Source organism: Lytechinus variegatus, chromosome 1 (genome assembly GCF_018143015.1).
Source record: "Lytechinus variegatus isolate NC3 chromosome 1, Lvar_3.0, whole genome shotgun sequence".
NCBI classification, from domain to species: Eukaryota; Metazoa; Echinodermata; class Echinoidea; order Temnopleuroida; family Toxopneustidae; genus Lytechinus; species Lytechinus variegatus.
The window spans coordinates 8,641,242-8,713,330 of record NC_054740.1 but is presented as its reverse complement, the minus strand read 5'-3'; the positions used below and the strand labels follow the sequence as shown (position 1 = coordinate 8,713,330).

General features: G+C 35.0%; 1 protein-coding gene across 1 annotated transcript; it reads right to left on the bottom strand.

Moving 5' to 3' along the window:
* Positions 1-32,473: 32,473 nt before the first annotated feature.
* On the bottom strand, positions 32,474-64,553 carry LOC121419343 (regulator of G-protein signaling 3-like). The gene is made up of 3 exons (XM_041613802.1): positions 64,022-64,553; positions 56,297-56,414; positions 32,474-32,971 (listed from the first exon to the last, which is right to left on the bottom strand). Exons 1-3 carry the CDS (start codon positions 64,507-64,509, stop codon positions 32,828-32,830), a joined length of 750 nt encoding a protein of 249 aa, XP_041469736.1. The 5' UTR covers positions 64,510-64,553; the 3' UTR covers positions 32,474-32,827.
* Between the last annotated feature and the right edge of the window lie 7,536 nt (positions 64,554-72,089).

Here is a 72,089-nt window from a genome sequence, read left to right as displayed (position 1 = left end):
ACAGTAAAGCTTTACCAATGTTATGTTTTCTTATCTTATCAATATTATGTTGTTTAAACTGATCAGAGGAACTTTGAATGGTTGGTTGTTCAAGTAACCTACACACCATGGGGAATCTACCTATATGCATATAATACCCCTTTCATATTGCCCTCTTCATTTTTCACCGGCGAAGTTCGCCGGTGAACTTCTCCGCCTCGCATTCCTCACTTCACCGGTGAAGAAAAAAATGTACCCTTTCGCACTGACATTTTTTCCCTGGCGAAAGTCAACGGGCGATTGTAGGACAAACGAAAGAAAATTGTAAACATTAGGCCTACTTCTTACCTATTTAATACAAAAGGTATAAAAAGAATTAATTACAATATATTTTGGAAGTATTACGAGAAAAGCAAACAATATCACCTTGTTTTTATATTTTAGCGCATTTTATACACATAAAAATTGCTTTTTAATAAATATTGTTTGTAAAAAAAAAAATTATGTTCGAGGGCATCTTGGCTATAGCATTCAGCTGAGCTTGCAACTATCGCGCGCGGAATCTCGGTACAGGGGACTTCGGGAGAGAAAAAAAAATGACCTCTGACGTCATTAAAGAGGAGAAGTTCTCCGGTTTGCTTTCATACTGGCCTTTTCACCGGCGAAGTTCTCCACCTCTAGAGGTGGAGAAGTTCGCCGGTGAACTTCACCGGTGAAGTTCTCCTGTGTACCTTTCATACTGGACACCTCTGCTAGCGAACTTCGCCGGTGAAAACCGCAATATGAAAGAGGTATAAATCTCATATTGTTGAGAGAGTGAATAGTAATGATTGAAGGTCATAAGGTACACAGTGGTGCTCAAAAGTTAGTGAACCCCACAAGAAAATTAAAGTGTTAAAATTCTGCCATATTTTAGATATTTAATTGTGAAATTGGGTGATGCACATTACATTCAATAAACTTTGTTTCTCTGAGCTTGCTGAACATTATAGTGTTGTCTTCATGCAACACTCGGCATGAAGGAGTGTATTTTATGGTGAGATTTCTGAGCACAACTGTATATAGTGAGAATACAATCTTAACATGGAGGGAATATGATATTAATAACCCTGACTCTACTATTATAAATAGGTCTATCCCTTATTCATTAGGCATACCCATTAAGATCAAGATTTGGCTAGCCAATATGTAGGCCTGCCCATACCTTGCCCTAGGAGAGGGGTAATGAATGGATATGACTTATGAGGGTTTATTCCACCAACTTCTAAAGTGTTAACACTGGAGAACATTTGATGTTCTGAAGAAGAAAATCGCAATAAAAAATCTAAGAGCATCTTTGCTCTTGCTTGTGATTTCAGATATGAAGCCAAAAAGGACCAGTTTTCATTTCAATATCTTTTCTTTTAACTAATGCTTTTCTATAAATTGAAATGCATGCAAAGGAAATTCCTCTGCTTTTTATAAAGCTGACGTGACATCTTTTCCCAATATCCTTTACAGAATAGGGGCACTTACATTAACGTGAGGTACTTTATCAGAGCACATGAATATAAACAATACTTCTGAAAATGTAGATGCATATTAAAGGGGAAGTTCACCCTGACAAAAAGTTTATTGTAAAAATAGCAGAAAAAATAATAAAAAATATTGCCGAAGGTTGAGAAAAATTTATTAAATAATTAAAAAGTTATTAGAATTTCAATTATTTGATTTGTGACGTCATATGCGAGCAGCATTCCTACATAGCGAATGGTAAAATATCAACGAAATGTCATTTTCTCAGAAAATTGAAAATGGTTTTCATTGTACCTTTTGTATATCAATAGACAAATCATTTCACACCCGATCATGAAAAGAAAACAAAATTAAGTCATCAGGAACCATACAAAATTTGAAATTCATACATTTTATATTACATAACACATGGGGCAGCTGCTCGTTTATGACGTCACAAATCCAAAATTTTGAACTCTAATAACTTTCTTACTCTTTAACGGATTTTCCTCAAACCTTCACCAATATTTTTTACTATTTTTTCTGCTATTTTTACAACAAAGTTTTCTTCAGGGTGAACTTCCCCTTTAAGTGGCTTCAGTTTACTGCCAACTTCAAATGTCAAGTACAAGCACCTTTCTTTTACTAGTTGCCTGTAGGCCTATATACGGTATATCAGGATCCACACTATTCCAGGGATGCAGGACATTTATGTGCCTCCACCAGGATAGAGCATAAATCATGGACAGGTTTGCAAAATTGGTAGTCTGACTGATTTACGAGCAGGGAAGTATTTTTCAATTGCTTTGTACTTTGTAGGTTGGAAGGGAGAGGAATATTATTATCCTCAGGGGGTAAGTCAGGAATGGTGCATATTTGAAAATAAAATCATCATAATTTATGGTTAGGCCAATGTTCTTTATAGAAAAAATCAAAAGTTAACCCATTTTTTTTCTAGTTTGTGAGGGCCTACATGATCAACTCTAGCAGGATGGATGAGAATTGACAACATTCATTGAATGTTTATTTGAGACTAACCTAAAGATAAATGTAGATTTAACAAAATTTTCCAACACTTCTTGACCCTACTTTGGAATTCCATGGGTGAAATCATATATTTACTACATCCATATTAGGAATTATGGTATTTGCGAGATATGGACGGACCAGGAATATTGTCACGAGCAACATTTCCTCCTGTTTATAGATCAAGTCAAGTGCAACAGAGCAAGGAATAGACAACACTTCCTGCAACTTCCAGAAAAACAAGTTTTCAGTTGATTTCAATACATGTAAGAAGACTTTTATAAATTGTCTTACATAAAAACGTTTGTAGATGGGCACTCAAACTTATTATATTCCACAAAGCTTTTTCTTTGACTTTCTTCCACTACTTCCCATAGCATCCCCACTTTTTCCTTAGTACATCTATCTCTCCTCTCATTCATTCCATATACAGTAGAAAAAGAAAGAATATCAATCTGCCAAGTGTATATACCATGCTTGGTACTTTCTATAAACAATGTTCGGCATAGCAACCGCTGAAGTATATCATCTTACTACAATCACCATGGCCTGAAATCATAAATATGACGGTTCATGTTTTCAACACAAGGTACCAATGTCTATAGGGTCACAGAGTCAAGGCGGGGTCAAATGGCCTTGGGGCCAGAGCTTTATTACACGCCCTACCTGAAACCTTGCATGAGTTGTAAATGTATAAACTCTCACAATTCTAATGAATGTAAAGGTCAAAAGCTTGATGCCACTGGTCATTTGTCAATGAAGCAATCTTGCCTTTGTCTGTTTCTCATAGATTTTTTTTTTTGGGGGGGGGGCTGGATTTTGAGGGCTGCATGTAAATCTCTTTCTTATATAATTTATAAAGAAATCCAGTGCATGGTAAAAAAAATAGAAGTATTATGAGGTCACATTTTTATGATATAACCAGAAGCCACAATCATAATTTCAATTAACAAACAAGACTACTGTTAAATGGGTTCGATTTAAATCATAGCTAAGGATTAGGGTTAGGTTGAGCAATGGATATGTGGTCAATAATGTTCAAAATGTTGACATGAAATTTGAAACAAATAAATGAATAGGGGGAGGGTGTGGGGGCCAAGTCCCCTTGACCTGTACCCGCCCCCCCCCCCCCCCCCCGATCTGCCCCTGATCATGACCAACCTGCAAGTAAGAAATGAAAACCAAGTTGAAAAGAAGTCAAGAAATACTTTGAAAAGGATTTAAATAATTCCTTCATTGGTGGTATTTTTGAAAGGGTTAGTACAAAGCTTGTATTTTCAATTCGTTTGACTTTGTCTTTGAGAATTAAAAAAGCTTACGAATTGATCAATTTTCACATCAAGATATAGTAAAAGAAAACAAAACCAGGTAATTAAACCGTGGATACAACTGTATTACAGATGCATGACTGCATTTATTCTAAAACCACGACTATTACAATTTAAATGATGAAAAACAAATTTGATTTTTTTTTCACTTTACTGACTGACCTAGAAGTCGTCTGCTCCTGTTTCTGTTCACGAAGCGATCCCAGGTGTTGGTCTTTAGCCGGACCTTCGGGTCGCGGAGGCTGAGCGATCGCGAAAGAATCTTCGACATGGTAATATTAAATTTCCAGGTCCAAAAATATTCAAAAAATCCTCTGAATTCTCGGAAAATCTAGTGGTACTTTATCATGGGTGGTCGTTCATATCCTACTATAGCTCCAAAAGAAAGGGATGATTGCGAAAGGAATCGAAATCTGGAAAACGTTATCTCCAGCGATATACGAGAGCCAACACCATCTTCGTTCACCGCCTCAACTCCAATAGTGCACATTTTCTGGAGCTGGTATAGTAAACTGTTCGCAGTACACACACACACAAGTACCAGGCAGGTCCAATGGGTAAGGTTTGTTGACATCCACAGAGCAGTGCATGTGCGTTCGAAAGATCAGCAGACGAAGGGGCGTGCGGATGTGGGGGGGGGGGGGGGATCAAGTGTTTTCCCAGGGTTTTCGAATTGCAACAGCGAATGAACCTTGGGTAAATATGCCGTTGTAATTATTATGATATTAAAAGATGTGAAAAGCTCTAAGAAAGTCACCCAAAATTAATATGAAATGTACGGTAATCATGAAACACATGACAGGATTTTTACTTGACTTTGGGTATCTAATCTCATTTTCTATGTATTTTTAATTCATTTAGAGGTAGGGCATGGTGCTCTGTCCCGGCTTTCAATTACCCCACCCCCGGGATCATACAGACCGGGGTGGGGGTGTTTGTCAGATTTTGAAAGGGAAAATTCAGCACCGAGTTTTTTTATTTTACTTGTCAGATTTGAAAAGATGAAATAAAAAAAAAAATATACAAAGGGTCCCCGCAGATCCAATTTTTGCATAATTTCAGGACAAATTGAGATTCTGTCACGAAATTATGCATCCATGGCGTCTAATACCCCCTACTTCCACTCCTTCACGATACTCCTACAGTTTGCATAAGGCACAATGCCCTCAACTTTAATTTTTTTTAATTCTTAATATACATGATACCGGTATACCTGCGTAAGACTGTATTTTTATTCAGTTAGATGACTTTTCATGTTGTTCTCTATAAAAACCATTGAAAATTGATGTTTTAATTGTAGTACTAGATTCTAAATTATTCTTTTCGCCGTGTTTTTTTCCATTTTAAAAAAGTAGAATGGAAACATTTTTAACGAATTCCAGAATAACAAAACCTCTTTGTTTCGGTTCATCGTGCGTAACTATTTTGCGTGATGGTGAGAGAGCCAATATTGACAGCCTACAGCAACTCCCAGCATAAAAACGCTTGGAAGTCATGATGAAACCAAGACACTTTACAGTTAAAAGATCAAGTCGACCCAAGAAAAATGTTGATTTGAATAAAATAGAGAAAAATCAAACTATAACATGATGCTGAAAATATCATCAAAATCGGATGTAAAATGAGAAAGTTATGACATTTTAAAGTTACGCTTATTTTTCACAAAACAGTGATTATGCACAATTCAGTGACATGAAAATGAGAGCCGATGATGTCCTTCACTCACCGTTTTTTTTATTGTTTGAATTTAATATTTCATTCTTACAGAGTTGACAATAAGGACCAACTTGACTGAAAGATAGTATTGAGCAATGCTAATTCCACATGTTCAAGGAGGAATTAATTGTTCGGCTTCACCTGACAATGAGGAGAAAATGAGAATATAGTTCATACCAGATTGATACAAAAGAAATAGTGAGTGATGTCATCAGTCTCCTCATTTGCAAACCAACCAGGATGTGCATATCACAGTTTAGGTAATTAAGCAAAACTTCAAAATGTCTTATCTTTCATATCCGATTTTGATTAAAATTTCAGTATTATGCTTGTTGGATTTCTCCCTTTTTATTCAAATTAAGAATGGGATGGACTGGTCTTTCATATAATTTCCCCGCGCAAACGATGTGAGGACCGAGAGCGACCACTGTTAATGTTTGTTTTTATTAGATATTAACTTTGACAAGATGTTGAAAATAACCATGATTTTCTGAAGAATACATCATTATTGTCTTGACATGTTATTCCGTTTGTATCAATCAACTCCGAAATTAATACCAATTCGTAACCAACACCAAGGGTGTAAAATACTACAAAATAACCATATTGAGCCCTCTTTTGAGCATATCGATATGACTTCTTTTTTTTTGGGGGGGGGGGGGGGTTGGTAGCTATTTTACTTATAAATCATAGATCGTTATTCTCCGTGTTTCTGGATCATATCTTTTAAATGCTTATGTTAAATGTTGTTGTTTTTAGATTCAAACGGGCCTGAAAATAAGTCCTACCATATATACAGAGGCCTTTTGTCTTTTCTGAAATGTACTTAAAAAAAAGAGTAAACGTAAGAGGTGGGGCGAAGGAAAAAAAAACATAAAATAATAAAAACAATATTTTTTCGGGGACGATACAAGATTGTTTTCTTTTTCATCACGATTCATTTTATATCGACAGTTTCGTGCCTAAATCTACATGGCAAAAAATGAAATTAGGTTCGAAAGAGGAATGATATATTTCTTATTTTGCAAAGCGATGACAAATTAAATGGAATACTATTAGTGTTTTTCCCCGATGTTTCTGAAACGTCGTCTTGAAAACACAAAAGCGTACCGCCGAAATAATTTGATGCCCCATCTTCTCTTTCTTTCTCTCTGACTCCCTCTCTCTCTCTTTCCTTGTGCGTTTAATCCAATGACCCGAGTCAAAACCGTGTCGACCTACGGGTAATCGATATGAAAATAGGAATTTTTATTGTTTTTTATTCAAGTGCATTGTTTCACTTTTTATTGGTGTTATAGGATCAAACCGAACCGCTTATAGAAAAATGTCATGTAAATCATGCCACACTTCGCGGTGAATTTCATTTTTAAAGGGATTGTTAGAGGGCTCTCTCAATTTTGCAGTTTGTGAATCGAATTCCATAAGGATGAATTGTACAAGAGAATGATTTATGATCATTGACTTAATATTAAAATCGATGCTAGTTTAAGAGACTATAGGAAATTCGGAATCTACATTCCAAAATTGATGCAGACTTATTATTTTGTAAACACTATATTTATTGAAAAGGTACAGTGATGGGTTCAGAATTGATTTTGCTCTGTGCAAACTTTATTCTTAATTGTAAGCCTATAATGTAGAATGCAATCTGGGAATCGGCAACAAAGTTCCATGAATAAAGGGCGTCAAATATATAGCATGAGGAGTTTTCAAGATTTGAAGCCAATAATTGACCCTATGTATATTTATGGAATACTTTTCATTTATGGATGCTGGAATGAGGGGGGGGGGGGGCATGACAAAACTGTCTATTATTCTTGACCCAATTGTGTTAATCTGCGCGTTTTAATGCCATAATTCAATTCTTTCGATTGCTTATGGCTTGATGTTTCCGCCCGACTTTTCAATACCAATACAGCGGCCACAAAAACCACTGGAATCGAGCAAGGGAAAAGAAGCGGGAACGTAGTTTTTATTGTGTTAGGGTGGGAAAATGAACATGTTGCAAATGGGGCTCGAAATAATACAGGGAGTCGATAATGGTCGTAAAACTTAAAAGCGACACCGCGCAAATTAAGCTTCACCATTTCAAGTAGGGCCTACACAGTTAGTATTAAAAAAGGGGCGTGGTGGTGGTGCCTTCTTTTTTTTTTTTTTTTAGCTTTGTATAGTTATTCTATTTTATTCATAATAATATATATATATATAGGCCTATATATTTTTTTTTTTTTGGGGGGGGGGTCGGGAGTGGCTAAGGGAAAAGAGGTGCTCAATAACACGGCGTATATGTGTGGTTCATTCAAGATATCATTATCTACATATTCAGATTTGTAATGGCGTGTTGAAAATAAAATGAATTTTTTTCTGTGATTATTTTGTTCAATGTGCAATGTGTGTGCGTGTTAGGGCTTACACACAATTGAAGAATCTGAATACTAATTATGATTTTAATATTTCCATGTATGATGAGAAAGAAAATAAAATGTCACTAACACAACATATATAACCGGAAGCTAAAAAAAACTAAAAAGAAGCCTTTTCGCCGCCAAAATATTGAGATAAACTAGGCCTATTTAACATGTATTAATCTCTGATAAATTCAAAATAATAATTACATTTTGTATGGCCTCTGTTTGCGGTAATCGGCAATACGATCATTTTGGTTCCAATTCCCTTTCAATAATTCAACAGCAAGACGATTAAAATCCCGAGGCATAACAGATGGGAAAACAATTTTATTCATATCTAAATTAACATGTTGCAAGGTTATAACAATGATTGTCCATTATCTGATTTTATGAATGGGAAAGGAGTATGGATTGATTAGGAAATGACCAAGCTGTTAGAATTATGGAAAATCAAAGAAACCGCATTTTCATACAGTGAAAAATGAGCTAATAACTAAACGTAATACTGGTCCCATTATTACTTACAATTTTGAAAACAAATATTGTAATTTGGAGGATGGTGTGTTTTGTGAAGGGGCTTTGAGGGGGGTGGGGAGGGAGATGTGTGTGTGTGTAGGGGGGGGGGTTGTATACGCTGCAGCCCCCCCCCCCCCCAAAAAAAAAAGAGGAATACTTTTTTTTATTATTCTTCTTTTCCCCGGGAACAACTTTTGTCTAATGTTGGCCCATATATTTATTCTAAAACAAAAATAAGCTCAAGTGGTTATTGGATTGATTGATAAGACCGAAAAGCAGTTGGACTTGATAAGCCAAACTTGGGAACAGGGTCTAAATTGGGGACAAGGAATTCCCAATAGTTCCACAACCAAGAAGAATATAGACTGAAAATGAGAATATAAAGAAAACGGAAAAGAAAAAAAAGTACAGTGTGACTATGTTTTTAATAGAACGTCAAAATCTATCACATGCAAAACACATTTTTATGTAAAAAAATACCGATATTTTGTTTGCTTGCTCGTAACTTGTTAAGAAATTTTGTCTCATGTGCCATGATATGCCCGCAGCCTGAACAAAATTATTGGCTTATGGTTATTACCCCAGTGAGTAGAGTGTTCATTTGGGAATTAGACAAATTGGATTGGTGGATATAAGAACCTGACGACATACGGGGATGTTGTAGTGTTTGTTTTCATATAAATAACAAAAATCCACAAACAGAACTTGAGGAAAACAAAACTGTTATACAATGATTAAGCCTAAGCCATATTACATCTCCAATTGTTTCTGCTTGCATGTGGGCCCATGTCAGAGCGATACATTCTGGTGCATACACTCCAGTATTTATACTTGTAAAATGTTTTATTCTTTATTTTGAAAAATGATATGAGTTTATTGTATTTCGTTGGTATTATCCCCTTACAACTGCAGACTATTTTTTTGTTCATCGGTGATTTGCATTTCTGATGTGTACGTTGAAAATTGATAAAGAAATGAAATAAACCCATAAATTCGATTTCAAACACATAAGAATTAAGGAAGACTTGACAACAACATATAGAATCTTGCTTCAAAAAGCAAAGGATGAAATGAACAACAGTTATGTGACCGCTGCTTGGTCCATGGGTGGCAAGATTACTGTTTTGGTGAAAGCAACGAATGGAAGACCTGTGAAGAATAAACTCTGTTGATGATCTGAAGAAAAAAGGATAACGTCATCATTTAGAACTGGACAGGCTGATGCGATATTTTCCATGTATCTTTATGCTCAAATTATTATGAAGGCAATATGAATCTTTAATAGCTACTTTATATAATGAAGACTTTCTTCCTGATAACAAAATATACACTCCTGACGAATTTCAAGAATGTACAAAGCATTTTGATAATTGTTCTACTGTTACTTTATTTCATTTTAACTGCCGCAGTATAAAAAGCAATTTCGATAATTTTGTTAATCGTATTCAAGCGTTATATAGACTTATGTCGTCAATTATGGGGGTCAAAATGAAACTTGGCTCAAGAGTGACGATGAAGATACAATTTTTCTCTTCCATGCACATTATTCTTTCTTCAGTAATTCTAGACATGGAAAAAGAGGTGATGATGTAGGAATATATATTCAGAATAAAATAAAAATTTAAAAGAAGACAAGACTTGGAAGTATTATATTATATATTATATACTATATATTATTATATATAGTAAAAAATAGTATAGTTCTTGTTATGTATAGACCACCTCACCATAGTGTGCAATCTTTTCTAAATGATATTTAAGTACCTCTAAATATTATAATGGGTGTGAGGAAGGAAACTATCATTATGGGTGAATTCAATGTTGATCTGTTGAAACTGGATGTTATATCATATGTTAATGATTTAATTGATAAATTTATATCATTTTGTTATATACCACAAATATTTAATCCCACACCTATTACTTCACATTCTGCAACTACCTTACATAATTTTTTTTGGTAATAATCCAGAAAAGGTAGAAATTAGTGGTATTATCACAACAGATGCTATAGTGACCATCTCACTCCTTTTATTATGATCTCATCTCAACCAGATACAAATTATCATTATATGTATTATTCAACACGAGATTTAAGTGATGTCAACATAAATAATTTTTGTTTTAAATTGATGTCTGTTTAGTGGAATTTCTTAGATCATATTGATGATGTAAATCAAAAGTATGAAAGTTTTATTGAAATATACATTGAATTATATGATTGCTTCAGAGAGAAAAGAGTGAAAATAAAGAAACATACAAATATTAAACCATGGAATACAATAGATATTAAAAAATGAGTAGACATAAACATATATTATATAAAGAATACCTTAAAAATCCCACAATCTATCGCATGACAACCTACGTTAAAATGTAGGCCTATGTACTTTTGTATCATTATAATTTTCAAGAACAACTGTCAGTTTTAAAGGCCCACAATCTTGGAATCTCTTGCCAGTTGACCTAAAGAAAGTCAAACTACTCGTAATTTTAGGAGAAAATATAAATTGTATTTACTTAAGTCTGAATAATTTAATTTTCAATTTATTGCCTTTTATGCTGTTTTTATGTTTTTAGCTTTGTGTTTGTAATGTGCTATTTTGTATTATATTTTTAAAGTGGGGTAGATTCGGGGATTTACCTTGGCAGGCCAATGGCCTTTTGTTTATCCCCCACATCCTCCTCGCTTCATCCTTACCATTTCTTTTATAATGTTATGTATAATGTATGTTGTATTGATTTGTAAACTTGATCTTTTGATATTTTAAAGAGATGTGAATACATTTGAGTTCAATTGAATTGAAAAAATTTAACTAATGAGGAAGAGGCATAATAATCGGATGGGGCCTTGTTGCTAGGGAAGGCCAAGGAGGATGAGTTATTGCAGAGAAGACAGCATGCTGGTGGAGGGATGCATGGCATCGTTGCCATAGTTGGGATGAAAGATCTGTGGAATGATAATGCCTCAAGGCTGAAGATGAATCCTCTTGAAGGTTGACTATGAACCTGATTGGACAAGGCGATTTGTTCGAAGACTAGTCTACAAAGACAGACCTTTCGCTGACAAAGCATTCATACCTGGTATGTCATTGGCTTTCTGAATGGCCATGTAGACTATGTACTTCAAAGACAATCCACTGTCACAGCTTTGATTAAACTGACCAAGTAGACCAGGTTCAAAGATTCCATGTTAACATTTCTAATTATCAATTTTCTGTCTGCAAATCTAGACTAGATAGTTTGTTATTCCTTTATACAAGTTAGTTGCATAACATCTCAAATCACTCTCATCAATCCTACTTGTTTATACAATGCACTAATTATGAAGGTGTGATGCATGGGGAATGGTAATGGGGTCTAATTACAAATGGAGAGATGGATGAAGCCTGTATTTACATGTGATCTACAAGCACATCCAATAAAAAGTGTGCCTTGAGACATAGGCCTAGATGTAATGGTTGAGGAACCTTAATTATACAAGTCATCTAGACTTCTTGATTTTTTTGTTTTGCAGTCAGATTGACTGTTTGAACACACTACGTTTCAATGTAATAAAATACTATCTTGATTTTCTATATCATATGTTTCATATTGATCAGTTTCTATCATATACAATCTATGATCATCATACTGAAGGAGAAGGTATAGAAGGCAATGAAAAAACGCTGCTCCCATTTAACTCCTATACCCTTAGTTGAAAATTCAGACATTTCCCAAGTCAAGGGGTATATAACCCTGAACATAAGATGGTTTTTAGAAAGATTGTTTTCTCCTTCAAACATTTCTAGATTACAAAGTGCTTTTGAAACAAGGGTTGGGTTGATAATTTCAGGGTTTTTTTCTTAATCTATTTGAGTTTAAGATCACCTTTGCCACACTTGTTCCAAAACAACTGAAAACAATGCTAATCCCACACATATCGAATAAAACCCTTTATAAATTAGCGGATCTCCCTCCAATAAAGTACCAATTTAGTTTCAGTTTATAAGGTTTCTGTATTTGTTTCATGCAAATAACACAACCAGAAACTACCAGTATGCTTATTTAAACAAGGTTGGTATAAATACCTAAGTCAGATAAACAGTAGACCTATCTCAATTTATATTGGTGAGGGAGATACATCAGTAGGTCCATGGTAAAACTACTCAACCATTACAACACATGCCTAATGCAATGCTTTCAAGATTTATTACATACAAGGATGATACTGTTAAATGATAAAGAGGCAGCATCGAGCTGTTTTATCTAATCCTGGTTATAATTATTTTGATTGATAATGTATTCAACTTGATACTGTAGTTGACAACAATAAAACCAATTGATTAAGGATTATAACGATCTTTAAAAGTACCAAGCAGGGGCCGCGGAATGGTCTTCAAATGGGGGGGGGGCTGACCATGCTAAAAATCACAAGCGTATGGTAATTTTTGCGTTTTTTTTGTGGGGGGCTGAACTGCCCCCCCCCTGCCAAGTGGTGGATCCTGTAGGAAGAGGGGGGGGGGGGCTGTGGGGCCCATCCCTCCTAGATGGATGGTCTACAAATGTAATGATGACTATGCAGGCTAGGAATAAATGAAAGCCCCCTACCCATCCCATTTGTGGTAGCTTTGTTTTATTACCATCCCATTTTTTTTTGGGGGGTGTCATTTTTTCACTCAATGATAATTTTTTTCATAATCCTAACTTTTTGAGTTCAAGACAGATATTCTTTCCAACAAAATAGACAAATTTTCTTGGCCAGCCTGTGATGAAATCCCAGATATACCACTGCATCTAGCAACCGTTTGTTTAAAAATGCATGTAAAACAAATGGACAATCAACAGTTGATAAGTCCACAATAATCAATCTAATACATTGGTTAAAACATTCCTGAGACTCTTTAATGCTGAGTTATTTTTTTAAACATTTTATTGCTATTACTCCAATTCAACATACAATTTAATCAATGCATAGCCCTTTTTTGTTGAATGTATAAAATACATCAAACACACATAGACATTACAGAGAAAGAAATCGGTACTCTCAGTCAATGGGATCTGTAGTATAGATTATGTGTGTCAATTTGATGTGAACTTGAACAGGGAAAACAAATGTAGCAGGTGCACAATATCCCTTCTGTATAAAGTGTTTTGAGCCAGTAATTGATTCTAACACATGTTCAGTGATGATTAGCAATAGGCTATACTCTATTGACTATGGGGCTGTATAGACACATGTTTGAAGAGCTGCGAATATCAGCTGTATAGGAGCACAGGTGTGAATGTGTTGAAAATACCAGATAAATACATGCCCTGACCGTTTGCTAGGTCAATGAAATAGATGCGGCATGTATAGAAACACGGCTATTTAAGAAATTTCAGAATGCAAAGTACAAATCTTATTTTTAAAATAGATTTTAGGATGTAAAGCTTACATCTTTTTCTTTTTATTATACTAAATACCAGATGAAAAATGGAAATTATTGAAGAGTTTTTGTGAGCGTTATGGAAGAGTGACTGAAGAAGATGATTGAAATCTCACTTGAGAATATTTTCAATTGTTTTGATATATTTAAATTTGTTTATTCTAAATTCCCAAATCAGATTTAAAACTGTGAATAAAATCCTCAATTTATCTTTAAAAAGCAAGATCAATACAATGGCAATAATGACATTTATTTCAAAAGCTTCAATGTCCTAGACACATTTCATGAAACAAATAATCAGTGATTTTCACTAACAACTGTTATAAGCTACTGATATCCTTGCAGCTGATTGGCTAAGAACAATTTATTCAGTGAAATTCACTGACAATACGTTTCATGAAACATTCACCTCGTTCTGTAAATTATCCATCCGACCATACTTATACACACATATTACAGACATCAATGGTTTATACAATTATTTTATGATGCTTAGTTATGAAAAATTCTGTGTTTTACCAAAACTTGAATTTAAGTAGAATCACACAATCCATGTCATTATTTTGAATGTGATTTCTTGAAATCTCAAAACTTTCTTTTTAGATATAATGCAACTGTGATCTAAAAAAAAATAATTCAAGGAAAGAAAAAAAATTCATGCACACCTGGTACACTTTTTGTAAGAAAATATGAATTACTTTTAGTCATTAACACAAACACACACAAGAAAAAAAAACACTGCCAATGTATGCTGGTCTAAGAAGCCCATTTTCAGCAAATACCCCCATTTCTCCTTTTTTTAGCTTGCTCAAAAAAATCTCAAAACTTAGAATGAGCATTTATTATGACTATACAATTCAAGACCTTTTCTGGAAAATTTCACTCACCACTTCTACTTCTTGTGTTTGGCTTCAGTCAACAAAGGGGGGGGGGGGGTCATGAAGCATCTTGTCAGTGACTTATACTGACAATTTTGCTCTGAGCCAATGAGATCGAAGCATTTCAGTAGCTTATAACATTTGGTAAATGAAAATCCCTTACTACTTGTTTCATGAAATGCTCTCCCCTAATGGATGATGGGAGTAATGAGCACTGACAACCTACTAAATCAAATCACAGTTAATGTAACCAATTGAAGTGGTTTAGTAATCATGTTTAACCCAATAAGCTACATGACTGTCTGGAGCAGGAGAACATGTACAGAATACTAGTACATGTACTGGCTCCTTGCGTTAAAGGCACATACCTACAAGTGATCGAACATTGTTTTTAATGTGTTTTTTTTAATACAGAGTGTGATTAATATGGTTGATATATGAAATATTCCATGCACTGATTATGAAAGAAAACCATATTTCACAAGATATACCCTGGGAAAAGTACACTCAATTCAGTCTATGTTGCACATATTTTCACATATCTCCCATTTTTTGTCTCTGTGTACATTACCATGGTTACGGTACCTCCTAAACATGTTGAGCTTAGATAGGCCTAAAATCTATACTAGTACTAGAAAATTTGTATAACACAAACTGATGAATTCCATTTAAATGGTATCATTCCAAACAAAAAAAAATCTTTGAAACACCATGAAGAAAAATTATTGTAATTTTTTTTCACACAACTGCATATTGCACTCGTAAAACATTTTTTTCCTTCCTACTTATGGGTGTTGGGGGTAGTGATATGAATGTTGTTTCTAAAACTTTATGTTTTATCAAGTAAAATAGGAGTCCTTTAAGAGTTTATAAAACGTCTTTGGTTCTGACTATGCACAAAATAACAAGTGTGAGGCATCTGAACTAAGTGGCAGGGGGATGTTTTAGCAATCACATTAAATTGAATCAAGTCACCCAGTTTGGCTTGTAATAGGTAGCAGGTAAAACTCTTTTGATCTACACTCTGGATCCAGTCGAAAGGAAAGGAGACAATCTTCTTGACCTTATTTACTCTAGACTTTGGGACCTGGAGAAATAAGGCAAATTATGCAGTTATGAATGGCCTTTTTACCATTCCACAACAACGCCACATTCTGATGAAAACTACCTTCATCCTGTCAATCACACATCTAACATGCCCAATATTGCTGCTCCCTCCAAATTCACCCCCCCCCCCGAACCCCAACCCCTCAAGACAATTTTTCTAAATATACACATAAATGTAACCTTGACTTTTTCGAAAGCTATTTCAGAATTTTTAATATTTCAAAAGAGTGTATATAAACACCTATAAACACAGATTTAGTTTGCAATACACATTATTTCATTCATGACTATTATGATGGTGGAAAAGCCTGTGTGAATATTTTTTGACACCTTTTTTAGTACAGAAAGTCAATTCAGGACAACAGTCAGTTTTCAAAACACACATTGATAAGCACATAGGTAACACTAGCAAATAATGTACATACTAGTCAAGTAATATCTTAAAGAAATAAAAAGTCAGAAATTATTTTTCATAAAATTATTGTAATACAAAATACAAAAGTTCATGAACCTGTAAATGGGATTATTTAACATCTACCTAAGATCTGACAGAAAATATGAAGTCAGTAAAATTTATCATTCTTTAAACAAATTTGATATTCTTTAAAATATACAAACATTACCATAAAGACTTCATGAACCCATACAAATCCCAGATCACACAACACACATGGGGACTACATTAACATCTACCTGAGATTGGCCTAAAATATCAAATCAATGAAATTTCTTCTTCCTGACAAAATGAAGGTACAGTATATCATTTGTGATCTAAAACGGTTCAAGAACCCATACATATCTCTATTTGCACAGCCAGATTAGGACTATGTTAAAATCTACCAAAGATTATTGGTAGAATATGTTTTTCATCAGCAAATCGTTCTTGATCAAAATAGCAAAATTCTTGAACATGGAAGAAAAAGTTCGCGAACCCATAAATATATCGATATACAGCAAGCACAAATGGGGACTATGTTAACATATACCCAAGATCAAGTAGAAAATACGAAACCATGTTTACCATTTTGGTAAAAAATAGTCTGGAACATAAAATAAAAATTTCATGAACAGATACACATCCATATACACCTATTACAGATTAGGTAGAACTATGTTAATATCTTTTCTAGATCAAACAGAGCGAGGTAATCATGGAAATATTCTTAATAAATGTATATAATACAAAGAAGTTCATGAACCCATACATATCCATATACACCTGGCACAGATGGGACTGTGTTAACATCTACTAAAGATCAAACACAAAATACAAAATCAGCAAACAATTATCGAATGTGAAGAGTTCATATACCCATACATATCCCAATACATTAAGCAAATGAGGTATATAGCTGCTCAAGATTAAAAGAAAATAACAAGAAATTATACTTTACAAATGATACTATTCTCATAAAACTAAGGTAATTAATCCTCACCCATCGCTGACAAGGAATAGGTGAAATAAGTGAGTACTTTATTCCTGATCATTTTTATTGGACATAAACACCCTCCTTCAGGCATCCCACTAAAGTTCTCTAAATGCTGTAATATTAACATGCACAATGATCAACCTGTATTAAATCAGTAATCAAGTAATCATTTATTCTTATCAAATCACGTAGATTGATTAAATATGAAGGAGAAACATACATTTGTGTGTTTTTGCATTTTCTGGATGGGGGTAAAAAGCAGGAATGGAAAATCAATAAGAATTCCATTTCATACTTCAAAACAAATTGCATCTAACTAAAAAAAAAAAAAAAAAAAGCATTTATACATCTGTAAGAAGCTTTAGCATTGGGGGAGGCAAATTACCCCCCCCCCCTCTGAAAAGAGAATGGTAGAAGAATACAAATGCATATAACTGATTTATAGCATTACAACAACAATCATATCAAGTGTCTACATACTCAAACACAACTTCAACGTCATGCTTTAAACCAAGCATGTCTTCATGTAACATCATCTCTCCTATCACAAGCTAAATGCATTTGCAAATCCAAACAATAATCTTTCACGGGATGAAAGGTTTCTTGTTCTGTCAATCAACACCTGTTCATTTGGCTCTCCCTCCATCTCCTTGCTGCTATGACATCAGAGAATGATTACATATTCACCAGTAATGCTGGACTGAGGTCTTCCATGATGATCAATTATCATATTTATTAGGTATACTATGTTGGTTTTTCATTCTCCATGACGATATTATATGTCAAGTCCACCACTATACCATTTTTTTCAATTCAATTCAATTCGGTTTGACACATACAAAGTTAACAGAAAAAAGGAAAAATACATTCAATTATATACCTACGAATTAAAAAAATATAAGAACAAGTTGTTTTAAAAAAGTAGAGAAATTCAAACAACACTGAAATTTTCATCAAATTAAACTGTAAAATAGAAAGCTTAATAAGCTACGACATTCTGAACTTTCATTTACTTAAAAAGACAATGTCCTTGCTTATAACATGTTTTGCTGTATACTTATCATGTAGTATCGAGGTTGCCAATTTACATAGCCTTAGTGATAAAGAAGTCCATCAACAATTTACTTCAAATTGAAAAATGATGGCTTTTAAATAAAACTTGTTCCATGATAAATCAACCCAGTTGCATTATTCCATCAGGAAAAAATGGAAATGGATTATATTTTTTTCAATGATAAGATACGTAAGAATAGCATGTGGTTGACATCATCAGCTCCTTCATTAACAATAATATGAATATCACTTTGTTTTCTCTAACTAAACAAAAATCAAGTGTCATAACTTCCCATTTATATCTAATAGTAACTTTGAATGTGCTGTATTTCAGCTTTCTTTTTTTAACATTATCCTTCTCTCTATCTTTCTCTTCCCTGTTTCATATTGGTCTTTCTCTTTCATAAAAATAATAATAGACATTTATATAGCGCCATCTATCTAGAAATATTCTATTCTGAGGCGCGTTGCTATTATTATCATTATTACCCCGGCTTTAGCTCAAGCTGCATTTAAGGAATTAATCCTGCCGGTTACCCATTCACCTAACCTGGGTTGAGTGCAGCACAATGTGGATAAATTTCTTGCTGAAGGGGAAATTACGCCATGGCTGGGATTCAAACCCATGACCATCTATTTCAAAGTCAGAAGACTATAATCCACTAGGCCAAAATGCTCAACTTTTATCTATCATCTCTCTTCATGTTCTTCCTTTTCATCTCCCCTCTCCTACAACCACAATCCCCATTCATCCCACTTGCATGATAAACCCATCACATATGGCTCCAAAACTGCAAAGTCAATCAGCGTGGTGTTAGTGTTTGGTCTCAATTCCATATCATGTTTTCACAAGTAAGACACCATCCCCTTTAGTCCCACACTGATATTGAGATGTGGGGAACATTCTCCCGTCTGTCATCGGAGCATTATCATCTTCTCGCCAGAGTGTTTCGGGATTTGCACCAGAAAAAACATCATCTTCATTCCTCCTGCTAGATCACTTGCCTAAAAAATGTGTCCTCTACAGACATCATGTTCCATAAAAACATTCTTTAACATTCTGGGAGGCTTTAGAGAGCAAGAAACACCCTTGCCACATTGAGCGAACCAGATTGTTTCCTTTGAGTTTGTTTGATCTTACTCTAAAACCACATTTTTTTTCATATTTCTTTCATTTATCTCGAAATTGTCAACCTCCTTTCAAATTCCGTGCATAACATAACCTGATTTCTGTATAACATAACCTGATTTCTGTAGTTATTAATATTTGTCTTTTTAGTGCCATTACTTTGGTGGAAAGAACAGTCACCATGCAGTTAAATAGTATGACAACATTGTGTTTCAAAGTGAAATATGATATAATTTCTTGAATATTTTGTATGCCAAAATCTGCATTACAAAATTATATTTTCATTCTAAAAAGGTCAAACTTCCCCTCACTAGCTTTGCTTGCTTGAAACTTAAAAAAAAAAATCAATACCATGCGGCGTTTTGTGCTCCTTCAAAATTTAGTACTCAATAGCCACTGACACTGTGTAGGTCTACATACAAGCCCAGCTATAATAAAACAACCCCTGATATTTGACACTGCATTTGTCTAATTCAGATTCTGTATAACTTTAATAACATAAAAACAAGTCAACTAATTTTGCCTGAACTTAGTCCACTAATGGTATAATCGAAGTGTATGAATTAGTAATTGCTTAAATTGATAATAAATTGCTGATAAGTTGGTGGGAAAGTAACTTCAACTCCAAAGACCAATGTACTTTCAATTTGCTATAGATATCAGCGAGATTATCAGTGGTGTCCATTGATAGACTGTTTTCTTGTCCTGCCTGAATTCTACACAGATAATAGGTGGATAACCCTAAAATATATCACATCAAAAATCAAGATGGAGACTAAGAATAACTTTTGATCTATTTGCAGTAATTTAAAAAGCTGAAATGTAAAAATCACCATTTAAAAGGGCAGAATAGTGACTCGGGTCCCTTTTAATAGAAAACTAATAACAAATATTTTATCATGAGTTTACAAGTAGCTGATAGCTGTTATAAAAATTTGGGATTGAAACAATTGAAACAATGAAAGTTTCCAGATTTTCAAAATGTGAGATTATATTTTGGTGGATCCTTGGACAGAGCTTAATAGTTGGTAACTTGATTTTTCCACATATTTCGTCAGGGTCAATCCATCATTTTTGACAATTTGCAAATCTTGGCTCGGCCATCTCAAATGGTAATTTCTTAGTTCTATTTTAGCTATGAGAAAGGGTATCAAGGGGGGGGGGGAAGTCTGTACAAAAACCCAAACAGAGATACTTTTTTGACCTTTGATGTTTCTAGTTTTCCCAATTAAAAAAACAGATGTATGGGTGACTTTGGGGAGATGGGCCTAAGGAAGATCAAGTTGAACTCTTTCCTTCACAAAATATCACTTTAATGCATGAAGACATTTATACATTTAAATATATATTTCTTTTAAACAAAATATTCAACCTCGCCTATGTTCAATGGTTCTGATTTGTTTATGTGGCTTATATATCTATGTGTCTCAACCCATTCCTCCAAAGATAAAGTTATTGCATATTAAGTTGAATAGGAGGGGTTTCAGATGAGCGCAGAATGCATCAATTGAATTGTAATGCTGAACTGGAATGACGACACTATATAGAATTTTTTCCGCTCACATGGCTGAGGAGGCATCACGAAATAGAAATTTGATTAAATATTTCCATACAGGAAGCAATAAATAGACATTGAGCCTAAAGTTTAAAGTAGTAGATTGGTTACACCTTTCTCTTGCTTTAGTCATGAGTTTTTCTTGTATGGAGCCTCAACATTTTCAACTGGGATTCCATTACAGTAATAAACATGACAGGAAGAGGAAGAAGAAAAAGAATATCAGGAAAAGAGAAGGTTAAGGTGTATAGTAAGAAAATAAAATGTTTAATTAATCATTGAAAATGTGACAAAATCACTATTTTTGAAATGATCAATACTGACATGTTTCAATGAGTTCAAACAATATCAAAATGAATCCAAGGAGCATGAAACTTCATGTTGAAATGAGATTATTCCCAAGTTATTTATTCATGAAAAATCAACATTCTTTGCTGAATTTTTTAGTGTACTTGAAGGCAAAGTGCAGGACAAGAAAAAGTAAGGCTTATATACACCGAATATGAACAATTGATTTTTCAAAGGAATAAATTCTAAATGCAACAGCTGGAACCCCCCTTTCATAAAACTTGTTATAATAACAAATTTGCAATAACAGTTATAAGCTACTGAAATCCTTCATCCTGATTGGCTGATAGTAAACTAGTTATATAATTTGTGCATTTGTTATAAAAAGACTTTATGAAAATGAGACCCAGAACAAGTTTCTGTCTCTAACAAATGGAATATGTAATAATTCATGTTCAGTTTAAAACATAAACTCATTGTCCTCGGACAGCAATCAGTGACAATAGGAATTTGACAACAATTGCTCATCCATCTATCAAAATTAACCTTTGTTGTGACCTTTCCTTGACTGAATGTTAAAATCCAGGCACTCAAGAATGCAATCCATCTTCCCATTCCTCCAGTGTTATTTGGCTCCTGCCTTTTGTTCAACAGCTGACAATATGTGACCCATCTATCATTTAACTCCTAGAAGAATGTTCATTTCAATTTCACCATGAACACCTGTTTAAAGATAAATACCAGTTGTGGTAATGATCTCAAAATGAGTTTGAACTGAATCCAATGAAATTACCACCAAAGAGTTTGTATGTATAAATAAAAAATATGTGCCTAATACCTATGGAAGAAAATACGTAATTGCTGAGAAATGAGCAAAATAGGCACGGATTTCCATCAAATGTATATTTTTCAACGCAATATTAATACACTATCCCATATATGTTTTTCTGTGTCAGTGATTATCAGAATTATCATCGAATTTGAGCTAAGATTTCATGATTTTTACCTAGATAAGTTTACAATAACGTATCAGTTCTAGATGTATGACAATTAAATTTGATTTAAAACACTTTTTCATGAAATAATTGTTTGCTGCAACTAGTTTATTTTACCTTTCAAGGTCAAGTCCACCCCGGGGAAATGCTGACTAGAAGGAATAGAGAAAAATCAAACTAGCATAGTGCTGAAAATTTCATCAAAATCGGATGTAAAATAAGAAAGTTATGACATTTCAAAGTTTCGCTTATTTTTCACAAAACAGTGATATGCACAACTACGTGACTCAGTCAATGATGTCCATCACTCACTTTTTTTTTCATTTCTTATTGTTTGAATTCTACAATCTTTCATTTTTTATAGATTTGACAATAAGGATGAACTTGACTGAACTATATAGTATTAAACAATGCTAATTCCACATGTTCAGGGAGGAATTAATTGTTGTATCACTTGACAATGAGGAGAAAATTAGAAATTAGTGAGTGGATGACGTCATGTCTCCTCATTTGCATACCAGCCAGGATGTGCATATAACTGTTTTGCGAAACTTTTAATGTCATAACTTTCTTATTTTACATCCGATTTTGATGAAATATTCAGTGTTATGCTTGTTGGATTTTTCTCCTTTTATTCAAGTAAACTTTTTGTTGGGGTGGACTTGTCCTTTAAAGAAAATTTCCAAGGCTCCTAGATATATATATCTCCTCTCCTATATATATTTTTAAAATATTTTTTTAATGTAATATATTCATTTTTGTGTAGGCGTATGTGTTTGTGAGGTTGTGTGCTCGTGTGCGTGGATGTTTATGCGTGAATGTGATTAATATTTGAAGTATAATACTATTTTGTTTTGTTTATTATTATGTATTATGTAAGGTTTTACTTTGTAACTTATTGTATAAATGTTTTTATCTGTATAGACAGGGCCCCTTGGCAAAACAATACTTGATATTGAAAGGGCTACCCTGTATAAAGAAGACGTAATAAATAAATAAATAAATAAATAAATAAAGTATCATATCAATAACAGACAAAAAAGCTACTTCGGACACCAGTGCCTGGCATGACAGGGCCTACATAGAAAAGTACACAGATGTACCCATTAAGCACTCACACTAATACAGGGTTTATAGTATGCTATATACAGTAAGGAGACCTTTTGGTTGTTCTCCAAACTAATAGTTCATATTATGTACAGTTCATTTAAGACTAGGAAGTGTTCATGAAACTGGAAATAAAGAGGTCAAAACTTCAAGCATCATCATAATCAATACAATCTCAATTTCAAAAATGACTATGAACAAAAATGAAACAAAGATGAATTCAAAACGGAGTTGTTTTAAAATATAAGATATAATATAATAACTTGGGGATTGCACAAATCTGTGCATCTTCATATTATGTTCAAAAGCTTCTTCCCAATCATAACTTTTTATTTGTGGAAATTAACAAACATTTCATGAGCTGTAAAAACCACATCCATATAACATAGGAACAATTTGATGAATGTAAATATTATATGCTGCACTCAAACCAGAATGTGAACATAAAATCATTGATGGCCATATCCAGCCTTTCTAGTTATATATCAATCTCGAAAGTGCTTTATCTTCTCGCCTGAAGGCCTTATCAATTGAGAAGATATATTCGGCTTGAAAGATAGATAAAAGAAAAGTAAAGGTGTGATAATATTTGAAATGTCACCATGGCTAAAATTGGACAGATATTTCCTTGGTTTTATTTGATAAAGTCCTCCCCCATAATGGAATGAGGATGAAAGAAGGTGTAGAGGATAGAGCAGTACATGTTTATAGGAACATTAAAGTCAGATTAGCATATTGAAATATCAATGAAAATGTCACAGCAGAATGCCATTTGAGATGATAGATTTGTGGGAGCTCAAGAATGTGTAAGGGTATTAATAGGAAGAGCGGCTAGATGCATTTCAACCTAGACCAAGACAAAAATAGATTTGCATACAGAAAAATTCCTTTAATTGGTAGATTCTAGCTTTATATGCCTTACAACTGTTCTTTTGATATCCTTTGAATTCTTTTAATCTCTTGTAACATTATTCTCTTATATCTAAACTATAAATATTTCTGCTTCTTGCACGCTCTCTCTCTCCCCGCATCCATCACAACTACTTCACTAGCACGACTATGGCCAACAAGAAAAAAGGGAAGAAAAAACTCCACATGTATGAATTGATGCATCTATCGCTCTGGTATGCTTTAGATAAAATCACAAAAATAATGGATCCACAGATACAACTGATACATCTAGGCCTAACAATCGGTTTCACCTGCCAAATTGTAAATGGTACGCAAATCAGAATTGGTCAATGACATGGGGGGAATCCCAAATCATTATTCAGAATCAGAAACCTTTTCCAAACACTGCTACAGACACTTTTTGAAACTGATACATGATAAAATATTTTGATGACAGATATTGAAAGAAAATCCTCCTAATTGTGTCCCAGGATGATCATCAAATGTCTGTAAAATCAAACTGTTTATTCACCCAGTTTCTACAACTATGGAACATGTGAGAAACATTATCCGCATGACTCATATTTTCTTTTCTATTATTTTTTTTGGGGCCAAACCTAGTTTTTACTATTATTTTCCTGATATGAATAACCATACATGTTTTCTGCTAAAATCAAGTGGTGATTTCGTGAGATTTTAGGTCCTTCAAGGGAAATGAGACAATCCACTCTCATATGCTGCTGTACAAAAAATTGAACTTGATGAAATTCAATTTAAAAATACATTTTAACAATAAAATGACCATCCAAGTATATGTATATATACCAGTTTGTAGTTCATTAATTTGAACTCAAATGGCATGGTGGTTTAATATTCAATGAGATAAGCACCAACTTTGATGTCTTGATTATTCATAAATACATTTGCATTGAGCCTTTGATCAGATCCACTGGAAACAACAAAGCTTACCACTTAAAGGGATGCTGCATCCTAAAAATATTTAATCTAAATAAATAGGTTGAAATTCACCGAGCAAAATGCTGAAAATTTCATCAAAATCTGATAACAAATAACAAAGTTAATGAGTATTAAAGTTTATAAATATCTTGCGAAAACAGTTACATGCACATGGTCGCAAATATTCTATAGGTGGGCTGATGATGTCACATCCCCACTTTCTTTTTCTTATGTTATTACATGAAATCAGTGGCGGACTGTGACCCGGAGGAGACAAAGCATTGGGGGGGGGGGGGGCGCACAGCATTGTTCACAAACAATGCAGTGCCCCCTTAATGCTTTGTCTCCTCCGGGTCACGGTCCGCTACTGCATGAAATCATAAATGTTTCCTCTTTTCATACATGTGTTAATGATGCGTCTCTGTTATGATGAAGTAAGCTGCAGCAATAAATAATTAATGCACTTAAACAATTGTCTATCTAATTGTTTTGAGTTCTTGGTAGAAAATTTTTGAATGAACCTAATTTCTTATAATAAAATACAAAAGAACAAGTGGGGATATGACATCATCAGCCAACCTAATAAATATTCATGATGACATGCCTAGAACTGATTCACCAGAATAATGTAAGTCTTTAAAATTCAATAACTTTGTTATTTTGTTATCCAATTTTGAACAAATTTTCAGCATTTTCCTCTGTGAATTTTACTATATTTATTGAGATAGAAATATCTCCATCTTGGACTATCCCCTTAATAGTGACTGATGTTGGCCATGTATGTTGTAATAGCAACATGCTAATGCATTCAAAGTAGAAATGGAACATTAATCAAAAAGTTGTCATTGATGTGCTATTCTAGTCATATGGTCTGTACAATATGTGCATCCTGCTATGTCAGATATGCTTACATAATTATCTTGCTTTGAAATGTGTATATCCTATTGAAAGATAATAATGAACTGGTCTAAAAGTATGATTGAAGTCAACGTTGTAGAAAATGAATAATTGCTCTAAACAAGCAAGCTATTAAGCAAAGCCATCTGTCAGGATTCAGGAGGCGGATAATTTTTTTAATGGTTAATCGATACACGGCCGTCAGATGGTCAAACGGTCTATCTCGAAAATCGCTGTTCTGAGAACAGTTTAGAGGTTTGACCTTTTTATGAGATGGAAATCATGCATTTTTAGCAATGGGAAAAGAAGAAGCACAATAAACACTAATAACTGAAGAATTTTTAGCTTAAATGGGGTTTTATTCATGAAATAAATGAGATTTTTGTGGAGATAGACTGCTTAACCACAGCACACGTATACACTCACACTACATAATGAGATGGTAAAATGGTCCATCTTTGAGACCATTTTACAATCTTTTTCCAATGCGCAACATTCTTCAGCGATTTTCGAGCTGTGATGTGGCAGTAAACTGGTTTAACTCGAAGATAGACCATTCTACCATCTGACAGCGATGATTAAAAAATCTCAAATAAGACGGTTAAAAGGTTAATGTTAAAGATAGCTCGTTTTACCTCCAAACGATATTACCTACAATGGGCTAACTCAAAGATAGACCATTTTACCATCAAATCTGAAGGAAAAATACAAAAATGTACCAAGATAGCGAAAATTATTTCTAAATCGAGACATGATCGGATTTTCTCGATAGCATCATTAGAAACAGTGCCCTCACATTACCAGGAAAGTAAATTTATCTCAAAAAGTCAAATTTTCGAGCTAGAGCGTTTTACCATCTGACAACCGTACAGGCCATTTCTCTCGGAATTGTCTCTCAGCTCAACAGCTCAAGATGTTTTCTGGTAAAATCACAGAATATGGATGAAAATTCAAGTGAGGAAAACAGAAGGCCTGGAAAATACATTAAGAAAACTATGGCTCTGATTTCCATATCAATATCTTATTGTTTTATAGTGTAGACACATGCTCCAAATAATCCTGTCAAAAATCGTAAGAAAACTGATAATGTGCATTTAAATCTTAACTTCATAAACAAATATTGCAATCATCACTTGAGAACATTTTTCAGAGTTACTTTCAAGAACTCACCCCCCTTTCATGGGAACGAAATTCAAACTATTCCACTTCTACATCCGATGAATGCCATGGAGAAAATGATTTGCATTATTGGTGGCTACAGTTACAAAGACAGAATGCAGGATTTTCAGCAAAATATCCCCTGACAGAGATCCATGACCATTTTTCTTTCAAGTTTACTTTCCATGGTCTAATTTTCTTTTGGCAAAACAAACATATATATATAAACCTACTGGAAAGAGCACAGTGTACCACAGTGTGTGCTACAGTGTGTTCACAGTGTGGAACACAATGTAAAATCCCTTCCACACTCTTAAATTTGAGCATTCCAACAGTGTGAATCGCATATTGACATCATTGACCATGTGAACACGTTGTGAATAGTCACACTGTCGCGGTGTCCACAGTGTGAAAATATCTTCACACTGATGACTGTGACCATTTCAACAGCGTGAATAATGTTTTCACATAGTCCACTATGAGAACACACTTTGATTACACTGTGTTCTCATCAGCAGGGATACCTTGATTGAAATAGATTACAAAGGGAAAATGGCAGACAAATGGAAATAAAGCTTGTTGTCATTTACGAGACTATTTTGAACAAATAAGAACTCATCAGTCCTGCTACCTGTCACCTACCAAGATGATCAACAACAGTTGCGATGGTCACTACATCCATAATCTTGATATTGTGCCAACAAAATCTATTAAAACTTCATATTGCATATCTTTAGTAAGCTAAATATCTTGTGGTTTGTCTCAGTCCAAAAGCATAAGCCTGGGTTGAGAAAACCAAGAAAGATTAATACCTTTGAGATGCAATGGACTTTACCAGGCAGTCCGATTAAATTTTATATTTCAGGGAAAAAGGGTCCTACTAGTTCATGATCTTCTCTGGATGAAGGGTTCAACAAACCTTTGATGCAAAATGGTGAAGGACCCGTTCACATTCACTTTTCTCAACTGCTTCTCAATAAATGGGGGGGGGGGGTAATTTCACATAGTATAACCTGAGACCCCTGTTACATCTGAGAGATTCCCTACCTCGGGCCGGCCCGGGGCCTACCTCGGGTAGGAAAGAAATCAGATGTAAACATCCCAAACCTACCTCGGGCCACCTTTTAGCGAACCTACCCGAGACCACATCCAGAGGTAGTCTCGGGCCGGCCCCGGTCCACCGATTCGTAGATGTAAACGCACACAAGCTTTCGAACCTATCTCGGTCCGTTTGCCAGCTGTCAAATTACGTCATAGCGCACGCTATCCCCTCCCCAGCCCCGTCGTTCTTCGAATGTTTTGCGGCATGCGACATGTGAATTGTGATTTATAAAGTATTTGATTTGAGTGGAAAGAAGGAAGCATTTTAAAAGTATCCTTTTCAAGTCGATCAATGATCTGACAAATGAAGCCATGTCTTTGATATATATGCAACTAGACATTTAAGTGCTACTCTAAGTCATAATCTAAGGCAAAAAATTTGTGAAACACCCCCCTGATCACTAAACTGGTGATTACTTCTTTATACTTCTTTAGCACTCACTGCAAAATGCACACCCTTTCCCCCTAATTATGTGCTTTATGCTTATCTCAACTTCATCTGGAAAATCAACCCCTTTTATTGTTTTCTTTTTCTGGATTTGAATGTGTATGACAATATTGTGATCCATTTCCTTTTATTCAAGTGTTGTGACTGAAAATGGAATTCAGAGAATGCAAACAATTTTCTCTTTTTGTCAATTCTAATTGCAAGTGTGGATATGTGAGTGTTGTAATGAGGGAAGTTGGGGGAAGCAATCTTGTATAACCAAACCCATAATCTGTCTTTTGATTAAAAGAAGAAATTTCTCAAACAGTGACACTATTAAAACAGTGACACTGATTATTAACTGTTATTTTTATTTCTAGAATCAAGAACTAATATTTTACCAAAATTTTGAATGTTTAATCAAGTTTTTGGTAGGCCTACACTTTACTTTGGGTATGGAAACTGGGAACATAAAGAATCTTTATCCATGATACTGTTTAAAGCATGGTATACACAAAAAAATGTTAACGAAGAAGGGGGGGGGGGGGCTCTGTTGGACATTTGGGGGCACATTGCATTCACAAATAAATTTTGCCTGGGTGGGAGCAAACACAAAGTTCACCTAAATATTCTCTCCTGCACCCACCCCATCCCTTGTAACTCCATTTCATTGCTGGGCCTACAACCTAGTTAACCTCATCATCCCTTATCATCATATTTCCCAAGATGAAATTTGAAATGATGCAATATGACATTATGGGGTCAAATACGCCCCACTCTGACCACAAACCAAAAGGTGTATTCAGACCGCTTCAAAGTTTGTCAGTTCCAGGTATTTTCTGACCAGGAAAATTGCCGCGATCTACCCCGATCCGAATATACCTGGTCATTTTGGCAGTGTGAAAGCAAAATAAATAGTGGTTACTTTTTAAAATATTTACAGGTATTTTTCCAAGGTAGCAGGTATTTTGGCAGTGTGCAGAAAACTTACAGGAACTTTCTCAGTCCAGCGTGTACGAATTTTACACGTGCCCCTTGGGTGGCTGATGAGCTAGCGATTTTAAATCTTGCACGTTGGCCTGCTTAACACTATCAGACCATACTGCGCATGCTATTAATTTTGGGAACTTACCCTGAAAGGGTCTTCTTCAGGGTCTGTATGAATGTGGGAAATAATAATTGGGTATTTCAAATCCTGAACAAGCTCTGATTGAACGTGTTCTTTGGTGATAGAGGTGGTCTGAATATGCTTAAAGAGAGACATACCAGGGAAGGGAATGTGATGACCGGTATGAAATACCCTCAGCACAACTATAAATAAACAACAAAGTAAATAGTGTGAAGGCTAATAGGAACCTGTTGGGACAATATTTCATGATTTCGGAGAATCAAAATCCTTCAGCTGTTTGTAACGTTTCACCTTTGAGTGCACTACAGGCAAAGAAATCTGAAATTGAAATGGTCAAATTTTTATTGTTATAAGGGAAAATGTGGTATTGATAATTGTTACTAGCACAGAGAGTAACTTGTTGTTTTTAAACCCTTTTAGCAAAATGGCTAGAAACAGGCAAATAATGTCAATTTAGTTTTGTGTACAGGCTTCATTAAAGGAAAATCAAACCTTTGGAATAAGATAGCTTATACGAAAACAGAGAAATCAAATACACAGATCGACAAAAGTGAGAGAAAAATTGAATAAATAAAAAGAAAGTTACGAGCTTTTGAAGTTTAGATCACTATTTTAAAGTAGATCCTCACATTTGGCAATGCAACAAAGATGTGTGATGTCACATGTGAACAATTTTCCCATTACTTTTGTATATATTTAACTTAAACTGGCTCTTTTTTATATCCATTTACCATTAGGTCTCGTTTTCTTTCTATAGAAGGGCATACAGATTTTCAAAGAATACATTATGGATATTATTTTTTGTATCACCATGGGTATTTTATAGTCCATCAAAAGAAATGTTGTTCACATGTGACATCACACATCCTTGTCACATTACCAATTGTAGGATCTCCATAGCATTAGTGACTGCAATATTCAAATGCTCATAACTTTCTCATATTTATCTGATTTTTCTCAACCCTTTTATGATCTTATTCTCTCATTTTTCTGTTTCCACATCAGCCCACATGCTCCACAGGTTTCATTCCCCTTTAATATTATTTTGCTCGCTGTTTCAGATTTTGTATAGGCCTAATACCACCATCTATCAATAGATAAAGGACATAAAAAAATACAAAAAAATTAAATCAATATTTTTATTTCTCTCCTAAGTCAATAACAAATTCCTATACCTTAACTACTCCAAAAGTTCAATGTCTCCTTCAGCCACAGTAAATCTTACCAGGGGACTTAGAATGGGACCCTTTTCTGCTTAAACATGACATCAAAGGCTAAACAGATATTGAAACAGTTTAGTTGTACTTTCAAGTTAAAAGGGAAGACAAAAATCAGCCTTGGGTTCCAGGATTATGCTGACATAGTTCTGACAAAGTTTGGAGAAGGTTACTTGCTAAATATTTAGCTTTGAGAAGGATCAGTGCCATCTCTGTACACTGGTGATGGATGGCAGAGATCTAGCCTTTGGTGATTAGGGGTCATGCTGTATACAAACTGACATTAAAGATGGAATTCTACTTGGAGGAGTAACCATGGCAATGGACCAATGACAAATCATTAATAGGCTAATGTGTTGGGGGGAAATTTACAGAAATGATATTTGAGTATTAAGTAGCGAGTTTTCTCATCTTACATTCGATTCTCTGGAATTCTATAAAAGGAGCCGTGGTTTAGTGGTTCTGACTCTCGCCTAGTAAACAGAAGGTCGTGTGTTCGAATCCCACCATGGCCTGGCGTATTTTGGCAAGGCGTTAATCAACACTCTTGACCCAGGTGCTAAATGGGTACCCGGTAGGATGTGAAAGTCATTGTAGATTGTCCAGTACTGTGTGCACCTCACTGGCGACTGACTGGAATACTCCCCAGGGAGTGGAGGATGTGCACACATTGTTTGCGGGAAAGACTGATTGCATCCGATGACCGGGGTAATAGTATATCTGTAAAGCTCTTAGACACGTCGTACGGATGTATTAAGCACTATATAAAAGCGGATTATTATTATCATAAACAAAGGATTTTGTATGATATTCTCAAATGTGAATTTAAAAAAAGTCACTTCCATAGAAATCTTGAAATTCAAATGAACAAGATTAAGGAATAATTCAATTTTAGGTTCATGATTTGTATAAACATTAGAAATATAATTGAGTAAATGTTATCTGTAAAAATGGCTACGGGGGAGGGGGTTGAAATTAGACAATAGCTCCAATAATCCAGTACGTCAACCTAAATTTTATCAACACAATTGAAATCAAAGTGTCTTTTGGGGCTGACTTGCCTGACTCTTAAAATTATATTATCCTCCCCAAATGCCCTTGTGTACACTACAGAAGACTAGAGACAGAGAGGGATTATCCCTACAGGGTATCATCATAATCTATTGGTATAACAACACAATGTGCTAAATGGACCATTAAACAACATTCAAAAAGAATTATGTGCTCTATGCTGAATGATAAAAAATGTTAACCCCCCCCCCAAAAAAAATTAAAAAAAATCTACCAGTCCCATTTTCAAAAAGTGATCAACTCTTTCCTTCTTCTCCACTTCCCTTTTCAAATCATCTACCTGTCTGCCTCTCTTCACCTCACCCCCATCTCCATATATCTCTTTTAACTTCATCATTTATCTTGGCAACTTTGCTTTTAGGCTCCTGAGCCCTGTTATCATGATACTAAGTATGATGACAAAGGAACATTTTGGTATGTTTTTATGTAAATAAGTAAATAGACTCCAATGAGAGAGTATCTCAACATCAAAACAAAATTGTAAACACTGATTTTACATGACACAGAATACAACTGAGAAAAAAATGGCTCTGTTCATAACAAAAATACATGGCCTATGGTTCTACAAGGGGAACTTCTTGATTTTATTAAGATATACTTTAAAAACAATCACGTATTCCATCGCATGCATGCATTTCTTTTGGCAGACTTTCCCATCAAACTTACCAGCTCTTTGTTTGGCTGTCTTTAATCTGCCAGGGAGTGCCTGCAAGTAGAAAAAAAGGTAAAAAGGGGGGTATAAAAATGACATGAGTTAATTTGATAAAGTGGCAGATGACATCTTATTAGCTATTTTATGTGCTTAAAATGTGTTTGCATAATAAATATTAATGATACAAAACAGCATTAATGTCTCTATGTGAGAAGAATTATGGGGAAAATGAAAATGTTCAATGAAAATTAAACATACATTATAAACATCATAGAATATCAATATAGATTTGACATCAGTAGGCATTGTGAGAAAGGTATGCCCCTACGTTTGAATTCTAATTTGAATAAAGTTGGGTAATATTTTGTTGGAGAATTCCAAAGTGCTGGTGCAGCTTTCTGGAAAGCCCAATCCCCATAGGTGTAGCCCTACTGTTTTTGATTTTTAATTTATAAAGTAATTTCAGATAAAAAAGGCCAAACTGGGCAAAAAGTACCCCAAACAGAAACCCTTTATTCTCACTTTTTGCCCCCTTTCTTAAAAAAAAAAATCACCCTTGATATGTATAATGACAATATAACCTTAATACTTTTCCTTTCTTTATTTCTATTATTTTTATTTTTGTATAGATTTCATTGTATTTTTATCAATATTTTTTTCGGAGGGGGGGGGGGGCTTCCTTTTGTCAGCGTTATGGTGGCATGCACCGCCCCTTTCCCTGCCTCCCCTTATTCGGTTCATCATCCAGCTCTTGGTGCACTCTGAACTATACCTCAGACCATGGACCTATTACGAATAGGTCCATGCTCAGACAAAGTCCAAACTTTGAGCACATCCTATCACAAGTTTATGAGACCTCTTCGCTGGAAAAAAATTGACCACACATTATGATTCAAATGGCATAAGGAAGGACATTTACAGCCATGTTTATTTCCACTTCTAGAGGACCAGCTGCCTGAGTTTGCTGACATATTATGACTCATGGAGTGTCCCTCTTCCATGAAACTCCATCGCCATATATCTGTCTCTATAGTTTTTCAAGAAAACAACTTCATCAAAATTACTGTGGATTTCTTTTTTTTTCTTTCATAATACATCATCATCTTTTATCAGCTGGTCATCATCCATCTAAAATGCGGCTTTTGTTTTTGCTTTATTAGTATTTGGAGAGCTGGGAAATGAGATAGGCTGTTCTCACCATGCTCCTAAAACTAGTTTACTGGAAACTAGTTTAACGTGTAGTGAGAACGGTCAAAGCGGTCTTGGAAGCGATCTTCTAAACCAGTTTGGAAAACCACCTCGCAATGTAGTTTTCAAGATCGCTTTACCTCGTTAAACTGGTTTTAGCGTAAGTGAGGACACAACCGTTCTTCGGGAAGCGATCTTCGCACATTTAGAGCGCGCTACTCCACACGACAGGTGTAGAATGCCTATGCTGCAGTTTTGAATTTCACGCGAAACGTGTCACCCCATTGAGAGCGTTTCCATAGCAACAAGAGCGCTTTACGTGAAGTGATTTTGAAAACCACTTTTGTGTGATCAAGTGGGAACGCTAGCAAAGCGATCTTCCAAACTGGTTTCCTGAATCGGCTTCCAGTAAACTAGTTTTAGAAAGTGTAATGAGAACGGCCTCATTGATATATTTTGGGTGGTCACTTAATTTCAACCTATACTGCCACATAAACCAGGGACAGCATGCCATAACTAAACTCACATAATTTCTTCTAAAACTAGTAAATAATGGATAGGTAAACAAAATTTGGAAGCAAATAAGTTGTAAAATGGAACACACAAGATGAGCAGTGGATAAAAATCATATACAAACTTAAAAAAGAAAATGGAGACCAAATGCATTTCATACAGATGAGTTCTATTTGTAATGTTTACAAAGAAATATTTGGAAATTGGGCCTTGACCAGAGGGTAGTATTTGTTTAGACCTATGTATTTAAAAAATTAACAATATAAACAATATTGTAAAAATAAAATTCTAATCAATGATCATGAAATACCTAATAACTTGGCATGTATTGGCGAGGCTATTAAGTCTTTTATTTTCAAAGAGATGACTGAAACATCCAACAATGTATTCTAAGAAATCAATGGAGTAAATGTGTCAACTTAAATTTATGCTTGTTTATTTCATCAGTGAAGTCTCCACTATAACACACACACACACAAAAAAGCTTGAGGCATTTCTATGAATCTATAATCGAATGAATGCAATGACAAGTCTGTTTGTGAAAAAACTTCTGGAAAGTATCATGTCACCATGCCCAACCCCCCCCCCATGATGTAAAAGTAACAAGTTCTGCAAAAATGTAAACATACTCTCTTGGAAATCTACCAGCTCTAAAGTTCAATGGAACCCCCTGCATTAACAGTGGTCCTGAAACATAATGTCAGCAATGCCAATGACATACGACCGGTTTGTTCATTCACTCCTTACTGCCCGGGGTAATTCAACATGAATTTCAGTGAAAACTGTCAGTTGGCTACTCTACATCATTCTATCATACCCATTCATTAGAAGGATATCAGGTATTTCAAGTATTTCTACCATTCGTTTTGAAATGACTTCATAGTAAAAGAAAGCATAGGCAGGAAATGGACTGGAAAAGTAAAAGAAAAATATAGAAACATGGAGCATACAAGATATAGACTGGAAAAAGGCCACTGGCTAACACAATATATCTTCAACGCATTTTCCATAACAAAATGTTCTGGTTGGTATATGTTCAAAAAGTAAAATTAAGAAACAGGAAAGAAGAAAATACTAACTGATGTTCGGCAGATCAGGGTTGCATTATTGGCAATGAACCAGGGTACTGTTTCATTGAAGTTGTTTGAAATTTAAAGGTCAAGTCCACCCCAGGAAAATGTTGATTTGAGTTAATAGAGAAAAAAACAAACTAGCATAATGCTGTAATTTTCATCAAAATTGCATGTAGAATAAAAAAGTTATGACATTTAAAAGTTTCGCTTATCTTTCACAAATAGTTATATGCACAATTTAGTAACATGAAAATGAAAGGGTCAATGATGTCCCTCACTCACTATTTCTTCTTTTTTTTTTAATTATACAATATTTCCTTTTTTACAGATTTGACAAAAAAGGACCGAACTTGGCTCAACAAAATAGTGGTAATTCCATTTCATATAATAAAATACTAAAGAAAAAGTGAGTGGATGATGTCATCAGTCCCCTCATTTGCATACTGACTGGGATGTGTATATAACAGTTTTGTGAAATTATGCGAAACTTAAAAATGTCATTACTTTTTTTAATTTACATCCGATTTTGATGAAATTCTCAGCAATATGCTAGTTTGATATTTTTCTTTGTATTCAACTGAATGTTTTGTTGGGGTAATTGGTCATATGACTGATCATACATTAGTATAATCAATATAAGTAATCATAGAAATCAACCACATAACAAACCAATTGATGTTTAAAGGACAAGTTCACTCCAACACAAAGTTGACTTGAATAAAAAAAGACAAATCCTCCAAGCACAACAGTGAAAAGGTCATCAAAATCGGATGCAAAATAAGAAAGTTATGACATTTTAAAGTTTCGCTTAATTTCACGGAACAGTTCTATATTCACATTCCGGGCGGTATGCAAATGAGGGAACTGATGACATCACTCACTATTTCTTTTGTTCTTATATGAAATATTCTCATATTCTCCTCATTGTCCTGTGAAATAAAGGTTTATTCCTCTATAAACATGTGGAATTATCATCGTTTAACTTTTTATGGTTTTGTCGAGTTGGTCCTTATTGTCAAATATGTAAAAAATAAAATATTGTACAATTCAAACAATAAAAAACAAAGGAAATAGTGAGCGAGGGACTTAATTATTTTTCTCATTTGCATGTGACTAAATTGTGCACATAACTATTTTGTAAAAAAAGCAAAACTTTAAAATGTCATAACTTTCTTATTTTGCATCCAATTTTGATGAAATTTTCAGCATTATGCTTGTCTGATTTTTCTCTGTTGATTCAAATCAACATTTTTCTGAGGTGGACTTGACCTTTAAAAAGTTGAGTGCAACTTCCATCTTGTTGTTGTTGCAGGCAACTATCACAATGAACTCCCTGAATATGTAGGCCTATTAATACACATAATGTGTGAATAGCAAAGATTTATTGACCAATTCCAAATATTCTTATTCCAGTTGGATTGGCTTTGTATTTAAGATGATTAACTACAGAGATTATCTTCTAATACCTGAATAGTGAAAGTATTATATTCCCCAGGGTCTCAATTCCCATGATTCTGCAACAAATTGGTGACTTCATGGCAATGGAATGCGGACGTTAAGTTTTGACTTTCTCCTAACAATATCGTCCTTTCAAGTTTATAGTCTGATTCAAATCCAGCCGATTATTGACAGATTTCTAAAGACTCAAGGGTATTTCTATTTAATAATACCTATATTTGTTACATGTTTATTATATTTCTACTAAATATTGTACTAAACTAACTCCATCTTTTATATTTTTTAGTAGAATAATGCAGTCAAATCAACATGACTATTAAAAATGTTTATTATTAAGTTAATCGGAGTGAGTACTCTACCACAGGTGTTTTGTCTAAACATCTGTTAATATGACTACATTAACTAATCCACTTAACGTTTGAATCTCAGCAGCTTCATAATTCTTTGATATTTCTCAGAAGCATAAATGTTCTTTTATTCTAAAATGAAAGAAGAGTTGGAAAACCAACCTCCTCCCCATGTTTCAGAGAGGGTGGGTGCGGTCTGGAGACAGGCTATTCTCATCCCAGACAGCGAAAGGAGACAATTCCGTCCCAGAGATATCCAATCCAAGCAACTCTTGATTTGTTATGAAACCTGTCAAAACCGAGACTTGATTTCCTAAATTCTTGTCTCACGTTTAATATACAGAACTGTACTCATTAGTGGGGACCCACTCTCACTAATCTTCCATTTGGACAATGTCCACAAGGAGCCTACAGTCTCCAAATCTCAACTTTTTGCAGCAGACCAACACCTGTCTTCTGGCTTGAATGCAGGACTTACATGATTGAGACATCATCCCTGCACATTTTGAACATGCAAAATATGTGAGAAAAACAGCAGTGCCCCATGAGTTCGCACTCGAGGTTTCTCTCTCTCCTCCAAATTTATTTCTGAATAACTCATTCAAGAGAGATTGAAAGTACTTTGCCACTATTCACATTACAAGATTGGGACAAAATTACTTGAGGTGCTTAATTAATACCCCTACCCCTCAGAAATATTGTTAATCTGGGATTTGGTAGCAAGTCATTTTCTAGAAATTCCCTACTGTAAAAGAGATAGCGCCTATGTATATGTATCTGTCATTTATACAATGAACAATACAAAACTATCATTTCTTGGAGTCATATCATGACTAGCAACTCGCTACTTAATTCCTGGACTTAATTAGGATTATGACCAGTGACACCTTTATCCCATTATAAATAGACTCTCTTCTCTAAAAGACAGTCAAACTGAAGTGGCCCTGCAGATATTTTTTTTCAGTTATTATAACACCAAAGGTGATCATATAAGGTTAAAAATTTCAACATTTTTTCTTTTTCATATAATAAAAAAATGTTCATTTTTTGCATCATGAAGCAATAAAATAGAATGTTTAGAAACACGCCCCTCACAATATTGTTGAAAAATATTGTTAAAAAAATTCACCAACTTCTATTCATTCATATTTTGATCACCTCTCACTTTCCAAAAAAACACCTCAAACAGATTGACAGGACCATTCAAAATTTATTCAAGATGTTTGAATTTTAACAGCAATTCTCTCTTTTTTCCAGCCATGCAAACAGAACTATGAAATATTCCTATACATGCAATCCAAAATTTACAATTTTAAAATTTTAACCTAGGCCTACTTATTTTGTGTGATTGGAATGTTGTTTTCAAGCAAACTGACCTGTCCTCAAAAGTACATTTCAGGTTGATAGTTACTTACATGGAATTTCTGACAAATTGTTCATGTCCCACACCTTTGCTGATAACTGAAGCCCAACCCCAAGTCATGCACCCTTTCAAAAAGACCAAGCAAGTAAATATCTAGAGGTGGCACCACATCCTGAAATGTTTTCTCTTGCTCAAAGATTTTGTTTTCTGACCCGTAAATAGCATAAGTAAAGTGTATTTTATTTCCCCCTGAAGAAATGCAAAGCACATTATATTTTTCTATTAAAGATTCAAAATGGTAGAAACCTCTATTATTTTCATTTCAACTGAATTCAATTTATATCATGCCATTTTACATTCTGAACCTGTCTCTAAATTTTGTTTGTTCTATCCAGATCAACTTTAAATTATCTCCAACATCTATGAGGCTGTAAGAGATATCCCCGCCCACTTTAAACATGTTCCCACTGCCTCCCACCAATATTTTGCACAACACTTACAGAAATGAGTATACTATTCAATAAATACATGCACACAGAAATAGCCACTGTATAAAAACAGGCCAAATAAATATTTGAAAACCTATTTCATTAGGTGGTCTGTCTATGACAGATCACCTATTGTTTTCGTCAGAATTTTCTTTCTTTATTAGGTGGTCTGTCTATGACAGATCACCTATTGATTTCGTCAGAATTTTCTTTATTTCTTTCTTCCTATCTTTATTCATTGTACCTATTTTTTGTCGCCAACTTTTCTCGAAATTGGCTGAATCAATTTTGCTGATTTTTTTGTCATATATAGAATCTATCATAGAGACGGCAAAATAAGCTTTTCAAGGTCATATGGTCATGATGACGTCATCTACGCGCCATTTTGTAAAATTCTTCATTTGATCATATCTTCATTATCAATTATCAAAAATTAACAATATTTACATGACATTAACTTCATGTCAGGGGTCAAATGCCAATGTCATCAAAGGTCATGTAGAGGTCATGACGCGCGCGTACGCGCGCGTCAAAGGTAAAAAAATCGTCCAAATGACCTATAAAATTTTTTGGGTACGTTTCAGGTCATTTTAAGCATTTCAAAAATTTGCGCGCGCGCACATATGCGCGCACGTTTCCGCGCGTTACACCTTAACGCAACGCAGAAAAACCGTTTCTTTTAATATCATTGCATTGCTAATAAAATTCTGAGCAATTTGATACCTTGATCAACCTTCTACAACCATTAATAACGAAATTAACACCCGTTAAACTTTGCAGCACGTGTGCGCGCGAGCTCTCACTATAGGCCATATATGGGCAAAAACATGCCTATTGCAAATTCACTGTAGCTCTTTAAATAGTCCGTTGACCCCCAATTTTTTTTCATATATCGATAGATTATGAGTTGTAAATTTGATTTCATGTCACCATTGTCCCTAAATTATCTCGTGACATCATCAAATAGGCGCCCAAACTAAAAATTTCATTTATTCAAAAATGACGTCATCAAATTTATGCAAATTTGGCTGTAACTTCTCGAATATAAATCATTTTTCGCCCAGATTTCGATATGTTGTAGTTTAGAAGGTACTCTTTCTCCTCAGTTACATGAATATTCGTTTTGAGGAACGCATCATTACGTAAAACAGCGATGAAAAGAAGCATGTCATTTTTCCTCATTTTGCGTGTAATCTCTATGGGACATGACTTTTTCCCAAAACTAGATTCGACATTTCTCTATTTCGTGAGCCATATCTCCATTTTTTCTTGTCAGCTTTCCTTGAGCTTTTAACATGTTGTAGCTGAGATTCTGGGCTATCGGAAGTGTGCCCTTCATTTTTGGATCAGATGCCGGGATCATGCCCGTATTTCACTTGCAAAATTGGAATTGTAATTTTCAAAATTGCTTACGTGTAATCTCTATGGGGAATATCGTGGCTCAATGGATAACGCATTTGACTTGCTTTCTCGAGGGCGGAGGTTCGATTCCTGGGGTAGAAAAGATGATTTTTTTTCTCTTTTTTTTCTTTTTGCCACCTCTTACATGATCCTTTATGATAATTAAAAGGTATGAAAGTTAAAATTTAGCAAGATAAAACAGATTATAATTGTTTTTTTCATATCACATGTATTTTGTGTGTAATCTCTATGGGACATGACTTTTTCTCAAAACTAGATTCGACATTCCTCTATTTCGTGAGCCATATCTCCATTTCTTCTTGTCAGTTTTGCCGGAGCTTTTAATATGTTATAGCTGAGATTCTGGGCTTTCGGTAATGTGCCCTTCACTTTTTGATCAGATGCCGGGATCATGCCCGTTTTTCACTTGCAATATTGGAATTGTAATTCTCAAAATTGCTTACGTGTAAAGTCTATGGGAAACATTAATAATCACATTGAGCAATGGTCAAAATTTATTCTTAGGATGTCTAGAATCAAGATTATCAATCATATCTAAATTATTCATTTTATACACTAGCCGACTCTGAATGAAAAATCATGACAGACCACCTAATTCGTCCGCATGACGAATTAAATTCTAGTTTATTTCTTTCTTTATTCTTGGCACCTATGTTTGTCGCCAACTTTTCTCGAAATTGGCTGAATCAATTTTGCTGATTTTTTCGTCATACATAGACTCTATCATAGAGACGGCAAAATAAGCTTTTCAAGGTCATATGGTCATGATGACGTCATCTACGCGCCATTTTGTAAAATTCTTCATTTGATCATATCTTCATTATCAATTATCAAAAATTAACAATATTTACATGACATTAACTTCATGTCAAGGGTCAACTGTCAATGTCATCAAAGGTCATGTAGAGGTCATGACGCGCGCGTACGCGCGCGTCAAAGGTAAAAAAATCGTCCAAATGACCTATAAAATTTTTTGGGTACGTTTCAGGTCATTTTAAGCATTTCAAAAATTTGCGCGCGTTTCCGCGCGTTACACCTTAACACAACGCAGAAAAACCGTTTCTTTTAATATCATTGCATTGCTAATAAAATTCTGAGCAATTTGATACCTTGATCAACCTTCTACAACCATTAATATAGAAATTAACACCCATTAAAGTTTGCAGCACGTGTGCGCGCGAGCTCTCACTATAGGCCATATATGGGCAAAAACATGCCTATTGTAAATTCACTGTAGCTCTTTAAAAAGTCCGTTGACCCCCAATTTTTTTTCATATATCGATAGAGTATGAGTTGTAGATTCGATTTCATGTCACCATTGTCCCTAAATTATATCGTGACGTCATCAAATAGGCGCCCAAACTAAAAATTTTATTTTTTTCAAAAATGACGTCATCAAATTTATGCAAATTTGGCTGTAACTTCTCGAATATAGATCATTTTTCGCCCAGATTTCAATATGTTGTAGTTTATAATGTATTCTTTCTCCTCAGTTAACATGAATATTCGTTTTGAGAAACGCATCATTGCGTAAAACAGCGATGAAAAGAGGCATGTCATTTTTCCTCATTTTGCGTGTAATCTCTATGGGACATGACTTTTTCCCAAAACTAGATTCGACATTCCTCTATTTCGTGAGCCATATCTCCATTATTTCTTGTCAGCTTTCCTTGAGCTTTTAACATGTTGTAGCTGAGATTCTGGGCTATCGGAAGTGTGCCCTTCATTTTTTGATCAGATGCCGGGATCATGCCCGTATTTCAATTGCAAAATTGGAATTGTAATTCTCAAAATTGCTTACGTGTAATCTCTATGGGGAATATCGTGGCTCAATGGATAACGCATTTGACTTGCTTTCTCGAGGGCGGAGGTTCGATTCCTGGGGTAGAAAAGATGATTTTTTTTCTCTTTTTTTTCTTTTTGCCACCTCTTACATGATCCTTTATGATAATTAAAAGGTATGAAAGTTAAAATTTAGCAAGATAAAACAGATTATAATTGTTTTTTTCATATCACATGTATTTTGTGTGTAATCTCTATGGGACATGACTTTTTCTCAAAACTAGATTCGACATTCCTCTATTTCGTGAGCCATATCTCCATTTCTTCTTGTCAGTTTTGCCGGAGCTTTTAATATGTTATAGCTGAGATTCTGGGCTTTCGGTAATGTGCCCTTCACTTTTTGATCAGATGCCGGGATCATGCCCGTTTTTCACTTGCAATATTGGAATTGTAATTCTCAAAATTGCTTACGTGTAAAGTCTATGGGAAACATTAATAATCACATCGAGCAATGGTCAAAATTTATTCTTAGGATGTCTAGAATGAAGATTATCAATCATATCTAAATTATTCATTTTATGCATTAGCCAACTCTGAATGAAAAATCATGACAGACCACCTAATTCGTCCGCATGACGAATTAAATTCTAGTTAGCACTATTATTATTATTGTCGATACTGTACTTCCATGATGCATTTTATATGCCCATGTTCAAACAAACTTACAAAGACAAATTCAGAGTGGAATTGGGTATTGAGATGTGTTTTGAAGGTTTCATTCAACATTATGCATTTGGTAAATACATATATCATCTACAAAAAATATGAGGAAATTAATAATACATTCAGTTGAATGTACATTTCTTTCAAATCTTGAAATATTTGGCCATTATACCCCTTCCAAATTCATGGAGATAGAAGTGACAAATAAAAATTCAAATTGCAGCCTTGATGAACAAATTTCTTTATGCTTAATCTTATCCTGTAAACATTCAATCATAGAAAATGAATTTGAATAAGCTTATGAGGACTCCCTCTCACCTTCCCAAATGGTGAGACAGATCTTTTTTTTTACATTTCAATTCTTTAGAAATAGCCGTCTATATTTCAAGACAAGCTGTTTTTTTATTAAGGAATAACACAAGGCAGTAAACATACATATTCTTCTTTCTGGTTGATAATTTTTTTCACAAACTCTGTTTCACTTCAGAAGATTGAATTAAAACATCCTGAATTGTCCAAAGTGATTGCAGCAATGGCACTGCACCTAGGTGGATTCCAACGTTATGTGTCAACATAGAGTGTGGAGAATATCACACTTATTCAATATTTACTCTTCACCCCTAATTGATATTAATGTGTTGCCGCTCTCCAAAGACCACTCCGGAATTAACAGCTCTGTCACAAAATGCATTTGACCTCGACTTTTGGAACTTCACAAATATGCAAAAGACAGGGAAATAGAAATATTTGACTTTGAGTCTAGAAAAAGAGATAAAGAAGATTTCTGAGATAATGGTGATTTGTGAGATGAGAACGTTTAAAAAAATGATTCACAATGGAGATTGGCAATCCACATTCTGCATGGTTACTATAATCAACTCAAGGACAACAATATTTCAAAGTTAGACAGGTTTTGGTTGAACTTGTTCATAATCTAAGATTTGTTATATAAAGTTCTGTATCGCCATAATGCAGCAAGAGGAAACTTATGCTATGAAGGTTTATCCTCCTCAATGAATAATAAACAAACAAGATATGAAATATAGTCTATAATACAAATCCTTGCTCCAAGAATTTGATCTCAGTTGTGGATTCATTTTTTAAATCTGGTAGACAATTTTCAATCGGCATATAAGTCTTCTCAATGTCAACAATTTATAAAGCCAGGAGAGCCATCTTTTCAATTCAACATATGCCAGTAAATGATCTAAAAACGAATTTGAAAAGAATCTAATAGCTTTGTTTTTTTTTAAATCAAAATGTTGTGAAGATGAACTTTAACAATAACACCCGGGGGGGGGGGGTACTCATGAAATGAGGCATAAGGGGATGTGCCGCTGGAATGGGTCGCTTTTTTGGGAAGAAATCCCTAAACATGGGGTAAGGTTTTATGATAGAAAATCCCTAAACATTGCCCCAATTTTTAGACTGGCCTTAAACATGGTTCCAATTTTTAGATACTAGCCTTAAACATGGGTCCATATTCTCCTCCAATTTTGGATGATAATTTTTTTTGCTTGTCAAATTTTAGTAAATCCTTAATAATGGGTACCTTTTTAGCCAAAACGACCCAAAAATATGAGTATGGGTTTTGAACCTTCAACCGCACACCCCCATCCAAGCCATATCTTAAGTACCCCCGAATAACATTCTCTTGTCTTTGCTGCCAAATTAGATTGTGACATTCGCTTCTTTGCCAATGTAATTCCTTTGCTTTGTTCCTGTCTATCTTACTTTATCATGTTTGTCTTGTATACAGATATATAAGTGGATAAACCGAAAATGCACGTTTTGAGAAGTGAAAATAAATTTACACAAGATTCTTCCATTTCTCTCTGATTCCTCTCCTTATCCGTTACACCAGATTAAGATGTCAGTTGGTGCATAAAGTGGGGTGTATTGTTGGGGGAGAAAACTGAGATATATCCCTATTAATCCCCTGGCACTGGGACGAAACTGTATCTGGGATTAAGTAGTTCTTTCCCCCCTTTCATCATCCACCCCTGAAGTACCCCTAAAGACTGATATCGATACTCCTACTGGGGTCAAATGTTAATTTGATTTCTATTTTGGGCAAAACACTGACTTTGAACTTGTTGTGTACTTACGTGTTGTCAGGCTTGTCATGAGGCAGGTTTCAAATATTTTGTGGAAGAATGTGATGTAAAAGAATGTATTCCCTTTTAATGTTGTAGGCCACTAGTTTTTCTTTCTTCTTGTCAAAAGGAATATTTCACATCCCCCATCGTCTTCCATTAAAAAAATTAAATCAAAACTTGATTTGGTTGAATATTCTACTTCTTTAATAAGAATAATATGGAGAGTGCGCTGAAATCAATTTTATCTATAAAATTAGAATTTTGACCAATAGTTGTTCAATTAACTTACAAAGTGAGATTTGAATTAGGAATCTCTATACGTAACCAAATAAAAAAGCTATCAACTTGGAGTATTTTTTTATAGTAAGTCATAAGATCATAAGGTTGTCCCACCAACTAACCTCAACCGATTTAACGAATGCTTCAGCTCAATTCCATATAGAGTATGTATTCAACTCCCTATACGTGATACCAGTGGTGTACCAAGGGAAGGGGGGGGGGGGTTGTTACAGGGGATCAAAACACCCAATGAATTTTTCTATACCCAAACCCCCACCTAAGAATTCAAAACTTCCCCCTAATCTTTTTTAAGACCCTTTTTTTTTGCTTGTCAAAGTTTTTTGACTTACGAAAAGACGTGAAATTTGTGGGAAGACCTTTTATTTTTGGTCGTAAACATTTCATTTAGCTTGAACCCCCCCCTCTTTGAAAATTTGTGCGTCCGCCACTGTGTGATACTTTTCCTGCAATGTAATGTCTGTTTTCTATTTCATACAATAAAATGTAATTCTATGAAATTATCATGGCTTGACTCCTTCATGAAGTGAAATAAGAATGGGAAATAATGGAAGTTAGATGTAAAAAAAAAGTTATTGTTTCACAGAATTACCCTTTAGTGACATGATTTCTCCTTAAATAATAGTACAAATTCGAAAGCAGTTAAAGGTCAAGTCCACCTCAAAAAATGTTGATTTGAATCAATAGAGAAAAATCAGACAAGCACAATGCTGAAAGTTTCATCAAAATCGGATGTAAAATAAGAAAGTTATGACATTTCAAAGTTTCGCTTATTTTCAATAAAATAGTTATATGAATGAGCCAGTTACATCCAAATGAGAGAGTCGATGATGTCACTCACTCACTATTTCTTTTGTTTTTTATTGTTTGAATTATACAATATTTCAATTTTTACGAATTTGACGATTAGGACCTCCTTGCCTGAAGCACAAAATGTTAAAATAATGAAATTCCACTTGTTCAGGGAGGAATGAAACTTCATTTCATATGACAATGATGAGAAAATGAAAATATTTCATATTTCATATAATAAAATACAAAAGAAATAGTGAGTGAGTGATGTCCTCAACTCTCTCATTTGGATGTAACTGGCTCGTTCATATAACTATTTTGTTGAAAATAAGCGAAACTTTAAAATGCCATAACTTTCTTATTTTACATCCGATTTTGATGAAATTTTCAGTGTTATGCTTGTTGAATTTTTCTCTTTTTATTCAAATCAAGTTTTTGTTTGGGTGGACTTGTCCTTTAATAGAACATAGGTGCTCTAATATGAAGAACCATTGCACAAAATGAACAAAGAGGGAGCTAGAGAGGAATTAATCACTGCCAGAAAATGAAGTTGTGCAAAAGATGCAGGGGCAGACCAGGTTTGAGGCCCTTGATTATTGGACATATTTTTTAACATTGGATTCTACCCTTCAGAATAACATTTTCAATAAATAGTATCATAAATGTTATTTTATTCATTTTAAAGTGAAATATTTCATAAAGCAAAAATATCCACAGCGGCAGTTTCACAGAGCAATTGATTATTTTTTTTGTCTGAATAAAATTTGGTTTTAGTGGTGACAGCATTTAATCCTTGAGGCTAACCACACTTCCTAAAAATGCTCCAGTCAGGTAATTTAAACTTGTTTCACAGAGAATTTTCTGAATGTCCACGGACCAATATCATGGAAATAGATGTTCCGTTTTTACCTCCACACTAATAACTAGCTCTGTACGGGGTTAATCTATTTTAGTTTCTTAATTTTTTAATCTATTTCATGTTACTGAAACAAAATTAGCTCAAAATTTGATTGTAAAGAATACAAAGCTTTTAATATGCCAATCATTAATGCATTGTTTAAGTAATATCAAATAATATCAAGTAATATCAAAATATATGGTCATAATTGCACAAAACATGGTTCCCCCTAAAGGTTTTCACATTGGAATTATGGAATAATGTTCTTGTGTGAAAGCTTCTGGAAAGTGACCATAATTTGTTTTTCTTTCATGGGGGTGGGATGACATCAAGCTCAATCTATAATCATTTCTTCTGATCAAACAAAACTACTGTGTAAAGGAAACCAACTTCTCAAATGATGAGTTATACATTTCACAAAATACATGAAACAGAGTTTTACATTGTACATAACGTACAATGAACAGACGCATCTTAAATAAATTTACAATAAAATACAGTAACACATTTTTGGAATACAATAATATACAGTGGGTGGCACACACGACTGCCATTGGTAGCATGACGTTTATAATGGATGGTGGCTTTTTAATGAAGATTTGTGAAAAAAGAGAAAAAATGAAATTAATGTAAATAGGAAGGCTATACATTCATAGTGATAAAGCAAAGTCACAAATACCTAAGTATTATGATGTTGTATTAACCTGCTGCACTTGGTTGATTTTGAACACTCAATTTGAAGGAGTACATTGACCGCATTTGAAAAACAACTTTAATTGCTTTTAAGGATTGCATTAAAGGGTTTTGATAACTTACGAAAGTATGATTAAATAATTTTTGACATTCTGAATCAGATGAGTAAAGGCCTAGAAGTTTCTAGAATCTGTTCTAAATCTATTGTAGTAGAACCTGGACTATGACGATTTTTATTATAAAGATATTCATGACTGAATGCTGCACGTATTAAAAAAAATACTGGAGTGTGATGTTCAGGATAATGCATTCTTTTTTTGCAGGAGTTTCTGCATTTTATACATAAATCAATAACAAATGAAAAAAAAACTTGATGCATTAACAATGACATAAATGAGTACATTTTTGCATAACAATTGAAAAGATAAATAATGTCTAAGAGTGAAAACTACATAAATGAAGCATGTAAAATAGTAAAGTGTGTAAAAATGCAGTGGCCAGTTATAATAAGCAGGTAACTGCTTGAAACAATAGCAGCTATGAGGGAGGGCTACATGGGAACCGTAATAGTTTATAAATATAATTCGATAAAATGGTGTCATGAAATAGAAAGTATGAAAGTTTAGATATTTAGTGGGGAGAGATAAGATAAAGTAAAACAAAAAGTGCGAGTGAGTGCTCATGGGTGAGAGCAGGTGATACATTTAAGTGTACTTAGAAATAAGAAACTATTTCAATGAAGCTTTAAAAGAAATAAAAACTTTAAAATAAATGGTGCCTGTAACTTATATTTTATTCATTTCTTTTTACATACAGTAAATCATTAAAACGTTGATGAGGGTACCCTTGAAGTGGCTTTTGAGGGCTTTGTCTTTTATTCAAACCATGTCTAATTAGTGGTTTAAATGTGGTTGCCAAATGTTGCACAAATCTTTTAATGTAGTTTTTCAAATACTTCAAGTTATTCATTTGGCATTTAATATTTCAATACTGTTTGGGCACTATAACTAACATCAATTTTTTTTTAAAATTAAGACGATGAAAGAGCCAAGTAAACATAGGAAACATGCTGCATATACATTATTAAAAGAAATCCTTGGGTTCCCATAAATGTACCACATATTTTAAGAAATGAACATATACTCGAATTTAAGCAGCATTCAGAATATCAATCTATATATTACACACATGTAGGCCTACAGAGCTATTCAGCCAATATTTTCTGAAGTTAGAATATCCCTTTAAAGAGTTCTGTGGGAGGCATGGAAGATTGATAGAAGCTGATATATAATGAAAAACAGAATTGTATACATAAAAACAAATAATAGATACACTGAATGATATGAAAATGGTAGCATGTTGAATAGAGATATTTTAGGGGGGCGGGGTTGCAATCTACATCCCATCCACACCCCCTCAGTCACCTTAACTGTTAATGGAATGCAGTTTCCAATTCATAACTAATCACTTGAAGTAATTATCCCTCATATTTCATTTCAATCATTTCTCTATGAACACATTAATCAGCATTGGTTTATTTTGTTATTTGGGTAATAAATTTGATGTTAATTAATACAAAAAAAGTGGATAAAATCTAAGTGGAAATACTTTGGATCAATTGAAATAGAATCTAAATAGCTCTTTTAAATTGACACTTTTCATTAGAGTGTAATATCTAATAACTTTGATAATGTTGATTTATAAAAATTAATAAAAGTGGATAATAAAGATTTGGAAATTCTTGAATTAATTGGAATCTAGAATCTAAAAAGTACCTTTTTAATTGGCACTTTCCATTAAAGTATTACAGGGAAAAGGCAATAATCTGAGAGAGCAAAAATGCTGCAATAGGTAGCAGTTTCATAACAATAGGTATGCAAAATTGGGGGTGTCTTGGTCTAGTGGTTACCACCCTTGTCTTTCAATCAAAGGGTCATGGGTCCAAATCCCAACCATGGCGTACTTTCCTTCAGCAAGAAATCTACCCACATTCTGCTGCACTTGACCCAGGTGAGGTGAATAGGTATGCAGCAGGATCAATTCCTTGAATGCACCAATCGCCTACAGGGAGCTACAGACGGGGTAATATACAGTGCACCATAGAATAGTCAACTAGATACTCTGCGCTATGTATTATCAAAATTGTTTTGACAATTTACTTCCCGGGGGGCCACTTACATTGACGAGTGGATACCATGCGCGACCAAAAAACACGTAAAAAGGATGTCTTTTTCAAGATAGGGCACGTTACGTACATAACGTGATAAGGGTGTCAAAAACACAAAAATAATGAAAAAAGGGTATCTATTTCGCTAGGAAAGTTACGTGTTTAGGGCCAAATTTGCGGGGATGATGAAACAAAATTAAAATGTTTTATAAAAGATGTTCTTTTAGCCCCAACACTACGTGTTTAGAGTCCGATTTGCACAAGGTGTGGAAGGTGGGGTTGAACTAAACCAAATGATGTGTAAAGGTACAACCGACGACCGAAGGACCCATGATATAACAATAAAATATTCCTGTACTTGTTTAGGGGTTCATTTCAGGGAATACTTGCCAAGAGTATCGTTTTGTTTCCAATACTTGTTAAGGGTAGGTTTTCACATGCCAATACTTGTTAAGGGGTGCATTTTCAGAATATGGAAAATACGTGTTAGGGTGCTTTTCGAGACCCCATTGTCGCGCATGGTATACACTCGTCAATGGAAGTGCCCTCCCCCCGGATATACTTGCATTGCCAGCAATGCTATTTTCATCTAATTCAATCAAAGGTACAAAATAAAACTGCATAAATAAACAACATACAGGTCCTATGTATATTTTCTTTTCATGAAAGGGATATGGTTCATATATTTTTTTCTTCTTAAGAAAGGTTTAAGGTATAAGGTATAAACTGAATGCAGTACATCGGCCTAACTATAACATTTAAATGGAAAGAGACTAACATTCATGACGTGACAGATTAATCCACAACACTGATGTATACTCACATTCAGGCTCTTTGCTCTCCTCAATCGAAGCATTTTTGAAAATATTTCCCTTGCACGATTTTCCAAGATGAATTTAATTCCTTTGCTTGGCCTTCAACCTTACACAAAGTGTTTTTAATGAATCTTTCCTTTTTTAATTTTATAAAGATTCAGTCAAGTTGTCTCAGTTCTTTTCCAAAAATTGTTCACAACGTCCGTGCAATAAAGTAATAAAAGTAGCGAATACTCCCTAATTCCACGCCATTTACAATGTTTGTTTCCTGATATACATTTCAATGGAGAATTTCTATGGTAGAATTCAGCAAGTTGAAAGATTCCATATAAAGTGATCCAGGTATATGCTGCCGTATTCAAAATCAGCCAAAACCATTTCATAAGCAGATTTCAACACAGAGAAGATTCAAGAATTTAAGTCCCCTAAAAGAAGATTGCAGATGTTTCCCTCAGTTCCGTAAGAGAATCATAAAAAGCAAACAGCAAAATTACATTTTTACTTAAGTAAACACCCAATGAGTAGTTTAGTTATTGCGATTAATTGTTGACTATAAAGCAAGACCTTCCAATCGACACTAATCGTGTACTTGACTTGCATTTCTTTCAATGTTAACAGTTTAGAAACCACCAGCAAAAATAATGTAATCATACACTAATGGCTTATTGATAATCCACTACAGAGGAAAAAGGATGAAAATAGCACCAATACGTGAGTTACTGCATCGCTTCAAAGCACAAATCATAGAAACATTAACATTCTCTATCCAGTACCGATTATTCCACAATTAATCTGATTTATATCCTGTCAAATGAAAGATACATACAATTAGTCTTGTATGTGTGTTCTTTCTATAGAAGTTGATCCTGGAATTTCAATCTTTCAGAAACATAAACACTGTGAACTGCCAGAAGACAACAGAGACAACATGGTTCGATGATTTGAGGAATGTCAAAATATTGTCAAAATTTGTCTCTTTTTTATTTGCTTTGTTTGTTCCTTTTTGACAAATAATCAAAGTCCAACAAAATAATTTTACTGAAAAGAGCAGCAGGAGACTTCAGAATGCAGTAACACCCCCCATATCCTGGATCCACCCCTGCATGGCTGCTTTCAAACTGCTCATAAATACCTATAGCGCTTGTGCAATCAATGAAATTCCTTTATTGATGGCAAATTATTTGAAATCCCTGTACTTTGTACTGGCTATTCAAGAAATCACTGGACATTGTCCAAAATCTAGGCTGGAATTTGTTGAATTTATGAAACTATTGTTGCATATTGTATAATATCAAAAGTATGACAAGTAAGTTCTTTTCCCTGAAGTCAGAGAAATCAGTCAACCTCCTGATTATCCTCCTTTTTTACTACACTGAGCAGAGAATAGGGGATTGAAGTCATAAAATGAAATAAAATAAGCGGGTCCCCTTTCATGCATGCAAAGATTTTTGTTATATATATTCCAGGAAATTTGATTTTAATTGGAGTTTAGACAGACTACAGAGAGATCTGCAACCAACCTCACTCTCAGTCTGATTTTTTTTTTAGATTGCAAGATTTCCTTATTTTGGATGTGATTCATAAAAGTTAATAAATCAATTTTCCATAATGAACTAATACAATCAATCTAAATCTGAATATGAATGTCTGATTGCAAACTTGACTTTTGTACTGTACCGGGGGGGGGGGGGGGGGGGTACCCAAGAAATAAGGCATACAGTGATGTGCCGCTGGAATGGGTCGCTTTCTTTTGGAAGAAATGGGGTGTGGTTTTATGCTTGAAAATCCCTAAAAATGGCCCCAATTTTTAGATACTGGCCTTAAACATGGGTCCATACTCTCCTCCAATGTCTTAGGTGCAAATATTCCTGCAAATCCCGGATCAAAATGCCCAGACAAAATGTTGGAAACCATCCGCTGTTTCATCAAAGTATGTAATGATCCCGTACAATACAACAATTTGTTGCCTTTTCCCGGGCGGCTCCCCCTTGAACGTGATAATTAAAAACAACCTGGAACCAGAACAGCGTACGCATGAACATACTTCTGAACAAAGAATCGCACAGATGATTGCAACTTAGGCTACAAATTCTTAAACCGACCCTAAAACATGGGCCCCTTTTTGGATGAAATTCCCTAATAATGGGTACCTTTTTAGCCCAAAAGACCCTTAAATATGGGTATAGGTTTTGAGCCTTCAGCTGCACACCCTCGTCCAAACCAAATCTAAGTACCCCCCCTGTAGTACTGTACTGTGTTTTTGAACAACCATATTCTATAACGTCAAACTGAAAAAAAAATCAAAATGGTCAAAATATTACTTGATCTATGGTCATACATCTTGCAGTCAACTCAGAGGTCTAACTGATGAAAAGTCATCTTTATCAGATATAAAGAGTTACTGTCTAAATGAATCAAAATGAAATTGATATGAAGTATAATCAAAATAGCTTCAAAGAGTGGCCGGCTTTGTAACATGTTTGTAGGAAAATTGATGTTCTATTTTGATAGTTGCCATGACATCAAATTATACTCTTCTGTATGAAATGAGGGACAGGGGAATAAAGCCATAAAATCATATCACTCAAATGATAAATAGTAATATAACATTGGTTGGAAAAGAGGAAAAAGGAATCCATAGAAGTAATACATATTTACAAAGACCATTGGGGTTGGTTTTATTGTTTGAATTTTTGCTATAATGAAACACTCCTTGTACAAAACCAAGAAATTATATTCAATTCTTTTTAATTTATGCCATATTCTTTAAAAATGAAATAATGTCAACATCAATTTTGGTCACGAAAGCTTTCTGTCTACTATATAACAATAATGAGGAGCAGTTCATTTGGGGAAATGTGCGGTTTCTACATCATCATAAATGCATGACATTTTTATTAATGACAGGTAAATATAAAATGCAGATGATGATTAGAAAGCTAAATTGCTTGGGCCATCAATTATACCCCCACCAAAAAAAAGTAAATGTAATTCATAATACATGTACATACAATCATGTTGACCTACAGAGCACCTTGCATGCGACTCTGTAGAAGTGATACTTGCAATAAATGATTTTTTTTCATTTGTATTATTTTGATAAAGTAATATTGTGCATTAGGCCTACTGCATCCTCAAAATAACATTTTAAAAATTGTAACAAATTTTATCCAGAATATTGTTAACGTTTTGAATATTGAATTGTTAAATTACGATGGGTTTTCCAGAAGACAAGTATCATAACATTTTGTTTTTGTGATAAATGGTAAAATTGTGATGATTTTCTTATCTATAGTTGACATCTTTCCCTTTTCTTTGAGATTCTCCTCCTCTTCATCCTCCCTACCAATCCTCTCCCACCCACTTTGCATGGATGTTGATCGGGGGGGGGGGGGGGGGGGATATATCCCCAAATATTTTTGAAGTCGGGGGATGGCCTGTGTAATCATCCCCCCAAATAATTTAAGGTCAAACATTATATTTTTTCAAAATAAATCATATGACAAGTTATTGTAATAATTGTTATAAATAAGATATATTCTTTAAAATATGTCAAAATCTATTACAAAATTAGATTTTGTATAAAAATGGTCACATTTACAGCTCGCTTGCAGCTCTTTAAAATTATACATTTTGCATTTTATGCCAGTTCTGGCCCCATAAAAAATGTTAGACCCGTAATGCCATGCACTGCCCCCCCCCCCCTTTCAAACTAACTTAAAAAAAAATCCGTCACAGAGAACAATATTTGTGTCAGTCACCCCCTACCCAAACACCAATCAACACCCATGCCTCTTTCTATCCATAAACCCTCACCCCCTGTATCCCCTCCCTATTTCTCCAACCCTTTATTTCATTCATCACTTGTTAACATATTTTTTTCTCCAGACATCCATTTTGACATTGCAATATAACAAACCCCATGACTTATTGCACAGAATTGAAGCATGAGGGCGCTAGACCAATCTTATTATTTTTCTGGATTGATCCACCTTTATTATGTTCGTGAAACATAATAGTGTTCGGTTATAGGCCTCGGTACTAGTAATGAAGGAAATGCTTCTTTGGTGTAAGTAAATCAAGAAAACATAGATTTTAAAAAGGGGGCAAATTCAGAAAGATTTAACAAAGGAGGGCCTTTTATTCTTTTAAACATCTACTAGAGAGATCTTGCCAAATTACACATTTTAGCTATTAAGGTATGATCTAATCTGAAAGTGTGCAAATCATGACATTCATAATATAGACCCTGATATTTCATCGTTGTATTCAGCCTTCATCAATTTACACCATGATAAAGCTAAGACTCCCTTTACAGTTAATTTTCCAACAAATACAAACCAGTTTTCAAGATTTCAGTCTGTAAAGGTAATATACATGTACAGGCTAAATTATATCATACCATGAAGTGCGAATACTGACATAAATACAATAATTTACTTTTCAGTGTACAAAAGGGAGAAAATGCAAAATAACTACCATATTGATATTTGATGCATGTTAACCCCCCCCCCTTCATTTTCAAAATCATTTTACAGCCCGTTTGTTTGCAGTCTGAGTCTCGTAGAGGCACTGTACAAGCTCTCATATGCCTTGGTGTGTGTGTGTGTGTGTTAAGGAGGTCGTGCAATTTAACATCTGAAAGCTGAAAGGCAGGGTTATATGATTGATAAATCAATAGAATATCCAGGGTCTTGTCAGAGACCACAGGACACTTTATACAGCAGCTTCAACATTGCCCTTCTTCCCATTCCAGGTACTTCATGAACCACCAAAGGGTAATAAACCATCAATTGCTCCCCTCAAGGTGGGGGAGAGGAGGTCTGGACAGATGCAGGGAATGGGAAAGAGAGAGAGGAAGGAAGAGGGAGAAAGAGGAGAGGGAGAGAGATAGGAGGGTTTGGGAGATGAAGAAAAAGAGAAAGAAATAGAGAGAGGGGAGGGGTAGGGAGATATATCTATATAGAGATAGAGAGAGAAGGGGGGGGGGGCTCTGGATAGAGAAGGGGAGGGGGGAGGTTAATAGGAGGAAGAAGCACATTATTGCATTTGGTCAATCTAAATTAGATGCTATAATCATGCAATGATAACATTCCAATTGTATACATCTATGCTTATATCCCTACTATCTGGACATTTTGTTATATAATACCATTAACAATAAAAGGTCAAAGAGAACCTACATTTTCTTTCTATTTTTTGTATCTATTTTTTTGTATCCGTTTGAGTTTGTTGCACAAGGTGATTTCTGATTTGCTTACCTTGAAAGATTTTGGTATTGCACCAGAAGAGATATCCAACCATTTCCTCTTCTTCCTCTTGCCCTCGTCGTTCACATCAGGAGAGTGTTGAGAGGAATGTATGCTACTACAATCAGCACTGTGCAGGAGAGAGAGAAACTACATCAGAGTCCAGTTTCACAAAGATTTGTTACAATAACATATGCAGAATTTCTATAACAAATTCATTATCAGCCAACCAGATTGAAGGATTTCATTTTTTTCAAGCTTGTTACTACAAAAAGGGAAACAGGGGGGCGGGTTACAATAACACAGTATATGTTTCATCTGTTGCTATTTTGACAAGCTTGTGTCCTTTGTGCCAATTGCTGTAGAGATCCTACCAAGATGCCTTTATTAATGGGTCATGATCAGTTTTTTCATAACAGAGACAAAAACCTGAAAGAAACCCATTTGGATCTGGTGAGATTTTTTTTTAAAGAGGAATGAAACCTTTGGAACAAGTAGGCTTATGTCGAAACAGAAAAATCAAAGAATAAAAACAAAGAAAGTTTGAAAACAATCAGACAAATAATGAGAAAGTTATGAGCATTTGAATATTGCAATCACTAATGCTATGGAGATCCTCCCATTGGCAATGGGAAAAGGATGTGTGATGTCAAATCAGTGAACAACTTTCCCTTTGATGGACTATAAAATACCCCAAAAATGTCTCTTTTGCTTTTACAAACTCTTTATCCATAATGTATTCTTTGAAAATCTGTATTACATGCCATCCTATAGAAAGAAGACATCATCTACTGATAGATGTGATAAAAAAGGCATTTTAATTGAAATATATACTAAAGTAAAGGGGAGAGTTGTTCACAAGTGACATCACACATCTTTATCGCATTGTTAAAGGGAGGATCTCCATAGCACTAGTGATCGCAATATTTAAATGCTCATAACTTTCTCATTATTTGTCCGATTTTCCTCAAATTTTTGTTGATCTTTTTCCTTGATCTTTCTTTTTTCACACAATAGCCCAGTCATTTTAGCCCAAATTTTGACCAAACTTGGAACAAATTGCAACAGAATTTTTTCTATCACAATGCATTTCTGTGAGGTCTCTAGTACAACATACTAAAAGTCCCAAACTTTCCGAATAGGGGAAAGGGATCTAATTTGCATAAATCCAAGATGGCTGCCAAAATTAATTGATATGCCTTATCCTTAATATTTTTTGTACAGATAATGGAAAAATCTTGAAATGAATACGGAATTCACTATGATTAAGATATCATAAATCGATTGCAATCGTTTCCGGGACTGCCCGGTTCATATTTTTTGAAAAATGTGAGAAATTATGTCGAAATTTCCATGTTTTCGGTCAAAAAATTGCATGTGCGTTGATATTTTTCTGTTTTATCATTAGCATCAACAACTAATGCAAAATATCAGCATTCGACAAGAAAGGGGATATATCAACGAGAAAATTGATATGCTTCATAACAGTATTAACGTCTTAACTTGCTTAGATTAAGCGCAAATACATCCGAATGTATAATGCGATATTGCGACAAAGTGACACCAAAAACCAACCTCCGTGTCCAGTCATTCTTTTATATCGACTACAACGCGATCGCTGGCATGCCTTTGAAGATAGTACAATATATTAAATCGGTCTAGCCTCTCCTTTGTTGGTGTGACTAGCACGCGTAAATACAATGACGTATAGCGATAAAAAGGTGTATATTACTTAAATTGATGTGTGGACAAAGGGCTTTTTCTGCATATTAAAGTAACTTTTCTGTTAATGAAATCTCTTAGAAAAAGTTAGAGGATGCATTGCTCTGCATCCTGCATGCAATTACGTTCAAGAACATAACAGCATAGCCCCGCAATAGCTTGGCAAAGTTACCACCCTTATCCGTAGCTCAACTATTAAAAATATCATGCTTTTTGGAGCCCCCAATGTGACAAAGCGGTATTTTGCTACAAAGAAAACACTTTTATTGTCTTGAAATCACTTGGAGGCAAAAGAGCAGGCTTTTCTCTATCAGTTACATATAAAGAAGTGATGGCACAGCAAGTCCTACCCTTTCAGGGGTCTTCCGAAGTCACGAAACCCCTCTATGTATTTTGCTCATTTCTTGGAAAATTCGCACAATTTTTAGCCCCATTGAGGCAAAAGGCGTTTCCCCTTTGCAGTAAACCGATTTAATTGTTTTGTATGCACTTGGGGATGACAAAATAGATTTTCTTTTATGAGATAAGTCTGGCACAGCAATTAAAGTCTATCCCCTACGGGGTTTGCTAAAGTCAATTACCCCTTTCCATATTTTGCCAATTTATGGAAAAATCTATAAATCCGGAGCCCTCATTGAGGCAAAAAGATGTTTCTGCTACAGTGTAAGCCACTTTTGTTTTAAAACCACTTGGAAACAAAAAAATAGCCTTTCTTGTATGTGCTACGTATAAAGAAGTGCTGGCACATCAAAGCCTACATCCTTTAGGGGGCTGCTAAAATCACCCCAACCCTTTTGCGTATTTTGCCCATTTCTTGTAAAACTTTGGAGCCCCATTGGGGTAAAAGGCATTTCCCCCTTTGCAGAAGACCACTTTTATTCTTTGGAACCACCTGGAGATAACAAAATTAGATTTTCCTCCATCAGCTACATACAAAGAAGTGCTGGCACAGCAAACCCAACCTCTCAGGGGTTTGCCAAATTCACCCATCCCTTTTCCATATTTTGCCTATTTATGGAAAAATCTATCAATTCGGAGCCCCCATTGATGCAAAAAAAATTGTATATATATGTATATATAGCAAACCACTTTCATCGTTTCGTAACCACTTGGAGATAAAAAAATCCTTTATCAGCTACATATAAAGAAGTGCTGGCTCAGCAAAGCCTACCCCATCAGAGGTTCCCTAAGTCTCCCCACCCTGTTTGCCTATTTTCCCCTCCTTATTTTATTTATAATTTATGGGGAAAATCTGCCAATTTGGAGCCCCTATTGGGGCAAAACGTTGTTTCTGCTCTATAGCAAATTTCTTTCATTGTTTCGTAACCACTTGGAGATAAAAAAAGTAGATTTTCCTCTATCAACAACAATAAAGAAGTGTTGGCTCAGCAAAGCATACCACCCTTAGAGGTTCCGAAGTCTCTCCACCCTTTTGTGCTTATTTTTCCTCTTTCTTAAAACAAAATTGCAGTGTTTGACCCCCCCCCTATTCAGGCAAAAGGCATTTCTGCTATATGGTTAAGTCACTTTTATTATTTGAAACTTAAAGATGAGTAGGTTTAGTTTATCAGCGTATCGAATTCCATCTTCAGAGACTCCAAATTGACAGATTTCCCCATAAATTGGCAAAATACGGCGCATCGACCCCTTCCCTCTTCAGGGGCTCAAAATTGACAGATTTTCCCATAAATTGGCAAAATACGGAAAAAGTGTGACTTCGGTATATAGTTTAATAGTAGTATGATAGGATGTGGTAGGTCTAATAGCTACATCTTATTTTTCTCTTGAACAAGCAAGCAGTAAATGTCATTATTTTGGTGTACAATGTCACGTGACTAGCATATGATAGCTTCCGTGCCTAGACCCTTTCATGTTAAACAATTGATAGAGTCCAAACAGAATCGAATTTATGTATTTAATGTTAATGGTAACAATGTTCTTGTAGTATAAATTTTTGCTTACTGATATTTATGATATAGCGATAGTTTGAGGAAGTCGATATTTATAGTATATCGAGGCCGGAATTGATATGATTTGTAATCGGGTCTGAGTACATAGTATACACTAGCGTCGTCTGCTACGTAAACTTAATGAGCGAATATGGCCAAAATTAACCATTATGTTTATGCAAATTAGAACACTTTCCCCTATTCGGATTTTTTGGGACTTTTAGTATGGTCTTCTATGGACATCAAAGAAATGTTCTGCATTGGAATAAATTCTGTTGCAATTTGTTCCAAGTGAAAAGTTAAAATGACTGGACTACAAGCTATCTTGTTCCAAATGTTTCATTCTCCTTTAAAGTTCTGATTTGCTGTCCTAATGAGAGATCATAATTCTGCCACTTCCTTGCCAAAGTCAGTGAGAATCCTTGATCTTTTCAAGATGTCTTCCTTTTACTTTCTGTTTACTGTGACATTGCTTTGTAACCGTACTTTGACTGCATCATGAATTATCTATCATTAGGCACCTTCTCAAAAGTGATTGAGGAGATTGAGAATCTTCAATCTTCCTCAATCTTCTTTTGAAGAAGATTGAGGAGTTCCAGAAAGAATAGTGTTTTGGGAAAGGAAATGGAAATTACAAACAAAATGAAAACGGGGGAAACAGAACACTCTAAAATTAAAATAAAAAACATGAAAAAATATTACAAAGAGGCAAAATAGGTGGGAGGATATATGAGGGAGAGAGAGAAATAGAAAGAGAAAAGTAAAGAGAGAAAAGGAGAAAGAGCAATGGAAGGAGAAAAAGAAAAGGAGAGAGATAGAGCAAGAAAGAGAGATGGAAGAAGGGAGATTTTGAGAGAATGCAGACAATAAAAACACTGTTTAAAATTGTAATCAACACTATTTATTGAATTAACCCTCCATTAGTTGTTTAATAGTTCAAAGAATCATGCTTACTATGAGAGTTTTAAATATGAGAAAAAGGGTGTTTAAGATTTTAATCACTTTTGAAACCGTTTAAACAACTACTGTAAGGTTCATATGGCAAACAGCATTGTTTAAGATCTAATAAACAGCATTTTTATATTCAGAGAGAGAAATATCATGGTACAAAGATGACAGTCATAGACAACTCCAGGCACAACCTGTTCTTCAATAGACTGAATTTAAACAAGGGAGAGAGAGAGACAAAGAAAAAAAATTATTTGCATATCGATGCAGCGATCGTCCATGGAAATTTGCAGGCTGCATGACACACCTACCCTGGAGCTATGTCTCACTTTCCTCTCGCAACCCCACTCCGCACCTTAAGTTACATACACCTACATGCCTCTAGACTTGAGTCCACATATTTCAGAAGTCCTTGCTTATATGTAGTCTTAAAGGGTAACAAAACTCCTAAGGAGCTACAGCACAGAGATAATTTCATGCCATAGGCTCATTTGCATTGTAGTCATGACAGATCTATTTCACAACATAACAGAAATGTGTGGCTTGTATTTAAAAACTTAAACAAAATCTCAGCACAATTACATTGTAATATTCTTATCGGTTTCAATTCTTTGCCATAAACCATTTTTTTTAGTCCAATGAAATACTTCAAAAATTCTTTTTGCCCAATTAATCATGGGCCCAGCAGCCACTGTGCAGTGCCAGATCAACATAGCTCTAGCCAAACATGGTAGTAGCAACTCCCATCTTTTAATGAATTTTGGTCTAGCGTGGCTGGGGCTTGAACCCCCGACCTTCCGGTTGTGAGAAGGACACTCTACCAACTAAGCCAACACAGTGATATAATGGGGAATCGTTTTAAAGGGCAATAACTTTTACATTGTTTTGTACAAAGAAATTGTTTGGAAATGATGGCTTGAGCACTGAGGGTGTTTGAAATGTAGGCTTTTCAAAGCATAATTCAGAATTTGTTAGAAATTTTAAGAAAGCAAAACATCTTGGTACTGCAAGGAATAGACAAGTGAAACCCCAAGAAAATTAAGAATATGGTGAATTCTAATCTTACTGAATGTATATTATACACAGAAATGAGTATCATCCTAACCATCTACTATATTCATATCTTTGTAAGATGTCAATATAATGTCAATTATAATGGATTAAGTGTCTGTAGATGTAGACTACCATATAAATGCATGTATGTTGTGGTTATCCAGTTATGTACACATGAATGCATACATGTAGGAGATAAGAATAGCAATTATGATAACAAAGTATATACTGTCTCCTAATGAAGACCATCGTACTGTGTATTCATAATCATGGCAACTATACATGTACAGTAAGGTATTGTCTGCAATTGCAGACTATATGATGTTATCAAACCTGGTTATCATTATTACATGACATTAATGTAACAAACAGATTATATTACAAAAAGGCATTTTTCCAGGTATGTTGTCATCTATCAATGCCATACATAGTCAGTGTTGTCATTACAGTGGCTGAGGCGCTGGTGGAACCATAGGGTTAGGGGGGGGGGTGGCACTCGGCCCAATATGACATGTGGTAGGTATGTGCCACTGGAAAGTCAAAATTAGGGGGCTCCCGAACTGCTCATTATGAAAGTAAGGAGTCCCTGGAACTACCGGTACTTAAAATGTTGGAAAGAGAGGGTCCCTGGAACTAAATCTTTATGTAAATATGATGCCCTGGAACTAATAAACATGACAAAGCATGGGGCCCTGGAACTGGATTTTTAGTAACTGTTGATGCCCCGGAACATGAATGTGATGGTCCTATGCCGTCTGCGTCTATCCCGGCTAGCTGTGCTGTATCTATGATACGTACCTATGATACAGCACCACTGCACTGCCCCGTGCTGCAATGCATGTTAGCCTTTAAACAAGGCCCTGTATCTGTTGTGATGTTTATATCACATACCTACCGACTGGAAAAAAAGACTATTGGCAAAAAAAAAAAACGAGTGAGTGCGAGGATTTTGAGCTCGGTCACAGGGCCTTTTTGAATCTAATTTGGATTTCTTATGTTGACCATTGTTTCATAATCGGAATCACTACCTGAGAACAAACCCGGTCCCATGACGTCATAGACACCGACGGCGCAGATTGGCTCATCGGCCGTATCAGCATGCTCATGAATTATTCATATATTCACGTCTTCACCAGATTCCAAAAGGCTTCACAACTAAAGTCTCTTACTCTCGCGCTCACTCAGGTATCGCCAGTTCTCTTCATTGGCTGCTAGTTCCATCTCAGCCACCGCTTGAAGAGGAATAGATCCAAGTAGCAAGGCCTTGTCAAAAGGCTAACTACATGTAGACAGCTAGTTCGCCACCCATTTGAATTCGTATAAGCTTTACGCATGAAGGCTTTGGGCCGGCTTTGCGAACCCATGAATCATAGCCGCGAGAGCAGAATCACCTCGGAAAATGCTCAAAAGAAGACATCATAAACTACGGGGCAGAACAAAAACAGTATCCCCTGACAGGAAAACAAATCCTCGTTTCTGAGAATGTGTTTTATTTGGCACCTGGCTGCCGAGGGGAAAATGGTATGCCCTGAACGGAAAATCAAGTGTAAAAATGGAGGTTCCCTCTGTGGCACATACCACACAGTCCACAATATACAGAGTACCCACCTCCCTGTCGGAATTACTTATAATATTTCTGATCGGAAGCCAATGCAACATCATGAACCCCCATTGGCTGTCTGGCACTGATTTCCCTACTAACATGGATAATGATATGAAAATGATACTTTCATTGGGTTTTTAATGTTTTTTTCCCTCGAATTCTGTATATTCAAAGCTAGGGGGTCAAAAAAAGCCAAGTAGGATCCTGCATCTAAATTATGAAGGTGCTGTCCACCTGGACATTTCAGCTAGTGTATGCATATACATGTAGCAAGCAGTTTTCTCCTTTAATCCCTTTTTTTGATATCAAGCATTGCATGTTTTTACAACAAAGTACAAATTCTTCATTAAAAAATCATTTTGTGTTGTTAACAAAAGGCAATTCTTGATTTCAGGAAACGGGATGAATGGCACAACATATGCTGGTTAAAACATTCTTGTGCGACAGCTCCATTTAACTTACCTGCTTCCACATTCACTCCCCTCTATCATCCTCTCAAACTCCATTACCCCGCCCCCATCCTCCTCCAAGAGTATCTCATCCATCACCTGAATCGAGGGCACCCCACCCCCAAATGGGTCAGGGGTGGAAGCTGCCCTTGGGCGCAGCACCCCTTCCCCATCGCGGTACATCCCATACTCGTGCGCCGTGATGCCGGACGACTTGCTGCGGGGTCTGTTGGCACCATTGCGTGCCTCCGAGCCAATCACGGTGAAAAGGCGGCGCAGGAGACCTCTAGGAGAGCGGGAGGACCCCGAGGAGGCTGACGATGGGGTGGGGGAGACAGGAGGGTGCTGTTGAGCTGTTGGAGGAGGGGAGGGTGACGGAGTTGGGGGAAGAGACGGGGAGAGTTTTGGTGACGGAGTTGGGGGAAGAGACGGGGAGAGTTTTGGTGATGGTTGGGGTGACGGTGGAGGCTTGGTTGCAATAAACAGCGGTGCTTCTGCCATGTTGGTCCAAAATTAATCATCACTTGGTATGTATGTATCCTTTATCCTGCATGCAATAAAAGAATAAGAAAAATCTAGAAATAACAAAAATAACAAAATTTCATTCAAATTTCTTATTATCTATTTGATATAATTGAAAGATATTCATACTCAAAGGTTACATTCATTCATAAAGTAAAGACTGATATTATACACGAAGAAAGAAAGCATTTTGTGTTCAAAATGATAAAGATGTTACCGATGATAAATATACAAACATTATAACAAATACTAAAGATAATGATCCTGATCATGATAAATATTATGCAAAGAACTATTGCTTACTTAAAGTCTTCTCATAAATTAATAATTTGATTAATTAATAAGTTTTCAATGCATTGGAGCAAGTTTAGATATGAAAAATAACTGGAGATATTTCAGGGAGTTCATTCAAAAAATATTTGAATCAAGCCTATTTGGGAGAATTGTGAATGAAAAGTAAGAAGAAACAAGATAAATCAAACATGATAATGCTGAAAATGGTAATGATGACTTTGGCAATACAATAAATATGGTTAAAATGAATATACAGTGCGTATAAAAAAAAACGGGACAGATTTGAAAAGTCTATAAAAATTTTTGTTTCAAATCATGATCTCTATATTTTGGTGTCAATAGTCGCTCTGAAGTCTTATTCTTCAAATGCCATTAAAATAATTTAATTTCATTCATGCTTGAGCAAACATGGAATGTTTTTGTCTGGGGTTAAAAAGGAGGCTTGCGCCAAAATGGCATAAAATGATGAATATGATGGTCGGACTTCTTGCTAATCAGCAGAATTCCTCTTCACCTTTTCATTATCTTTGCCATAATTTTCGAATTATCCGGTCAAAATTCACTTCCAAATCTATTTATTTGCTTGAATTTATGTTGTTGTTCCTTTTTAATATGTTCTCTTTTAGCTTTAAATACCCCTTCTTAAGGCAATAACATTTTTTTTTTAAACCGAAGTATGTGAGAGCATGTTCATTGTGTGCTACAAAGGTTATGGTGCCTTTGAACAGTTGCATACTGATGGGTTGGGGCTCGGGGCGCTCCCCCCACAAAAAAAATAAAATCATGACCAAGAAAAAAAGTGGAAAGAAAAATAACAGAAAACATAGAAAACTAAATATGATATCATCTTCTCAATATTATGTCAAAATCACAATATTGGATATTTTGATAAAAAAGTGGAAATTTCTGCTTGCTCGCTTCACAGCTTTTTAATACATTTTACCCGATCTGCCATATCTTGCTCCTTCAAAATTGACTCAATACACCATTGCCATTGAAATACATGAATCCTTTCCCGTTTGTCCTGTCAAGAATATAATTAAACTTGGTGATGGATTCAATAGCACCTTGAAAATAGGACTCATGTCTTTTATAAGTATACCATAACATAATTTGTTTCACTTAATAAAAGGATTTGAATAATTACAAATTCTCCAAATTAATAATGTAAATCTTCTTACTTGGGTTGACAAAAAGTCTTCTTATCTTACTCATGAAGGAAATTTCAAAGATAAAAGAAGTTTAAATGAAAAACAAAATAAATCAGGTAAATAAATAAATAAATAAATTTGTAAATCAAATTTGACAGCATAATTCAAAAATTATGGCAAAGATGATGAAAAGATTAAGAGAAAGTCTGCTGAATTAGCCAAAAGTCTAATCATCAAACTTCTCATTTCTGCCATTTTGGCGCAAGCCTCTTTTTGAACCCCCGACAAAAACGTCCCGTGTTTGCCCAAGCATGAACATTTTTTTTTTAAATGGCATTTGAAAGATAAGACCTAAGAGCATCTATTTACATTAAAATATAGATATAATATTTTGAAACAAATTTTTTATAGACTTTTCAAAACTGTCCCGTTTTTTTTTAGGCGCACTGTAGTGATGATGGAATGGTGATTATGCAGCTGCTGATAATACAGACACCATCAAATTTCAAGAACGTGATGAAATAGGTTGAAACATATCACACAAGGAACATGAAATCTATCTCTAATTCCACAGCTGCAATATATAAGAGATCATAAGACAGCTGTGAGTAAAAAGTCAACATTCATGCCATTTCATCTCCCGCACACATGTTAGGCCGAAGTCTTCTACCTTTCTGGCAGCATGTTCTCACTGGAGCAGCTGATGACCCTTTCTATTTTGACTGTAGAAACCATTCTCCATTACTCTCATCCTGATTATCATGGTATAATGTACACTCTATTATCACAGGAGCAATGACTTACCGAATACGGGGTATATACACAAGAAAGTGATCTAGATTCATCTACTCTTCTGCTCCAACCCATCAATTCTCATCTACTTTACAATTCTTTTATGGCTTCACCTTGTATTAGGATAACTCTCACTATTATTGTTCTCTTTCTCACCTTTCATCTATCATTCCATCCTTCATCACTTCTTTATAGGACTAACCCCCCCGGGGGGGGGGCACTTACATTGACGAGTGGATACCATGCGCGACCCCAAAAACACGTAAAAAGGATGTCTTTTTCACGATAGGGCATGTTACGTACGTAACGTGATAAGGGTGTCAAAAACACAAAAATAATGAAAAAAGGGTATCTATTTTGCTAGGAAAATTATGTGTTTTGGGTCGAATTTGCGGGGATGACAAAACAGAATTAAAATGTTTTAAAAAGGATGTCCTTTTTGCCCCAACCCTTCGTGTTTAGAGTCCGATTGGAGCGAGGTGTAGAAGGTGGGGTCGTACTAAACCAAATAAGGTAAAGCAGACGACCAAAGGACCCGTAACAATAAAACGTTCCTGTACTTGTTTAGGGGTTCATTTCAGGGAATATTTGCTAAGAGGATCGTTTTGTTTCCGATACTTGTTAAGGGTAGGGTTTCACACGCCAATATCCAATTGGTATCCAATGGTGAATGGAAGTGGCCCCCCCCCCCGGGGACTAACCACACAGTGAACATTAACCCTGCTGGATAGCACATAGTGTGTTCACATTGTGGACTATGTGAAAAAATTGTTCACTGTTAAAATGCTCAAATTCATCAGTGTGAAGATATTTTCACACTGTGGACACCTTTACAGTGTGACTGTTCACAGCAAGTTGATGTGGTCGACTATGTGAATATGTGATTCATGGTTTTGAGATGCTCAAATTTAACAGTGTGAAGGTGATTTCACATTGTGTTCCACACCGTGAACACACTGTGGCTCAAACTGTGGAACACTTTGTTCTTTCCAGGAGGGAACCCTCATCTAGTTATCTGTACAAGCTTGCAAATATTAAAGGATCACAACAAGACCATAAGACCATAACAAGACCTCATACATAAAAAATCTTTGTTACTCAAAGTGTAAAAGAAAAATACATTTTGATGACTTTTTCCCTCCTTACAAACTGAAAGGGAATGTACATCCCCAGTATGTTGAAGAGTTAATTGGAGGTGCTGGTATCCAGACTTCACAGATGGGATAATCATTTCCAGTCTGATGCCTGGGATTCATCCTAATCACATCCATCAAACTATTTCATTCTTCTTTCTCTCCTTTCACTTTGTTTGACCATCAGAATGCTACAATTATCACCGCTAATGAACTTAACCTTTTAAACAGAAACGGCTTTCAATTATACAGCAATCAGAGCACAGGAATGCTAGAGACTGGAGTAAATAGCATTCCTCTGCTTTGGTCCACCACCAAAGCTGTAACTAAGCAACCACACACTTTAGAAAAATTAGTGTCATCTATGGATATGTCATCTTTTATTTTACTCATTGGACACTTTAGCACTCTGATATATTCTGTGATTGGGGTTAACATGTAAAAAGGTTAGACATTTCCAGATTAAAGCAATACAGATACAGCACTATATTCAAACTATATTCTATAAAACAAACAAATTCAATGTGTGTAGATAATAAATAAACTTCATAATGTAATTGGAAAAAATTCTTTGACTAACTCCAAGAAGCAGTGCCAAAAAATGTTCATGTTTATGAAATATCACAACTTTTGTTCAGAAGAATAACCAACATTCATTTGGTCATTTATACAAAATGATATTACCCAAAATATTGACAAGTTATTTTTTTCTAAAGAATACACTTAAGTGCTCCCTGAATTTACCATTTATGCAGTGCAGGCCTAATTAAATTTAAAACAAAAGTCCTATTAATACAACTGAATTCTAGAAGAAACTAAAAAGGAAACTCCCGAAAGGTTTAACTCATCAAAACAAGAAGTGAACTCCGTTTTGATGCTACTCACATTCATTGCTGCACCCAGAAATGTAATATATTTATGACTTCAATACAAATTCCAGCAATTTCTTTTTCTCCCTACATATTTTGAATGTTTGGCAATCTAAAAGGCAATCCTTTACTTCAATAATTCATATTCTTCCTGAATGGCATGGCATGACTGTATGGAATAGTTTCTGCGCTCTATAAATTTATATATTAATAATATGAAAGAAACTGTTCTGAAACTCACAATTATTGCTTTCAAATTTCAAACAAAAAATAGTCCCTTTTAAGAAAAATTCATAACAATAATAATATAGGATTTGTATGGTGCACATACTCAACCTTGCCAGATGCTCAAGGCGATCCTATATTACCCCGGCTATTAAGCTAGTCTACTGATTCCGGTACTCACAGCTTTTTGAGGAATTACTTCTTGCCGGTACCCATTTACCTCACCTGGGTTGAGTGAAGCACAATGTGGGTAAATTTCTTGCTGAAGTAAAACAATAACACACCATGGCTTGGAATCGAACCCACATCCTTCAGATTAAAAGACGGGAGTCTTAACCACTAGACCACGACGATCAGTCACTACTCCACTAAAGCACTAAGAGGATAATGTAAAGACCTTGCCTAACTTGGCATCCATTACTCTCAATCAAACCACGATGTGACATTCAACTATAGCTTATAGACTGCATACCATGAAAACAACCTTATCTATAATTAGCACCACTCAAAAAAACAAACCGGTGCAATTTGCTGGATTGTGTCCCAGCTGAAGGACTGGGATCCATTTTGAGGACATGATGCCAGCTTGATATATGAGGATGTGCAACTGATAGGCCGACTGGTAGCACCAACCAAAACATGACATTCAGACCGAGATGGTAGAAGGGTAGGTTGTTAGAGCCTAGACCTACTGCTCTTAAATGAAGGGGTACATGTTAGAGGGTTCTAAATTTACTCTACACATGCAGATTTACACTATAGTTTGATTTGTTCAAACATCTAGAACATAACAGTTGGGCATGTAATCATATGGATTGTTTGAGCCAGATATTTAAGTACATCACGAAATAGCAATGTTTTTCACCTAGATACACATATTTCATTTTAAGACGAGAAATATATACCACACACAAATCCAATGTATCGATAGGATGGTCTTCATTATATAGGTAGGAAATTATGCATTGTCAACCTTTTTCAAGATTACATTTTAGATAGATTCTACATCTTAATATATTTTTGTTAAAAAAAGTTGAATAGTAAGAAGATAAATAGTAATAAACCGTTATTTCATCAATACAATTCTAGCCCAAGTCATTCTAGCAATGTATCATATTGGATTGGGATAGCCATACATTCCATACTAATTTTATGACATCCCAGTTTTTAAGCAGACTAATAATGGTGGTTTAGCACCATTGATTACAAGGATAGCTCATTTCATGAAGGAGCTTTAAGGTCTCTTTATTTTGCTGAGCCAGCTGAGACTAATAGGATATCAGAGTTCCCAAGAACGAATATAAATCTCTTGTGTTATGGAGCAGTTATGAAACTATCAGGTGCAGTTGAAAGGTGATAGAGGAGGGGAGAGAAAGATAGAGAGATAGATAGGTAGGTAGCTTTGAAATACATGTAGAATGGCATTATGGCCTCAATGTATTTCGTCTCCAGAGCTGTGTTCAATATAAAATATACATAAATACCTTTTACAAAAGATTTTAGCTTAGAATGTTTACACTCAAACGACTTTCATCTGTCATAAAAACACGTTTTACATCTTTCTAAATGCAAAAAATGAAACTCTGAGAAGACACTTTTAAAAAAACATTCCCGTAAGTCCCCTGGGCACCTTGACAGAGAGCTTAATTCAAAACGATTCTTTAACATCACTGCTACACCCTAGATGTATAATAATAGGCAACAGGATATGTACATATTGATTATAGCTTCAAACACCTTAAATTAACATAAACTATGTTACAATCTACTTTAGATAGCACTCTCACAAAATGGGAATTACTCAACCATACCACTACTATATTTTAATGGTATGAAGAAGTAAACATATGTGATGTGATGAGTACAATAAAGGGGGGGGGGAAGGGGAACACTCATGTTTTATGACAGTATGGGTATAATTAGCCCTTGATGCCCCTTTCCATGCTTTACCAGCAGTTCCAAAGCACATCATGTTCAACTTTTTCATTGACCAACCCATTCTCCCCTGTTCCCAAGCACTGCCATTAAGTTATTCAGTTCTTAAATATATGGTTTCAGATTTGGGGCCACACAACCTTACCCTATCAAAACCTGAGTGCTTAATTCCCCCACCCCTGGATTGCAATGAGCCCCTTCTTGATATTTATTAATTTAAATTTGTTGCAGAGTGAACACTTGGGCCTCATATCACAAGGTTTTGAAAAGAATTGCTACATGATTAGGGCCAATCAAGTTCCTTTCATGAATATCTTGCCAAGGAGCCAATCAGAACTGCCCATTCATACTTGCAATCAACCATACATCTTTGTATAACAGGGCCTTGGAAGAGATTCGTAAGGATTAGGAGACGGAGCTTGAAAAGTAATATATATGCTAACTACTGTTTATCCTTTCAAGAGTCCAGAAAATGGATGAGGGGGAGGCAAGCAGAACAATGTAAATGAATCATGGATATTCCACCTACACGTACAATTCTACAAGGTAAAGTACTCAAATCCACAAGTATTTGAAAAGAGACATTCACATGACCCTAATCATTTTTGTAGAGTTAAAATGTGTTCATCTTAACAGTAACATTGTACTTTTTTGTTTTTCTCACCGTGTTCCTTTTTTCTGTTATTTTTTTGCCCCGTTTGTCAAGGTAACATTTTCAAATCAGTTGTTTCAACTGGTTCCACTTGAGGATCACTATCAATTTACTTTCAAGTTAAAAAAAAAGATGCAAGATGTTTAAATTTCTTGAAAAGCAAGGAATTGTTGTTTTGCTCGTTTGTGAATGCAAGACCTGTTTCACAGCAATTTCTGGGAATACTGTATACCTTTTAAAGAACTATGCTGAAAACAAAATGCACAATACCTTTAGGTGAAACCACGAAAGAGCCTGTTCATACTCAAAATGACCTGTGCTAATTTAAATGAAGCTTGAAATGGCATGCTAACCCAAAGCCTGTGGTTTGGGATGTCCAAGCCAGATGACATTTAACCCTTCTCAGATTGCTCTTCATTTCTTCAAAGAGTCAGTTATAAAAATCCTTCAAACAGATTTATACTTTATTGTAGATTGTTGGTCCAGACAGAAAAGCTTCATGTAGTCA

What these genes read in the sequence shown, in the direction of transcription:
- LOC121419343 (XM_041613802.1), bottom strand. Translation starts at nt 64,509, where the DNA reads ATGGCAGAAGCACCGCTGTTTATTGCAACCAAGCCTCCACCGTCACCC. An exon ending in GGGAGTGAATGTGGAAGCAG is followed by an intron (nt 56,415 to 64,021) that starts GTAAGTTAAATG and finishes TCTCCTGCACAG; the next exon opens with TGCTGATTGTAGTAGCATAC. An exon ending in CAATACCAAAATCTTTCAAG is followed by an intron (nt 32,972 to 56,296) that starts GTAAGCAAATCA and finishes TTCTACTTGCAG; the next exon opens with GCACTCCCTGGCAGATTAAA.